Source organism: Hirundo rustica, chromosome 18 (genome assembly GCF_015227805.2).
Source record: "Hirundo rustica isolate bHirRus1 chromosome 18, bHirRus1.pri.v3, whole genome shotgun sequence".
In the NCBI taxonomy this organism is placed as follows: domain Eukaryota; kingdom Metazoa; phylum Chordata; class Aves; order Passeriformes; family Hirundinidae; genus Hirundo; species Hirundo rustica.
Genome location: NC_053467.1, coordinates 9,520,341 through 9,588,600, shown reverse-complemented (window position 1 = coordinate 9,588,600; position 68,260 = coordinate 9,520,341). Strand labels below are relative to the sequence as shown.

The following is a 68,260-nucleotide window of genomic DNA, read 5'->3' as shown; positions in this document are numbered from 1 at the left end:
ACAATCAGGACTTTGGCCCAGCTTGGTCAGAGCAGAGGGCAGCTACACGTGCTCACTGTCAGTGCTGCAGCAGTGTCACCCCAGCCCTGACCCGTGCACGTCACACAGAGCCTCACAGGGCAGTAAAACCACTTCTCTTACCTGCCTGAAGAGCCACTTTGGATATAGAACAGGCAGGTCTGTGTTGTCTTAGACCCCAAGGAAAAAACCCAAACTAAAAAAAAAACACCCTGAAAATCAAACCACTCTGAGACACAGGACTGTATTTACAGGTCAAGAACTCACCCATTTCTGGGGAAAATGTTTTGCCAAAGTGGGGGGAATTTATCTCAGGTCATCTCCTCATATATTTTAAAATCATTTAGGTTGTCATAGTTAGCTGGAAAATAGCAATGGTATCCCATTCTCTCCCCCCTCTCCATGTCTGTGCATTTTGAGGAGATGTAATAGAAACTGGGAACCAAAAAAGCGTGGGGAAGGAGTTACTGTGGGTATTTCAGCTCCCAGTTCACCCTTCACCTCCTAACAACAAGGTTTAAGAATAACTGGATTAGTGAAGCTCTCTTTAATAGCTTTTTCCTTTAACTATTAGGAATTATTACACTGAGCCTTTTGGCAGCCTGGGGAAAGCAGTTGAGAACTCTGTTGATAATTTATCATCCTTAAGGGGGAGAAAAAAGCCAAAAAAACCTCCCCACACCGTAACCAATCTACTAGAAACTTGTTCTAAACTAACATTTAAGTTAAACAAAACCCACCTACAGCACTGCAGACCTTGCAGAGAATCCCAAAATCCCTGTACAAAAGCTGCCAGGCAGCATTTTAACAGGATCCCAGCAGGCTGCTGCACCACCACCAGCTCCCTTTCCCTTGGGCTGGAATTTTGCCTGACCTAAAGAGAGCTCAGTGTCACCAACCAGTGCCTGGGTGATGCAAGGAAGGAACAAAGCTCGTTTTGTTTTCCACATGGGATTGTGCTGCTGCTTCATTTAACGCCACAATAATCTGACAACGCACCTGGCTCCAAGCTGCAAAGCCACGGGAGAGGTGCAGCTCTAACCTGAGTGTGTCCTACAGGTGCCCATTTGTGTGTTTGAGGAACTTTGGAGTGTTTCTTAGTGAGGAAATTCCTCCAGTATATTCTGAGGCCACAAAGCTGAGCAAAAACCCCACACAAACCCCACCAAAAACACCACTCCAGGCTCCTTCAGTCTCTCCCAAATTGTGGCTCTAACAAGTCCTTGCATTTCCAACATTTCAACAGTCTCAAGCAGATTCTTGACCTTTTTACTCTTGTGGATAGAGAACAGATGAAAGTAAGAGGATTTGACTCCCTCTCAGCATGTTTGCTCTCTTGGTTATTTCTGTCCAGGACAACGAATTCCCAAAGTTTTATCTCCCTCTACCGGTGGCTTTTTGTGCTCAGGACAAACCCAGAATTAATCCCATCGTTTGTCCTGGAACGGTGGCTGCTGCTTCAACAGGAAGCACATGGCAACAGGAGATAAGCTTGAATTAAAGTCGCGGTTATAAAGTATGTGTTTACGGTTATAAGGCTGGACGTGGAGGGTTTAAAGTTTCACTTTAGGTAACGAAAGTTCTGGTTTCAGCCTGGTTGTTTTCAGTGGAGGGGACTGGGAAAGGGAGGGCAGGGTGAAGGAAACTAACCCACAGATATTTAAATGGCTGGTACATTCTTACTTTTATTCTCCTTTACATGACAGACACATTTTCGCTGGACCTTCAAAGTGGGTCAGCTTTCTTGGAACTGGGTGTAAAACTCATCCAAGTCTGAGCTGCTTCAGGTCACTCTTCAATTTTTTTCCTACTTTATCACAGTTGAAAATCCCCCTCTTCCATTTCCCACCACAGCTTATTCATGATTATCCACCACAGGCTCATTAAGGGGTTGCAGAGACGGGAGCAGCCAGCTCAGAAAAACTCCTGAGCTCCAAAAATCATGGCTGGGCTGGGAATGAACACCTTGGGACAGGTGTTGCCAGGAACTAAACAGGACACAGAACTGCAGATGGAATTCCCAGGCTGGCACGTGGAGACCAAGCTCTCCCCAGGCTCCAGGGTGAAGCCAGGACCTGAACTCACCCCTCTGGAGTTTACACCAAGCTTAATCCATTAAGCTGCTTATTTTCTGCTGCCTCATTCACAACACGTCCTCTAAAGCCAAAGGAAAAGAAGATGCAGGGGCAGGGAATAAAATAAAAGAGGCTGATTGCATTTAAGAATTTAAATCATTTTATTGCTTTACCTGCCATTAGGACAATCTATAACAAAAGGAATATAATATAATATATTAGCACATACAGTAAATCAGACTTATAGAGTCAGGTAACAATACAAAAATGGTCCTCTGGTTGACTATAGCTTCCTAGGGCAATAGACTTCATCAATTTGCTGAAGATAGACTAGCAAAAAATTACTTCTAAAGCCCTGAATGTTAGCTAAGGCAAAACTATGCCAATTGTGGTTTCAAACATATTGAAATTGCACACAAAGGTAAAGCTATAACTGTGTTTAATATTTAACTCAGACTTAGCTGATTTATCTTAAAATCTTGTAGGTAAAACTACAAAAGGGAGTAAACAGCAAGCTAAAAAGATGCAGTAGTGAAACTTGATTAGAAAGCCTTATATTAAAAAAATGTGCATTTTTTTTGTGGAGCTTTAACTGGTTTACACAGTTTTTGGTGCTTTAATATAACACAAAGAACACATATGAAGAAAAAAACCTGCAGAGTCAAAACTTAAGAAAAAAGTTTTACTAAAAAAAAAAAAAACCAACAACAAAAAGGAAGGAAAAAAAAAAGAAGCAAAAAAAGGTAGCATTTGCTCATTCCTTAAGGACTCTGGCAGAAATCCTCTATTCAACATTTCTTGAACAGAGAACTCAAACCACAAGCATCTCAATCCCCTTGGTGGGATTTCAGTTTCAGAAATACCCTGAAACCTTTTGTAAAGGCTTGATAACCTTCAGAATTATTCTGCATCAATTAGCAGACTCCTCCTGATTCTCTCCATGCCTGGGAAAACGCTGGATTTGCATCCACTCCACCTCAGAAAGGAAATAAAACGAGGGCTCCATCGTTAAAGTAGTTGCACAACAAATGCCAAACTGCTTGCTGTCACTCCCAAATACAAACCTATGCTACTTGATATAAATTACAGTTTAAAGGAAACCTTAAAAATTGCCTACAATTATTGAACCGTGGAATTCAGTAAAAACTTTTGGGAAGTCTTGGTGAGCACAGAGTAATGGAACACAAAGCTGGGAAATACTGAAATACATTTAAGACTCCGCAACAGACTGAACTTGGGGGGAAAAAAAAAAGAAAAGGATGAAATGAGTGCGGTGGAAATTCCACAAGCAAGAGAAGAGAATGCACCTTTTGGCTTTGAAGTAGATTCATAGTGAACCATTTTTAAAATGATGAACTGACAGCTCTAAAACAACAACCGAGTGTTGCAGGAAAGTTCAAACATTCAGTTTTTCAAGAATAATGGAGCTTTACAGACCAGCAATCTTGTCACCTGCAACTGATCCTGGCCAAAACACTCAGCATTTATTTTCCCTGGTAGCAAAGGGAATCATGGTGATTTTTTTAAGTCAACTGAGGATTAACAGAACAATTCACAGGGAAAATCAAATGTTTGCTTTCGACTTCTACACCAATCTAAGCACTCCAAGAGCACTAACAGCTGGACAGCCGCACCATTCTTACACCCATCCATGTACTAGAGACCAAAGTCAGGCATTTCATGTAGCATTTGGTTCCTGCCACTTGGAACAGGAAGAGTTTTAAATGGCAAATCTATGGCTGGAGAAAGAACAAGTGAAAGAGATCAGTTGCGGCAAGTCAGCAAATGGATCGACAACTGCAGGAGTTCACCAGAACTATTAACCTGGAAAGCTTTTGATTTACACTTGACAAGAACAGAACTAAGCAATCTTAAACCAGCAGACACAGGAACAATTATACTGGCAAATTCCAACTGTGGCTTTCTTAGCAGCTGATGCCTCACGATTGAACCTAGGATTACAGTACCCAGAAAATGAAAACGAAATGCAGAAAACCCCAAGCCCCGAGAAGCTCAATTACAAGGGTAGCTCTCATGTGGAAAGAAATACAGCAGGTGATGACCACAGCCTTAAAATCTGTCCAATAATTTGAGAAACACCTTTGAAAGAACTTTTTTTTCCCTGCCTTTTACCGTCACCTCCTCCCTCTATGGCAATGGCGTGGTGCCAGGAGCTCTCTCCCTCGCTGAAGCAAGGCTGCACTGGCCTGAGTTGGACACCGGTGCACAGAGAGAAGCAAATGTCTCCATTGAACTTTTTCTATTAATTTAATGGGACAGAGAGCACAGAAATAATATGCTCTAAATTAATGACAGTGCCATGATAAGCAGTTTATTTTTTTCTTTTTCCTTTTTTTTTTTTCCTCTTTTTTTTTTCTCTTTTTTTTTTTTTTTTAACCGGACAGGAAGCTGCAAATGCCGGTGGCGATGTGGCTCTGCACAAGGGGAAGAAAGCAGTCTGCATTGGTGAAGCATGGCTTGGACAGGGAGGAAGGTTTCAGACAGACAGTGATACAAAACTGTTGTACTGCTGGATGTTCCTCTTGAGGATATCCGAGCAGGGCCCCAGCACGCGCTCGAACCGGGGCCGGTCCAGCTTCACACATTTCAAGGGGCCACGAGCCACGACGGTGGCAGCACGAGGACGGTTCATCAGCAGAGCAATCTCACCTGGGACAGCAGAAACAGGGAACAGAGTTACCAATCAATGGGAAAAAGAGGCAAAGAAATGACCCTTCTCCACTTTAAATTGCAGAGAAGGTAACTCAGGCTCCAGCGCCGCTCGGAACAAGTACCTCGTAATTAAATAAAAAGCAACTGCTTAAAAAAAATAAAGCTTGCTTGATGATTTTGTTATTAAAAAAACTGCCCACATTCAAGTCTCCCTGAAAAAAAAAAACATAAAAAATTTTTCAATGCTGTGTGTGTTCGAGGAAAGGTAATGTTTCAATTCACCGTGTAATTTTCCTAGCCAACAAGTAATTATTTTTCAAATAGTACTGCTCAGTTCTGGTGTTTCTAGGAAACTCAGGACAACAAGAGCACGGTTTTGAGGTAAACAAACAGATAAAACAATCATGCACCAGGCAGAAGCGTTTGACCCATTACTGGCTGGCCAGAATCAAGACTCTGACTTTGTCATGGGACTGTGGAAAATGAGCATTTTCAAGTCCCACTGGATCCCCATTTCTTTCAAGTTTTGCACAAACATACCAAAAGTTTTATTTCAACTGCTGAACAACATATTTGGAAATGGAGTTTTCAACAAGCCCCTGCTATCAGCAACAGAAACAACCCCTAACCTTCCTACAGCAAGAATGGAAGAAACCACAGCAGCAACTCTGGGGTTTTGTTTGCTTGGTTTTGGACTGGAGTTCTTTCCATGCTCAGGACTGAGGAGAGAACTCGGTGTCCCTTGGAGAACATTTCTGCTTGCATTATCAGAAGGGATGTTCAAAAGAAATGAGGAAAACTTTTCCTCTGTGCCCAATTAAAACTCCTGAAACTCCAGGAGCAGCTCCAAAAGATAAAGAATAAGGAGAGTTAAACCCCTGAAGGTCTGCAGCACCTGAACACAATGACTGTGATAATGTTTAGTTTCAGAGTGGGAAAACTCAAGAGAACACAGAGGGAAATATTAGAAAATATGAAATGACATAGAATGAAGTCTAGTCCTAGATCCTGAGCCCAGCAGGCCTTTGGGCAGAGCCCAGGCACTCCAGTCCATCCCAGTTCAGGCCTTGCAACAGAGGATTTGCTGCTTACATCATCTACAGAGCTGAAAACCTGGACAACCAAAAGGTTTTAGCAAGAGGAAAGAGAACTACCTAAAACATGAGGAAAATGTAGGGGGTTTTGAGAGGGAAAGGGCTGTATGTAACCATTAAACAGCAGGTTCTGACCAGGTTCCTTTCTGACCTAGAGAACAGAAGGCCAAGGAAGGAATTTTCTTATCTTACTGCTGTCTTCAGCTGTGTAATGAGTGACTACAAAGACAAACCCAGGCTGCAGAGGGAAAGACAGAGAAAAAGCAACAGGCTGCAGAACAGGAAATTCTTGTCAGGCATGATGGAAAAAAACCTCTCCACAGCAAGGCTGGTTAGACAGAGAAAGAAACTGCCCAGAGAGGCTGTCAGATCTCCATCCCTGGAGACACAGGAAACTCAACTGGACACAGCCCTGGGGAATATGATGCAATTTCAAATTTAGCTCTGCTCAGGGCAGGGAGGTCAGGCAAAATCATCTTTTACAGTAAAGTGTGGAAGGATCACAGCCTGTGTGCACACCTGAGTGACTCTGATACTCACCCCAGGAGTCCAAAACAGTAATTAAGCAAATCCATCTCATCTCTACCATTGACACAGCACAGACAAAATGGCGACAGCGCTGTCTGCAGCCACAGTTGTCACAACATAACTCACCAAAGTAATCAGAAGGTCCCAGTCTGCCCACTTCAACAAATTCCTCGTTTTCTGACCGGCGCTGTAACACTGCAGCTGTGCCCTTCAATAAATGACAGCAGTCAAACAACTGGAATTTCCAACATCACTCCAAACACTGAATTTCACACAGAATCAGCTGCTTTGCAGAAATAACTGTTATGATGCTTCAGTTAAAAAAACCACTTCACAGTTCTTGCACAGTTCACCTAACTGCTGTATAAAAACTACTGCTCCTCTCCTCTCTAAGCATAAAACACCTTGAACATTTACATATCCACAGCAGTGACTTCTTCCTGGTTTTTCTCATAACAGTAGGAATATTATAGTATGACTAGCAAAAAACCCAGAAAAAAAACCCCAAAACACCTTAGAGAAGACAATACTACTAAGGCATTACCAGCTGTCTAGGACAGGTCTGTACTCTCAAAAAAATAAACTGCTTTCAGTCAGAAATTTGGGGTTTTTTTCCTAAAAGTATCATTTGTGAAATGAGCAGAACAAAATCCAAATTACTGCATGTCCAGCAAGGTGATGTTTCTTTGGAGATTTTCTGGAAGTACATTCATGTGTTTTGTTGCTCTCCAAATGCCTGCTTAGGGACACAATAAAAAAAAGTTCTGAGCTTTTAATTTTGAGCTTACATACCTCCAAGATAATGAAGAACTCGTCTCCTGGCTCTCCCTGGACCACAATCTTCTGCCCATCCTCAAACTGTACCGGTTCCAAGGCATCAGCCACAGTGAGACGTTCCCACTTGTCCAGAGATTCTACGGAGTTAAGAATTCACTTCATTACTGGAGCGTCCTCTCAGGGCACCAATTTCACCTTTTGCTCTGTATTTATACAGAGGTCAGTGTATTTCTGGCTGCATTTGTGCATCAGTGATTGAGACCTGAATTAGAGTTATTCTGATGCAGAGAAGCAGTTGTGATAAATTACCACAACAGCCGGTAATCATCATAATGCTGGGCAACAGCTTCATTGCAATGTGGCAGTTGATTCCACTCCAGAACAAAAATCTTCTCACTTACCCAATATAGATACTTTACTAAGGAATTTCTCATACATATTTCTCTTTCTCAAAGTATTTCCCTATGAAAAAAAAAAAAAAAAGGACACAAAGTAAGTTTTCTTTCTTCTCTAAATAAAACTCCAGACACAAACAAATTTAACCAGGCACACAGTGTTCTGTCTCACAGACCCCAAACCCACAAGATGAAATGTTTTGAAATTGAGTTCTCTCAGTAATATTCCTGTTGAGCAACATTCCTAAAGTACTCAGCATTTATTGCAGCCTTATTAAACTCTCAGCTCAGTTTACTACTGATATTGTTTTGCTCACTAATGCAAGATTCCCCCTTGCATTGTGCCTGAGAGATGCGCGTTGAGTAATCAGCTTTCTAATTACTGAAGAGACAGCAGGATCTAGAATAAATAACTCCAGTAAAGCACAGGCACAAGGACATATACCCAGGATCCACGACCCCCAAAGCATAAATCCAGGTTTGGAGGGATACTTGCCATCAGGATCCTTCTGTAGCTGTCCCTGTCAATGCCCCACAACTTGACGTTGGTCTTGGCTTTGACGGTGGCAGCTCGGGGGGTGCCGTAGATGAGGGCGAGCTCTCCGAAGCTCCCACCCTCGCCCACGCTGGTGGCCCACTCACTGTTCACGTAAACCTGGAAGGCAGAGCGTGGTCAGACACACCTCAGCTGCCCTCTGTTCCCTTGGGAGTAAAAGGAAATTCTCACATCTGTACTAAGGTTGATCATTTCGGGGTTTTACCAACGCTTCCAACCCCAGCACAATTTGTATTTTCAGTGACAAAGGGATTCTCTTCTCCACCTCCTGCACAGACTCTACACACACAGGCTGCTGGGAAATTACATCTCAGCAAGGTCTGTGTCATAAAGAGCTATGAATGAGCTGGGCTGGAAAATAAGAAATCTGGTTGTTCTTAAAGCCTGCCCCACAACTCAACTCCACCCTGCACGCCTAAAACATTGGTATTGTGTCCAAATCATTCGTTTTGAAACTCGGTCTGTGCAGCCAGACTGAGCTGTTGAGGAGCAAAGCAAACTTCTATAAGTAAGAACCTAAAATGAGAAAAGCTGCTAAAGGCAGGGTCTATAGAAGAGGCCTACAAATACCAGAGTATTCTTCTGCTAGGAATGAACATATCATTAATAAACTACCAGGAATGCTTACATCCATTTCTCCTTGATCAACAACGTAGAAGTTATCACCTTCATCACCTAAAGCAGAGGAAAAAAAAAATTGAATATACACTAAACTGAATATACTAAGAACTGTTGGCATCTCTGCCAACTTTAATGTTTCAAGTCCAACAGGGTTGACAAATTTTTGCACAGTTTGCAGGGTGAAACATCACATTTTGCTGATTTCACACTCCTCTCAGCCCCACGAAAGGGGACATCTACTGGTTCCCAGGAAACAGCAGCAATTCCAGGATTACTGGAAAGGCCAACCAGATCCATAACCTGACATAACATTTCTACATAATGTTGATGACATAATATTGTCATCAAAGGACAATATTCCCAACAGATAATCTTTTCAAGGAAGCCACATTCTCCTCCAGTGGCTATGACTCCTCACTTAAATATGAAGCGCTTCAGGGAACACAAGAAACTGTGTGGCTGTGGTGACCCTGCTTTTATATTAAAATATAAACACAAACTAAGAGCACTGGACCAGAGCCAGCTCCCCATCCCCAAACGATTCCCCAGAGCAAACACTGTCACTTGCCTTGCTGGATGACAGTCTCTCCTGCAATGTAAGTGACGGGGAACATCGCATCGAAGATGTCACTGAAGGAGAGGACACCAGAATCAGACAAAAACCTGCACAACTCCACACATCTGCACCCAAACCATCAATGCTGCTCCCGCAGCTCTGTGACCACTGCAGATTTGTGACACATTTAGTTCTTCTGAAGTCTGCACTTCCACAATCCTTAACCCCACAAAGATTTCCTCCTACCTCCTTTCATTATCATCAAGATGGGTAAACAGCACGTTCTTCTCAATCGCTTTTGCCAAAGCAGCCATGGTTTTATAATCTTTTGGAATAACCTAGGAGAGAGTCAGAGAAAGCAAATGGTTAATTTTTGCCATGAAAAATTTCTGCATTCCCTATGGTAAATAAACAACTTAAATTGCTACAAAACACTGGCTGAGTTTTTCCATTTTCTTTCAAGCGCTATAAATACAACCCCAAATATAGTCAATGTTTACAGACAGTTTGAACACAAGGAAAATATAATCTTGTATTATTTTATGCAACTGAGAAGCATAATTCCATGCTCAGTTTGTAAGGTTTTTTTACAAGAGGACAAATATCTGTTCAACCTATGTTTTCCTGGGAACAGCAGCAAGCCTGCTCTGCCATTAGGCCAAATGTTGTTGCAGCTGCCAAATAACTGGAAGCACATCATATATAATATATCTAAATATGCATGACTTCAAAGGGAACAGGTCTAAGTAATGCATGAACGGTTTAATTGCATGATAGGTTGTTCTGTCCTCAGTTAAACAGCCATGCACACAGGTCTGCTTTTTACAGCAGGCTCCAGGAGCTTGGTGTTTTTCAATGCTCTGGATAGAAGGGGGTTTCAGATAAACTCTCAGATTGTGGATGTAATTTTGAGCAAGGTTTAAGAGTCAGAGCACCTTTCTAACATAAGAAGCAGCATCCTCTTCTGTGTAGACTTCTGCACTGATGGCCCCACGTCGTGATCGATATTTAACCACAGGGTTGAGGGGAGGAGGAGGGGAGATCTCATCCTCCCGGGAGTCGGAGCGAGAACCAGACTTCAGCTGATTCAACAACTGCTTTGTTTCCTCCTAAACAGGAAGGAAGAAGCGTTTGTGTCACATAATCCAAAGGGAGGGGAAAAAAAAAAAAAAAGCAGCCATGTATCATGTTCCAGCCCAGCCTGCCAACACCAGGGAGCTTCCTGTGTCCCATTATTCCCACATTAAGGCAAACAGGAGACTGCAGCATGTGAGATCAAAGGCCTTTCAAGCATGCAGTAGATGTGCCTTTCATTCCTACCAGTCCCATCACAATGGTGTTTATTTTATTGAGTTATCCTGCATTTATTAAGCTATTAGTGTGAACAAGTGGATTCTGGTTTCTGCCAGCGTGTTCAACAGGTGATGAGGACGTTCCTCAGATGCTGAAGGCGCTTTCCCAGCTGCAAACCCCCAGTTCCTCCCCTGGGCTGCGAGGTGTTAAAGCCTTTTGGGGGCTGAAAGACAGAGGAGCAATTCCTCAGAAATCCGTGTTACACGAGAAGCCTTTGAAAGAGGCCGAGTCATGGACCAACTTGATACTCATTAACCAACATTTATTTTAGGAGAAAGAAACATGAACACTGCTTTCAAAAGAGCTGGAGGAAGGATGCTGGAGGCCAAAGGGGGATTTTTTTTTAATGCAAACCACAAGCAAACCTTGTACAAGGTTACTTGTTTTCCTTATTTCCCTCAGTTACTTATTGTGTTGTAGTGATACTGTAGAAGACCAGGGTACTGACAACAACACAAATCCTAATTAACTTGACACGCAGCAATTTGATTCTTTGAAAGATTCATCTCAATCAACTAAAATCAGATTACAAACAAAACAGCCAACCCTGGAGCCAGAGCGTTGACATCATAACAGCTCCAATGACTTTCCCAGCATTAGGAAACGGGGGTTTGGGACATTCTGTAAAAGAACAAGGCCTCATCTGTTCTCCCAGAGCTCCAGCCCCTGTAAAAGCTGGGTTTGTCCCTGTGTCCTTGATCCCAGCTGGGCACTGAGGCTGTGGATGACAACACCAGCCCGAGGGAAGGGCCATGAGATAACCATTCCTGGGAGCTTCCAGCCCCCTCTCCCAGAGCCAAGGAGCTCCACCGCCTCACGTTTCACTTCCTGCTCTTTGCCCATTGATAAAATGGTGCCACATTTCCCAGCCATGGCAGCAAAATGTATTTAAAACTCCTTTCTGTCCTCTGATTTTAGAGGAACAAGTCTCAACAGAGATGAAATAAAAATAGCCTGAGCAGTAATAAGTGTTTGGTGTAAACTGCCTCACCATCAACCACAGAACATGTTTGTTCACATACAAAATGCCTAACCCATTAAAAAAGACACTTTTTAAATAAGTGAACACCAGCTGCTGGGTTTTCTCCAGTATCACATAAAATATTAAATATTGTGATCAGAAACTGAAGCACTTCAGCAGCTTCTAGTGAGGGAGCTGTTATCAAAACACTCTTTTCAAGAGACTCCTCAGGGCAATGTCCCACTCTGGGAGAAGGAAACTGCATTAACACAAAAAAATATAACTGGTAACTTCTGTCTGACCCAAAATTTAATATTAACTTTTTTTTTTTTTAAGTATAGTAAGGTAGGGGATGGACACAGAAACAAGTTATAGGTGGGTAAAATAATGTATTAATTGAAAATACACCAGTTATTCTAAATAGTCCATACACACACTCACCAAGAAGATTCCCCTGAGACAAATCAGAGAACAGAACCAAAGAATGAGGTTACAAAAGACCTCCAAGATCTTTAACTCCAAACACCACTATGTCAACTAAACCAGCAATCTCCAGATATTCATATTACACACAGCCAGACAGCCCTGTGCCATGACATCCTACAATCTCAGCTTTCATCTTTTTGATAGATACCTTTTACAAATTCTGACACTAAACCCCATTTATTAAACCAATAGATCGGAGAAAAATCACAGTAGGACCTCAAGAAAGAGTGGCAGTGGTTATTCTCAGACACCCTTGGATTTAGCCAGTGTTTATGAGGAAAATGTGTTGGTTCAAGTCTACAAGATCCTCACGTTAAACATATAATGGATGAAGACACTCAGATTGCTCTGTACTCATCAGTACTAACATTCCCAGGATTTGAGAAAGGTTTAGGAATAAAGTCATCTATTTATTACATCTAAGTGTTGATCCTGGTCTTTCAGCTGATGAGGCAGTTCAGTTTTCAGTGTCAGTCAAGAACTGCAAGCCTCACTTTTCCTGACAAATAACAAATGTTTATCAAGTCCATTTCAATTATTACAAGCCATACTGAAGAGATGACACTTCACACACTCAGCTTTAAGTCTATCAGCTTCTGAAGAAGACCCTCACAATTTCAGAGTTATGGTGTACACTGCTAATTGCCATTGCACCAGACACAGTCACAACTTCTTCTGGTTAATTAGTATTTAATTTATATAATGTTTTAAAAATTTAAACATTCAGAAGCTATAAAAGCATTTTTAAAAAAGCTCTGCCATAAATTCGCAATTGCACAGTATATCCTCCTAAAGTAGCTTCTTTTGCAAATGAAACACTTAGGAAAATGGGAAAATATTTGGATATCTGAGCAGGGCAGGTGGTGAGGAACAGGGACACTGACTACATGTCCATCACACTAATTCCTGCTTTCTGTAAAGCCTGATGTGCACATCACTGCATCACACACAGTATTTCAAGCATGCACTTATTCCAGAGCACAGTCGTGTCCATCAGCCAGCATTCATCTGACACGTTGCAATAATGATCCTGACAATAAATTTCCACAGCTCAAGCTGCATTACACAGCCCAGCCCAGTGCTGGAGAGCTGTTACAGCTTTTAGCAGGTATTGGTATTACCAGACATGTTTGCACAGCAAAGAGAACAGAGGCCTTAGCACACCACAAACAGATCAAATAAAACCATTTATACAATCAATGAGTAGTAATTAGATTCATCTAATAGCTTTCAGAACCCAGAGGAGGACATTTGAATTCCTATAGTAGCTGTAACCACCTCGGAGGCAGCAATTTCCATGTTTCTGAGCAGAAATTCTAAAGCATGTTTAAATTTCTTCAACATATTTTAATAACATGCCAGTGAATCAGTTCTGTTTGTGTGCAGTGGAAGAGATGACTTGTCAAGAGAATGAGAGAGAAAATAGCAAGCTCACTTCAGTTTTCAATGGTGTTCCTTCAAAAATCCGTCTCATAAAAAAATCTGAAGTGAGACACAGTCAGAGAGGAGAATTTAGAAAGCACATTGAAAAGTTGCTCTGCTTTATTACAGAGGCAAAGGACAGGATTTTGGGAGGTGAAGCAGAGCGAGTTTCAGGCATTTTTGCTGCAGCAGAGCTGAGGACTGGGCTGGAGTTGGTTAATTACGTTACTGAGCATTTGTGCTCTCCAGAGAAGGGTGTCAGGAGTTTCCTGCCCAGCACAGGATGCTCACAGCTCTGGGGTACCGCGTTACCTGGCTAATGCAATGTACCAGGCTGAGCAGGGAAACCACCCAGAGGTGGCTGCAGCACGTTTTAAATCCTAGGAGGCAAGAAAAAAATGCTCCAGCTTCACTTGTAGCTCCAGCTGCACTAGAGGGCACTTGGAACCCATGAGAAAAGACCCTGACCAAAACTGTGAGAGCAATTTAAGGGGAAAAAAAACATTACCTAACCAGTTTTATTTTCAGCTTCAGTGTATGCTGACCGAGAACACAGAGAGCCCATGTGCATCAGAATAAAATCACCAACTTATTAAATTCCAACATTCGTGTCATTAAACTCAGAGCTGGACTTGTTATCTTGCTAAAAAACAAATTAACTTCCTAAATACTGCATGTTGACCATAAATCCACTGCACAAAAGCCCCCAAATAATCCCATTTTATATCCCCACATATGGTTTGATTTATGATTTATTTTAAGCACAGTGATGCAGTTTACTTGGTAAAATTTTGTGTACAGGTACCTGTGGTGATGCTTTAAAATTCCCAACCTAGCAGTACTTCAAAACTCAAGAATCCAAGGAGGGGAAGGAGTCATTGTAACAGGCAGGGACAAGGGATTTTTAAGAACCTCATTATTCACTGTTTTGTTGCTGATACATGCACCAGAAAAAAAAGTCAGAACTCTTCATTTCATAAGCAAAATGTTCCCCAAATAAATGATGAGCTATAGCAGGTAGTCTGCATCCTTTGGTCATTTTCTAGTACTTATCCTGAACACTTCCATTAAAATACAATTTCCACCAGACATATTTATGATCTCCAGTGCTAATTTCCTCCTTCTTTATATCAGCAATTAGTAACACACTAGAACAAAAAAATAAGGTAAATATCTAACTGCCCTACACAAGTACTGAGAGCAGCACCTGCAAACTGCTGCACAAGGTCACAGCTGCATCATGTACTAATTCCATGTTCTGAGTACAGCTGCATCCAACCTTCCCTCTGCACGAGCCTTTAATCTTCCCATTTCCACGGCAGCTCCTTTTCCTACCTGCTTAGATATCAATATACAAAATTAACAGGGCAGAAGAGTGTGAAATCACCATTTCAACTCTGAATGCTTTCCATCCCCAAGATCCCAGAACGCTTCCAACAACAACAAAAACACCAAAGGGACCTCAGGACAAACACAAGAGGGACACCAACACTGAACTCCCAGGAGAAGGCAGGAATAGGCTCGTCCTTCCAGAGATCTGGAATGCAAACCCTTCCATTTGACTTCAGCTAGGCCTGGATAATACCACTGGCACCACTTCTGTGCTCTACCCACATTACTGGAAATCAATATAAGAATCCAAATGTCCTCACCAGTGCCCAGCAAGGTCAAACTCCACAGTTTTCCAGCTCCATGCTGTGTATCAGCTTCCATGAGTAAGCACTGAACTGGGATCACACCTGTATTCCACCTGGATAAGCCTCCTGGTCACCCGGGTTCTGTCCTACAGGCTTTGGTATGACAGAGGTGCACGAACTACTGGAAAACAGGATCTGTTTTCCAAAAGCACCACTTCCAATTTCAAACACTCAACAAAACCGGTCAATTCTGCAGCTCAGCCCCTAAATGACAACGATGCGTTTAAATATAAATGCTGTTCCACCCTCCTTCCCTCCCATTCTGTATTTTTACCTTCTCCAACCTCTCAAAGTACTCTCTGATGAATCCCATGGGTCTCTCGGGTCTCACTGTGCATAACTGTACGATGCAATCCTTCAGCAGCTGCTGGATGTTGTGTTTTTGGATGTAAAGTTCACATTCCCGGAGGCTCCGCTCCTCCTCGCTGCTGCTGCTGCTGGAAGCTGCCATTGCTGAAGGGAAGAGAAGGAGGTGGTTAAATAATAAATAAATACTGGAAACAAAGAAGCTACTGCCCAAAACAAAGTTATGCTACATTATCTTATTGATACCATAGCAAAAAAAAACCCCACCTTTACCTACCAGAGCAGTAACTAAGCTAAAGAAAATGTTGTGAACTTATTTAGCACCGGGAAAGAAATCAGAAATCAAAACTCTGAGGGCTCTACAACTAAAGGCAGAAAAGCAAAAGCATTCGGTTGAGCTGAAAAAGCTTCAACAACTCAAGCCCTGTGAGTACTCCAAGTCAGGGAAGATTCCACCTGAACTTCCTGCTGTTAAACAGAGGATTTTGTAGGACTGGAGGCTCCGTCAGGAGCTGCATGGTCTGTGTGGGGTCATGGGGCTGGACCATGGCCAGGAGAGAGGTGGGTGGAAGCTGGAAATGTGAGAGGCCAAGCATGACCAGCATTCGGAAGTGAAACATGTTCAGGTTGAAGCCAAAGCCAAAATGTCAAGGCAGAGTCTGCTAACGGAAGTTATGGATTACAGCATCGCTCCTGTGTAATTTAAACCTGTTCAGACCTCATCACTTGTTTCATGGATACACTGCAATCCCAAAAATACCTCTTCAACTGTAAATAATGCAGAGTACAGCTTTAAACATCTGTTATGATGCCAGGTTTTTAAAAGACTTCAGCTATGACACTTTCAAAAAATGTTCTTAAGCAGATTTTCCCCCCTTTCCAGTTTGTTTCCACTGGGTTTGCACTTACAGATTTTGGTAGCGGGGGGGACAGGAGGATTCTGTCACAGGAGGGTTCTGTGAGAAGCTCCTGGCTGCTTCCTCCATGCCCAAAAGAGCCAATGCCAGACAGCTCCAACATGAAACTGCCACTGTTTCAGGCTGAGCCCATCAATGACAGTGGCAGAGCCTTTGGGACAATGCTTTTAAGGAGAGAGGAGAAATGGCTACTTCAGCCAGGTAGAGGAGGGGGAATATATGGGAAAAACAGCCCTGCAGCCCCCAGGGTCAGTGCAGGAGGTGCTCCAGGCCCTGGAGCGTGGATTCCCTGGCAGCCTGTGATACAGCCCACGGTGAGGCAGCTGTGCCCTGCAGCCCAGCGAGGTCCTTGGGGAGCAGAAATTCACCCACAGCCCATGGAGATGCACCCACAGCCCCTGGAGATCCATGAGGAAGCAGAGATCCACCCACAGCCCCTGGAGATCCATGGGAGAGCAGAAATCCACCCACAGCCTGTGGAAGACCCCACACAGGAGCAGGGGAATGCAGAGTGTGACCCCACAGGAATCCTGTTCTGGAGTGGTTTTCTGTGACCATGGAAGGGAAACCAGGCTGGAGAGCAGCCTGCAGAAAGGACTCCCACTGGAGAAGCCCTTGGGGGACTGTCTCCCACAGGGAGGGTTGAGGAGTCTCGCCCTGAGCAGGATGGAGCAGCAGAGACAACTCGGAACGAACTGAGTGCAATCCCCATCCTCTGGGGTGAGGGGAGGTAGAGGAAATCAGGAGTAAAGCTAAAGCTGGAAAGAAGGGAGAGGGCCAGGAAGATGTCTGTAAGAGTCAGCTTTATTTGTCATTATCCTACTCAAATTTAATTAGTTTAATTTATTACCAATTTCCCTAAGTAGAGTCTGTTTTGCCCATGATGGCAAGCAGTGAGTGATCTCTCCCTTATCTCAGTCCAGGAGCCTTTCCTTATATTTTTCTTCTGTGGTTGAGATGAAGAGGGCAATGATGGAGCAGTTTTGGTGGGTGCCTAGCATCTAGCCTAGCTGAGCCCACCACAAGGTTATAAAACCACTTTAAAATACATTTTTTATGTATACATGTACATAGACACAGATTTCATGCCTTTCTTTTCATAAGAAAATTAACACTATGAGAGTATAAAGAAACAGGAAAGAATTTCTCAGGGCACTTTTGGATGAAATATAAAGAAAGTTACCTGGTGCAGGGAGTGTGGCAACAGCTTATTAATATTCAGTAAGATATGTTGATCCCGGGATCAGCTTTTGAAAGGGAAAAAACGGATTAAGTCAAAACAATTTTGAGAAATGACAAGTCACTGAAGTCACATCATGGCTTTTATCCTGCTGAGGCAGCAGCAGGAAAACCCAGGGCACAGAGGCACCAGAACAACGTGCCCCTAAAGAATTCTGCTGCTGGAGATTATAGAAGGCTTCGAGTTAATATGGAATTAGCAACACTTCAACCAGGTTTCATTCTAGTCACACTTAATCCCTGCTCAAGGACACACACACATACACGTGTATTGTGGGTTGCATAAACAAAAGCGTGGCCTTCCCACGGGCTGAAAAAGAGCCGAGGAGTTCTCCAGTTACTCCTTTTGTTTTGCCAGCCCGCACGGTGAAGGTCAGCGTTAATTAATGAGCCCCGGAGAACCCCGGCGGCTCCGTGACCGCCCGCAAGTCAGGCTCCGTGAGCAGACACGGGCACGGGCCACGCCAGAAGGGCAAGACCGGCGCAGGAAATGCGATATCACGGGCAAAATGAAAACTCCGGTATTTCTACAAATCATTTTTTCTGCACGCTCCCAAAGCCTTCCCGAACTCCCCAAGGCGTGGCTGCCCCGCCCAGCCCAGCCCAGCCCTGCCTGTCCCTCACGCAGCGCGGGGCCGCGGCCGCTTCAGAGCCGGGGCCACCGGGGAGGCACCGACCCGGTACCCCCGGGCCGGGGGACACGGAGCCGCGGGGGCACAACCGGCCCAAGGGCCCGGAAGCGCCGCCGGGCGCGGCCCCGCAGCCCGCGGGGCCCCCTCGGGCACTGGCTCGAGAAAGCGCCGCTGCCCCCGCAGCAGCCCCGGAGCCGCGGCCCCGGCCCCGCTCCCTCAGCCGGACCGGGCCGGCCCCGCCCCAAGGCCGCAGCCTCCCGCTCCGCGCCCGTCCCGCCCGGTTCTCGCCGCCCCTGGCGTCGGTCCCGCCGCCGCCCCGGGGCCGTCCGGCCGCCGCCCTTGCCCCGCTCACCTGCGGCGGCTCCGCCGGGACCCCCCCGCCTGTCCCGGCCCGGCCGCGGCCTCGCTGCAGCGGCGGCACCGGAAACCGACCGGCCGGACGGGCCCCGCCCGCCGTGACGTCAATGCGCCTCGCTCTCGCCCGGGCCCGTCGCCGCGGTAACCTTAAAGGGGCAACGGTGGGCGCGGCGCGGGCACGGGCGGGGGAACGGCGCGGGAGGAACAGGCGGCTTTAAGGCGCGCGGGGCTGGCGGGAACGGCGGGGGGTGGGGGGGATGTGGTCTGCTGAGGGGCGCGGGATCTCCTGAGGGGAGCGGGAATGGCGAGAGGAGAGGGAAACCCTGAGGGGAGCGGGAATGGCGAGAGGAGAGGGAAACCCCGAGGGGAGCGGGAATGGCGAGAGGAGAGGGAAGCCCTGAGGGGAGCGGGAATGGCGAGAGGAGAGGGAAGCCCTGAGGGGAGCGGGAATGGCGAGAGGAGAGGGAAACCCTGAGGGGAGCGGGAATGGCGAGAGGAGAGGGAAACCCTGAGGGGAGCGGGAATGGCGAGAGGAGAGGGAAACCCTGAGGGGAGCGGGAATGGCGAGAGGCGAGGGATGCCCTGAGGGGAGCGGGAATGGCGAGAGGAGAGGGAAACCCTGAGGGGAGCGGGAATGGCGAGAGGAGAGGGAAACCCTGAGGGGAGCGGGAATGGCGAGAGGAGAGGGATGCCTTGAGGGGAGCGGGAATGGCGAGAGGAGAGGGATGCCCTGAAGGGAGCGGGACCCGCCCGGGCATCAATTCCACACCGACACGGCCGCGGGTTCTGGCGATCCCCGGCCTGGAAAGGACCCAGTTAAAAGATCAGAGATTATTATAGGTGGAGGGAAATAAACGATATTCAAGTTTGGCAAAAATTTCACTTTAATCGACGTAAATCGGCATGAGGAATTATTTCATGTGTCTTTATAGCTGAGACGAGCCCTTTGATTCTCTTCACTTTGTCTACTCCAAGCTGTAAGAAATCATTTAAAGTAAGAAGCCGCCGAATATCCGGGCTGTGCTGGCGCGGGCAGAGCCCATCTCTGGGCTTGGGAAGGAGAAATGATCCCTAAAAATGAGCCCTGAGTTGTGCATTTGCTGATCTTGCAACACAGAACTTAGCTTTTTACTTTCATTTACATCATTTCAGCCAACACTTCCTTGTGCTTAACCCATATGGGAGAATCATATAATGTATAGTGAAAATTACTCTCAACAGCAACAGTTTAATGTATATTTTGATATAAGATAGTAGTGTGTGCAGTGACACACAAGCCATCAGGAACTACCTGTTCTGGGGTCCCTCATTTATTAACTCTTATATTAAAGAAAGAGTAATAACTTGGGTGTAGATCTTGACCTGCAATTGCAACAGACCCAGTCCAGCCCCTGAGCTCACATTCCACAAATCTTTTACATATGAGTTAATTAGAAGCCAGGGTCCAGGATTTTCTGACATTAAGCTCAAAGCTGGTACTTCTACGAAAAATACAAATAAGTAATTAATATTTGTGAAACATTGTCAGAGCGCAGCATCAAAACGCCAAATTACTTGCTCGCCTGGTTATAGAACAGTTCCTTCTGTGACTGAAAGCTACTGGAAGTTTCTGAACACCACAAAAAGTCATCTGCATTCCCACCTACACATTTCTTTTTTGGCTTTTTACCCCCCCTTTTTTCTTTACAAGCTGCCTGCTAGTGTCACATCTCACTCCTCCCTGTTTGGACAAGTCCCAGTGGTGTTTTGGGATAGATCCCATCTAGAACAAAGCTGGGCCCCGTGTGTAAAACCTGTTCTGCAACGTCCTCTTTCTTGGGGAAACAGGTATTCCGTTGTAGTTGATGCAATCCCTGCTGGAGTGCTGGAGCCGGGAGAGCGGGGAGGGGAACAGAACCAGCTTCCAGGAGGAGTCTTGTGAAGCCAGCCCAGGTTCACTGGACACAGCTTCCCCCCGTGAGTCAGCACTGGTTAAATCACACTCCCATAAGCCGATGCTCCTACGTCTCCACGTGTTAGTTCTCACACCGCCCAAGACGTAAGGGAAATTAAAAGCAAACAAAGCCCCGTTCCATTTGGTCTGGTCTGAATTACAGTCAGATCCCGGTCTTAACCGTCTAATTAAACGTTCCTGAGTAAGTAACTCGCGTTACCGTCAGCGCTATTCCCACAGCTTTCATTTCAAACAACTTTATGCATCGGTTTCTCATGGAGCAATCTTCTGCCCAGGGCTGTGGCTGCTGGAGAGCAGAGGAGAGCTCAGGGGGAAAGAGAGTGTGAGCCAAGGTGGGAAATGAGAACACAGACGTCACCCACTCCTGCTGTGTGCGTGGAACAGAAAGAGCTGCTTGAAAGGTCAGTGACAGCCAAATTGGCAGTGCCTGTGGGGAGCTGGAGTGCCAGCGGCTTCTGCTGAAGGCACCACCCAACTCAGGACCATGTTCTGTGAGGTGCCACAGTCCTGGAGCAGCCTCTGGGGTTGAAACCAAATGAATCAAACCAGTGGCAGATTGAAGCAGCCAATGGTTTTGTCACACACACACAGTTTTAGGTGTTAAATCATGCATGCCCATCACCCTTGAGGTGCAAGTGGGGTTTCAAAGGGACAGAGCACAACCTGGAACACTCCTGATCAGAGTGACTGCAGCACGTGTGCTGTCTTGGGGTGGAGTGAACGAGGAAATAACAAGTTTTAGTGGTACAGAAAGGTTTCATCCACAAACAGAAGCTGCCATTATCCCAAACAGCCCTGAAACCTACATCAGAAAATCGGGGGAATTAAAACCTGTGAGCTGACCGTGGACCATGAGGTGCCAGAGGTAGAGTTCACACTGTATCCTTTGGGCATGGCTCCTTGTATTTCATTTAAGCTTTAACTAGCACTGAAAATAACCCTCTCTTACTGCTGAATACCTTGGCTCACAGCTCCACACAGTGATTTATAGGAAGATCCATAGATTAGAAACCAAAATACACAAAAATATACTCTCTTTTAACCATAGATTATTTGAGGATGGACGGTCTGGGATCCAGGTCAGACTCTGGGTCTTGACAGCTTTCAGTGTGACACTTCAGTGTGCCTGCATGCAGGGACAGAAGGACACTTATCCCTCATCAGTGCAGTGTTTTCCAGGGAGTCTGAGCCTCTGGATGAGTTTTACCGTCTAAAATCTGAAATTTTGCCACATTAAAGGTGACAAAGAAACAGAGCAAGGAATTGATATGATCCAAAAAGAGTCTGAAAGACAGTGCTTGAACTTCCTGCTCTAGCCCCACCATGAGTCATGGGCTCAGAACCCCTGTGGACCCTGAGACGTGGTGTGTGCAGGCTTTGGTCTGGCTGACGTCAGCCGTGTGAAACAGTCCCCAGCGCAGAACCAGTTTGCTACGGGCAGATCCCAAACCATTTCCATATGTTACTTTGAAGAAGAAAATGACTGGTAAGACTCAAAACAGAGCAAGCAAATGCCAAGGAAAAAATGCCCCGAAGTGCCCAGATCTAACAGATAGACCAGTCGGGGAATCCATCTCCATCTGCCAGACGTGCCTGCTGCAGCACAGCCCTTCAGACTCCCAGCGTGGCTCCCAGCTGGAAGGCTCCCAACACCCAAGGGGCAACGCTGGGAACATTTCACCTCCTGAGTCAGTGCTGACGAGCTCAGCGTGAGGGAGGCTGTGATTATCAGAGCTATGTCACACAGCTCTCCTGTGCTGGCTGGACCACAGGCTGCACGGCATGTTGAAAAAGCCAGGATACCCTGGTTAAATTCTGGCCTCGATAATGGTGCTCTTCCTGCCACCCAGCCGGGTGGAACAGGAACTCAGCATTCTCTTTTCTGGCCTAGGGAGTTCTGTCCTAGATCAGTGATTAACCCCCACCTCAACAGCCAGGCAAGAAGGCTCTAAGCACCCTCCTGACAATATTTATTGGGAATTCCTTGCTCAGGTGTCTCTGCATTCAAGGACTCTCCCTCTCCTCAGCTCCAAATGAGGACAGGCATTAATGCAGTGGGAATCAGTTCCAGGTCAGGGTTAAGCTGCCCCCCAAGAACTGGGGGATAGAAGACAGCGCCTGAAGTGGGGCAAAAAATGTCCCTGCAAGGCTCATGCCTCCTGAGAGAAGGAAGGAGATGGGAGAGCAGCAGGTCTGTGCCTCCTGCAGTTTGGATGTGAACAGGCTTTGTTCTGCACCATTAACTTTATACAACCTCTGGGCAGCCTCAGCAGTTCATGAACTGCCCAAGCATCTGCAAATGTGATTCTTGACTTTGAGATCTCTCGGACACAAACCAAATTGAAGAGCATTGAGATAGTGTGCAGCTACTGTCGACTTCTTTTCCGGGAATGCCTGTGAAATGCTCCCAGTGTTTCTTTTGTAACAGAATGTAAATACCCCCATTGAAAAGAATCCTCAGTTCTTGTGTTTTTAACACAGTCTGGGGAGAGCTCCCTATCCGAGTATCGTCTGGGACACAGTTCTCCTGCAAGATAAATGCACACATGAAAGCATTCAAAACATTTGAATTTGCTTATGTGCTTTTCTCTGAAAGCAGGTGGCAAAGTAAACACATTGGTGGTCAGATCCACTCTCCTTGGTCTGGACTGACATCCAAACAATGTCTGGACCGACATCTAACAAACTGGCTACAGAATCGAGCCATTTCTGAGGCAAGTTGCTGCCTCCCTCCCCCCAAGATAATAGAGCATTTTCCCAGATGGAAGGAACCCACTTGAAAAACAAAAGGTCTTTGAAATGTCAGCTGAGGCTTGCTTGGCCTGCGCTGTGTGCCCACAGGAAAACGATAGAGCCTTTTTCATTCTCCAGCTGTAACACTCACATCTGAAGCAGCAAGATGATTAAGAGATGCAGCTCTAGATTCCTGCTCTCCTATTGATTTCCAGCCTCTCCTGTGGAAGTCACTTAGCCTGGCTCCATCTCCAGCACAATGAGGATAAAAGCACTTTCTGGGCTGAGCACGAATCCAGGCTCACGAGAGGTTTGCATGTTCCAGTAATGGGGATCAGTAATCGAACTTGAACAAGCTTCAGGCCAGTCACGGGAGAGCTGTGGCTGGCAAAAGAATCAGGACATTGCATCCACATGGATGGAGGCTCCCTTGGCTCTGTGGGCACCACAGTGCTGTGGGCAGTGTAGATGCTGCCGTGCATTCTCTGATTGAACGCTGCTATTAGTGCATTTATTACACCAATGTTTTGTGCCACTTCTCCTCCAAACCCCTCCTTGTCTCCTCTAGCATGGAAGAGGAGAAGGTCCCCCAAGTGATAAATCTTCTGTGCTAAGAGCTTGGGCAGTGAGCCTGCCTCTCCCAAAGTCCTCCCTCCCAGCTGCTCCCTGCTCTGGTCACACCAGGCTCTGTGGGAACCCGACGTTCCTCTGGCTGTCGGGACCTCTGTGTGTTCCCAGTCTCCCTCTCACAATGCAACTTGTTCTGATCTCTCACGTCACAACATTTTTTGATCTTTAGATAATTACAGAGGAATTACAATTAGTGCTGTATCCAAGACTTAAACAGAAGGCAAAAGTTCCTCTTTACCCCTTTCAGTTTTAACCCCTTTGCTCTCTGTGCTACAGGTCTCATGATTCTCAGCTGAAAACACTCCAAGACTTTAAAGAGTCCTGTGTGCACCCCAAAGAGCCAGGAAGATGAGCCACCCTTGGCCTGTGTCACTCCTGTGAGCAGTGTCGGACCCCCAGTGAGATAATCCATGACCAGGGAAGTGTGATGTCCCAATGCCACTTAGGGAAACGGAGAATTTGCCAGAGGGAGGGTGAGATAAGGAGCATTAATCCAACTTACAAGGAAGTGCAACATCCAGTTGCGAGCTCTCCCCTGACCTCATCGAGCACGTCTGCAAGGGCTGCTCCCAAGCAGGATCTGGGACAGGCTCAGCACCTAAAACAGAAAAGGAACAAGTACCAAAAGCCCAGCTCACCAAGCCTTGGTGACATCCACACTGGCTGTGGAGTCTGCCACGACTGCTCTTGTTCTTCCCTCGCCCTGGATGATGGCAGTGCCAGCACGTGGCTCTCAGGATCTCCACGAATATTTCCCAAGTTCTGTACCTTAAACAGAGGGGGGTGACACTTCCCTGTGCACACGGCACTCACATCTCCCCTGTGTCCCCCTTCCCCTCCCCACGCCACGTTAGAACCTGTCCAGACAATTTAGCAAGACAAGCCAGTCTGCTGGTGACTCTCACAAATGTGTTCTGACCTTTTTTTCTTTTTTTTTTTTATTACTTCCCCACATTTTGTATCTAATACAGGAATCCTGACGTTTAAAAAAAAAAAGGCTTTGAAGTGGTGACTTCTGTGGTACCTGCATCTTGTGATCAGGATTCTTCCAAACTCAGAATGGCCAATCCAGCTCTTTGCTTTCTTCTCTTTTCCACTGCATAAGAGGAAAAAAAAAAAAACACCAAAACAACAACAACAAAAAAAAACAAAACAACCCCCCCACACACACCCCCCCCCAAAAAAAAAAAAACCCACCACACCTCCTTATTTGCCGTGACGGAAACAAGAAGTAACTCATCAAAGGAGGAGAGCGCAGGTGTAAATCCCACCTTCCCTTCTCCAGCATTCCATTAGCGGGGCCGCGGGACTCTGTGCTGCCAGCGCCTCTCCCTGCTGGCGTAGGAGCGGGTAACCCAGCCGGATGATCCAAAGAGCAGGATTTAACAAGCGCGGCGAGGAGGCACCGCTGCGTGCGCAGGGATGCTGGCCCGGCTGTGTGCAGCCTGCTCGGGGCACCAGATGGCAGCATTTATTGTTTTATCTACATAAAACATTTATCTAAACCAGCCGGCACCGGCACTTCAGCGCTCGACACTTCACGTGTTAAAGCTCCTGAAGGTCGGGACGAAGCCTCCTCCTCCACCTGCTCGATACACTCGGGAAGGGTAACAAAAAAGAGCAAAGCAATGTCTGTGCCACATCTCCCCCCTCCTTCTACAGGAAAAAGTGGTTTCCTTGCTCTTAGAAGCCCTTGCTGTCCTTATTACTCATTCACCTTTTCCCTGCAAGGCTGTGGTCCCTGAACAGGCTTCTGGTTATCAGGAATTCCAGTGAAGGATATAAAGATATTTAACAGGTTTAGCCCTGAAAAGACCTTTTTATTTTCCTGTAGCAGATTTAAAATACCAGACCTATCAGTGGGAACAGGCTTTATCTGAGAGGGAAGAACTTTGCTGGAATTTAACCTCTGAGCCAGGGAAAAGCCTAAAAGCTCTCAAAAAGTACCAAACCATTCCCACGTGGAGTGGGAGCACACAGGATGCCGTGGCTGGGAGAGGCCCTTCTGGGCACAGCACTGGTTTGTTTCCCAGCTTCTTCACCTCTGTTTCCCCTTTAAGGCTTCAGCACAAACACCCAGGGTGGAGATCACAAACCAACATCCCTCACACCGTGTTTTCTGCGCTGGGAATCATTTAAGATCAAATGGTCACACTCTGGACTCTGGGTTTAGAGTTAATGACTGAGTTGAGCTTGTTACTGTCAACTTCAGTCACAGGATTGTCAGGAAAGGGGGGCCAATTCCTGATGTATTCTTCCCAGCAAACGCATCAGCACAAGGACTGTCTGGCATGGCCAGCCCACTCTCCCCAGGTGTGACATATACTCAGATCCCAAGGAATACCTTGGGATTTAACTACTCCCCTAATTGCCACCTCTCTCCAAAGCTGTATTCCCGAAAAATCACTTCAGCTATTTCTTTATGTTTGAGACACCTTCTCTCTTGACCAGAAAGCCTCACAGCTTCCACACAGAGCACCTCAGCTTTTGTCACACCCAGCACCCAACTGCTCCAATGTTGAAGAACACAGATCCTGACATTTCCAAGGGCTTCAGCAGCACACAGCAGCTTTTCCAGCCCGAGGAGCAGCTTGCCCTGACCTCACATCCATCGTGGCTGCACCCAGCCTGCCCCAAAGGCCACTGTAGCAGAGAACAAGAACTCCCTGTTTTCTCCCACCTCTGCTGATCAAACAGGCAGTGAGCTCAAAGGATTGACCAACATCGTTGCATCAGTCAAGCTGCAAAAATAATTGTGTTACCCAAGTTTTGGGTGTTTTATCAAGGTTTCCTTTTAAAACCATGGTGATTGCCCAAGCAGCAAACATCCAGCTGTTGCTGTTGCTCAGAAACTGGTGGGTTGTTTTTTTTTCTTAAACACAAGGCACTGTCTCCCTGGTTTTGTTTGTTGGAGGGCTTTGTTTTGTTTTTAAATTTTTTCCTGCTCCACAACCCCACTTCCTGTCTGACAGCCCTGTTTCAAAATCAAATTATGCTGATCCACAGGGACAGCTTCAGGACATTCGAAAACAGCTTTTCTATTTCATGTTTGGGTTTTATTAGAACTTCCCACTAGGCCCCTTGGAAAAGAAGTTGTTTTCCCCCGAAACGTGGTGCCTTTAAAATTATTCCCCTGCAATGTCACTCGTGTGCTTTGAGTCCTAGGGATGATCCACCATCCACCTCCCTCCAAAACCGTGTTTTGAAGATGTGTGTTTTCCTACTACCTCCCCAAAATCAATCATCTTCACTGCTGCAGGCTTCAAACTCCCTCACAGGGGAATATTACGGGCGCTCCAAGGCCCTCATGCCGCAGAGGGGGATTAATCCAGGCAGATATATGTGTCCGCATGGAATCTGCCTCATGGAGATGGTATTGCATGTGGCTCTTTTTCCAAAAGTCCTGTGGTGCACATCAAGTGATCTGGGGCCAATGACTTCAGCACTCACATGAGGATTACTCATCTAATTAGGGGGTTTGCAGGCGCTGCCCCGGCGTTCCTGTGCACTGGTAATGTCATTGCACTGACTCCTGGAATATTGGTCATTTAGCCACTGGCTCGGAGGTTTGTTTTCCTTCGTGTTTTCCCCGGTAGATTTGATTCCCCCCGCCACGGCACCAGCGGTGTTAAGCACATGAATGATGCACAAACGCCGTCAGGTTTAGGATGTCAATGCCGTAAAAAGAGAAAAACAACTCCTCAAAGCACTATTTAACCAAGGAAGTGGAGAGGCTGACCGACTTATTTGCCAGCCAGCGGTGTCACCATCACTTTTCCCCGCCCCATCCCGTCGCGCACACCTTCCCTCAGGCCACCCGCGGCTCCCCCGGCAGCCGCTGCGGCCGTGTCCCCCCGGCAGCCGCTGCGGCCGTGTCCCCCCGGCAGCGCCGCCGCCGCCGCGCTCCGCGCCCGTCTGATGCAACCACAACATCACCACGTGGCCACGCGCGGCCCTTCCGCGCCGCCAGCCAATGGCAGGCGGTTCCGCCGCTCCGGGGGGCGGGCTCTGCCCGCCTGCTCCTCATTCGATAGGTCGTTCTGCGCGTCCATCAGCGGGGGGCGAGCCAATGGGCGGCGGCACCGCCCGTGCGGCGGCGGAGCGGGGCCGGGGCGGGCGCGGGGGCCGCAGCGGCCGAGGCGCCGCGCCCGCTCCATGGAGGCCGCGGCCGAGGCCCCGGGGGCGCCCGCGGCGCTCAGCTGCTTCTCCTACAACCAGGACTGCACGTAAGCGGGGCGGCCGCCGCGGGGCGGGGGGCGACGGCGGCCGGGCCGAGCCGGGCGGGGTTGGTCCGGCCCCGCGGGCCCGGGGCGGGGCGGGTCCCGGCGCCTCCGTGGCGCGACAGGTCCCTGCAGGGATGGTCCCCACAGGGGTGGCCCCTGCACCGCACACACAACACGGGCCGTGGTCGGGGTGCTTCATCCCAACCGGAGCGGCCCCTCCGGGCGCAGCCGGCTGCCGGTGAACACCCAACCCGGGTGAGGCGGAATTCAGGGCGATCGCCGGGCTTTGCCTCCCCCGCAGCTCGGGAAGCGCTCGGGGATGGTCAGAGCGGCGGCGTTTCCCCGGGGCTTTGTCTGCTGAGCGGTGTGTGGCCGCTTGGGAGGCGGCGGCGTTGCCCAGGGCCACCAGAACGCCCCCGGAGGCTCTCGGCGAGCTGCCCGTGCCGGAGCACCGCCCCAGCCGGGATAACAGCCGCGCTCCTTGGAGCCTCTCGGCCTCTCTAACCCGTGGTTTACCTGCTCCGGTTTAAGAAGCGTTCCCAGCCGGGACAACACAAACCTCCCGAAGCAGCGAGCCGCACGCGGATGTGGCAGCCGTAGCCCGGAGCCGGGATCGGCCCAGATCGTGGGGAACGAGATAAGAATCAGAGATATCAGCCTCAGTCACACCTGGAAATGCCGCTTCCTTTGCGTTAGTGCGCCCGAACAAAGGGTGCTTTGAGGGATGTGGATGTGCTGCTGATGGGAACCTGCTGGACACTGCCGTCAGTACAAACGCTGTGCGTTGCAATTATGGGCTGGCTGCTGGTTTAAGACCTAGATCTTGCTGCTTACCGCATCTGGAATTGGGCAAGAGACAGCGCTTGACAAGACTCTGCCCACTACCTTTAACAGTGAGAGCAAAGCTTCCACAGCCTGGAAAGTCACTGTGTCAGTACAGGTGGATCAACCCCTGGCTTAGGAACCAGCTCCTTTTGTGTCTCACAGGTCCTGTCTGCATCCTCCCACGTAGATCTGTACCTGTTCCTTCATCCAGCAGCCACAGGGCCATAGGAGAGGATGAGTTTGCTCTCTCAGAGGGATACTTTTCTTCTATAGGCTGCAACAGCCTCAGATGGAAAACTGGATTCCTGAGTTTGTTACTCTGTATTATTTAGTTGGAAACTGAAGTTATGCCAGGAACTACTCATTTCCCCAATGTCAGGGTTTAATCCCAGCCAACTCCTCACTCAGTGAGGTGGAAAGAGAACCAAAAGGGTAAAAGTGAGAACATTTATGGGCTGAGATAAAGACAATTTAATAATTAAAGCAAAAGCCACATATGCGAGCAAAGCAGAACGAGGAGTTCATTCCCCACTTCCCACAGCAGGCAGGGGCTCTGCCATCCCCAGGACAGCAGGGAGGACAAAGGCCATCTCTCCAAATGTCCTCCTCTTCCTCCTGCTTTCCCCCTCTGTATCCCCTGAGCCTGACACTGGATGGCCTGGGATGTCCCTGGGGTCAGCTGTCCTGGCTGTGTCCCTTCCCAGCTCCCTGTGCCCCCCCAGCCTCCTCACTGCAGGGCTGAGGAGCAGAAAAAGCCTTGACTGTGCAAGCACAGCTCAGCAGTAACAAAAACATCCCCAGGTTATCAACCCTGTGCTCAGCACAAAGCAAAAACACAGCCCCATGCAAGCTAATGGGGCAAAAAATTCCCGTCCCAGTCCAAACCAGTACTCCATCCGTGCAGGGGCTCTTGCTGTCACCTGGGGGGCTTCAGCTCTGACCCAGCAGGTTTTTGCTTTGTCTTTGCAGCTCCCTGGCAATCGGAACCACAACTGGATACAGACTTTTCTCCTTAAGTTCTGTGGAGCAACTGGACCAGGTCCACGAAAGCAGTAAGTCTCCTATTTCCCTGAGGAGGAATATCGACCAGCAGTACCATAAATCTGTGGGAGTCCTTCACCTTTGTTAGAGCCCAGCTTCTTTTCCACTGCTGTCATCCTGACAGCAGCAGTTTGTGCTGCAGGCCAGCATTCAGAGGCAGTTTCCCACTAGAATGGTTCAGGTACACGGGCAGCAGCCCACAGGCTTCCAGCACAGCTGCTGGATAACTCCCAGGCTTTTAATCCAGTGTGGTATTTACAAGCAAGATGTTTTTAACAGGTTTTCCATGTAAAGAAGGTCATTCCCAGCAGGCCTGCAGCTCTTAGCTGTGCTCACAGCAGCGTGCAACACACACTGAGCAGCCCAGAACAAGCCTGGCCTCATGGAGCAGGGACTCCAGGCTGCTTCAGGCCAGAAGTGCTTCAGCTGAGATGCACTGAACATAACTCTTCCCAGCTGGATATGTTCATCCAGTGGATATGTTTTTCAGTGGCTGCAGAAGGAGTCTCAGCAATCAGACACAGCTGCTTCATCTGGAGCAGGGTCCAGGCTCCTTTCCCAGAGCCAGGCAAAGGGAAACAGGTCCCTGCTGGTGACACACTGAGGGTGATGGCTGAGGCACAGCCAGTCCCACGTGGCAGTTGTGGGGCAGCCTTTGTTCCTCCAGCACAGCCCAGCCCAAGCTGAGCATCACTCAGGGCTGGGCACACTGGAAATTGCAGTCTCTGGGGATTTAGGTGCAGGGCCTGCAGGACCAGTGCACTGGTGCCTTCTCCACACAGCAGGAGTCATCCCAAACACCGTCACCGCAAGACACAGCAGCCACTGCTTGCTTCCACTGGGAGAAACCAGACACCACACAGAAGAAACACCAAACCACAGCCAGCTCCTGCCTCACCTTCCCCAGGAAACTCCCTGAGCAAAGTGAGGGCACTCCTCCCTTTATATCCCCTTCCCAAGGATCTAGTGCAGCTGGAGGGCCTGAGGATTAGCTTCAGCTGGGCTCTGCCCAGGAGAGAGGGGCACAGCAGCACTGTCAAAGAGAGCTGGTTCCATTTCTGCCTTCAGGGGGAGGTCCTTTAACCCCTTCCTGCTCTGACCTAATTGCTTTGTGCCAGGCATGAGGAATTTTTCACCAAAATGATGCTGAACACCTTAGTACAGAGCCTTCCAACCCGATCCCCTCTTGAGCTGAGTCTCATTGCTGCAGTCAAACCAAGCTGAAGGCTCTGCCTTGCTCTCCTTGTGTGCCCAGATGAAATCCCAGATGTTTACATCGTGGAGCGTCTGTTCTCCAGCAGCCTTGTGGTTGTGGTCAGCCATGCCAAGCCACAGCAGATGAATGTCTACCACTTCAAGAAAGGGACAGAGATCTGCAACTACAGCTATTCCAGTAAAATCCTGTCCATCCGGCTGAACCGGCAGGTGAGAGGGGTTCTCCAGAGTTACCCCACTCTGCTGCTTTTGCTTTTGCAGCTGGGAGCAGCCTGGGGAGGTTTGCAGGGAGGCTGTGAGTGGGATTGGAGGGGTGGGTGCCTGTCCTCTCCTCCCAGTCCCATGTGAGAGGCCTCTGGGTATCATCTGCCACCGTTTTCTTCAGGAAAATGAAGCCAAGGCCTTGTTTCGGTGGCAGTTACACAAAGGCTTTTTGTCATCTGCCTTCTTGCCCGTTCAGGACACAGCTCTGCCAAAAAAACACCTTTTCATGTTCCTCCCTCCCTTGGATTCCACATCCTGACTTGAGGCCCACCTCTGCCATCTTGGTTGCAAATGAGACCTTCAAAGTTGGTTATAAAACCTCAGGAGTAACCTGAACTCTCTGGATAAGGCAAAAAGCTGCTTTCCAAATACTGCTAGCAGCCTTGTTTTGGTTTTAAAGGTGTAAAACCCACTCAGGCCACTTACAGTGAGGCTTTTAGAGTGTTATTCTCTGATGTGACACAGCCTCGTGCAGCCCTGAGCTCTTTTGGAGGATTTTAAGTCATCTTTTCTTTTTGTCCATAATTATTTTCCAAGTATATGCCCTAAGAAGCAGAGGACATTTTACAATGAAGAAATAAGCAGTCTGGGTAATTGTATATAATCAACCTCTCCTCAGTTAGCAACAGTGAGACCTGCAGTGAGGCTCTCTGGGCTGAGCTTCCAGTAAAGCTGTCTCTGACCAGGAGTTCCTGTACTACAATTAAATCTGTCCTAAATTGATTTTTTTCACTTAAGCTTACAGTGAAACTGGCAAAGGAGGGACTTCCTTTGAATTGCAGATAGATGTGTGTGTGTAAAAATAAACTGGGAGGTTCTGCTGAGCAGCTCTTGGAGATTGGTGTGAATAAAATAAGTTCAGGCTGCTCTGGAGCTGCCTGGAGGTGATGCACAGTCCCAGCCTCACATCCACGTTTTTTGGCTGCATTATGAGCTGGGGTTCAAATCCTGGGCTGAGCTCATCCTCTGGCTGTGCCACAAACACACCTGCAGGGATTTGAAGATGCCACAGATGTTTAGAAGCACAGAACCCTGGCGTCATTTAGCTTGGAAAAGCCCAAAAAGTCCAACCATTCCCCAGCACTGCCACAGCCACCACTAAACCCTGTTCTAAAGTGCCACATCCCCACATTTTTTAGATCCCTCCAGGGGTGGTGACCCCACCACTACCCTGAACAGCCTGTTCAATGCTTTATAACCCTTTCCATGAAGAACGTTTTCCTCAAGTCCCATCTAAACCCTTCCAGTTTGGGTAGGTTGAAGAGAAGTCATTATTTCAGTCTACATTCAGGATTTAAACTGGTGGCCATCAGATTCTGCATGTGACACTTGAACTCTTGCTTGAGCTTCTGTAGGAAAGCTGCACTCCACTGGAAGTTCACAGAAGGACAAATCCCAGACGAGGCATTAGCTCAGGAAAATGGTGACAAATTAACCAGGAGCAGGTCTCAAACAAAAGGTGCATGTTTCAATCTGATCTCTCTGTGAAAAAGTCCTCATTGTGCAAACAAGCAAAGCCCTCAGTTGTTGTTGTGGGAATTCTTAGTTCCGAGCTCTGTGCTAACCCTGAGGTGTGTGAAGGTAAATCCTGATTTGTCTCGGGGGGGATCAGGCTGTGCTCTGGGACTGCTGGGGAGCTCCTGGCTTTTCATTCACTGCTGAAGCCCTGCTGAGCTCTTTGGGGAGGTTCAAGGTGTTTATGTGGCTGTGTCCAAAACCTTTTCAGTCCCCAAATACGGCTCAGTTATCTGACCTGATCCATTCACACTACAGAAGGAGCTGGTGGGCAGTAACCTTTTGGACAATTAGCAGTGCCTTGACCCTGTGTAGCAATCACAGCACCTTCTCTGAGGCTCTGTCTTTGTGCACAGTGAGGATAAACCCCATCCCACTGACCCTCACATGGCCACAGGGCTGCGTGGAGGCCAGGAGGGGTGAAGCAGCCCTCTCCAGCTCCTGCTGAGCTTGTCCAGACCTCCTCTGCCTCTTCACCTCCCAGACTTTCCTGGATTTTGTCCCTGTGGGTGCCAGCATCTCTGGCTGCTGCTTTGCCATCATCTGGAAACCTCCCTTCACCTGGACATCAAGAGCAGCCCGTTCTGGGAAAGCACATGGTGGCTTTGCCCAAATCAGCTGTATAAATATTCCTCTGCTTGCAAGTGGATGGCTCTTACTGTAGAAGAGGCAAACTCTTCCTGGAAATGCAAAATGGCTCTGACACAGCCCCAGATGCTGTGGTTAGCAGGAATAGAAGTGGGAAAGAGTTTGATCTGAGAGTAATGGTGGAGCAAGGCAGAGATTTTTAATGTGGGTGTTTCAAGTTAGTGACTAAGCTCCACATTTAGATACTAAATAAGTGGCCTTATTTCTGAAGAGGTGGAGGCTTCCTGGACATGGATTCGGGTGCTCCAACTTCAGGATGGATGGGGTCTGGGCTTGGGCTTTTATTGGGATCTTTTTAGTGCTTCTGGACTCTTGGCACTAAGGGAGTGAAGCTGTGCACTTGCTGGACTTACAAAGCTCTGCCCTTCAGCCAGACCCAAAGCCTATTCCCAAAAAAAGCCTCAGTGCAAAAAGCCTCCGTGGTGACACGTAGGGATCTGGACCAAGCTGAGACACAAAGCTGAGTGGCCACAGAGATGGTGGCCCAGGGCTAAGGTTACAGCATCAGGCTTCCTTTTGCCTTTCTGCCTTTCCTCCCCGTGGCTTGGCGGCTCCTCTTGGCCAGGTGGATGTTCCTGGCAGGGTCAGCAGAAGAGGTACAAGCACCTGAACTTGGGAAATCCCAGCCCCTCAGCCAAGATGGTGCAAAGATGACTGTCCCCGAACAAATGTGTCTCAGCTCTGTGTTTATGCCGGGCACATAAAGCAGAGTCTTCCCTGCTGACACCAAATGGGAAAAGAAACACTAACGTGCCGGACAGATGAATTAAGTTTAGCAGCAGTGGCAGACCCAGCACCTCAATATTGTCTTCCAAATCAGGAAGAAGTCAGGGCAAAGGGCCTGTATTCCCATCTGGAGGCACACTGACGAGCAGGATTGCAGCCTCCCTGCTGCCAGGTCTTTGTGATCAAAAAGTAATTTGTTATGAGCTGCAGAGAAGAGCTGGGGTAGGGATAGATGGCAATCAAGGCATGTGGTGGGTTGTACCCCAGATGGGTCTTCCTGTTCCTGGGCACGTGCAAGATGTAGAGGAGCAGAGAAGTCGCAATGTTTTTTCTCTCTAAAGCAAGACCAGATGCAAAAACTCTCAAAACAAGAATCATACAAACCCAAATGTGAGAGGGGATGGAGGAGAGATCACGTTTCTGTTCCATTTCAGTGTGTGGGAGATTCCTGTTGAGTTTATGTGACAGCAAAGGTTTGGATTTGGGAAGTGTGGGAGCAGCAGCCAGAGGCACTGCTGATGGGGTTCTGTGCATGTCCCCTGTGTCCTTGCAGAGGCTGGTGGTCTGCCTGGAAGAGTCGATTTACATCCATAACATCAAGGACATGAAGCTTTTGAAGACTATTCTGGATACACCTCCCAACACAACAGGTGAGCATGGCAGAGCTGTGTGAAAGGCAGCTTTGTGGAGCCACGGCATTGTGTTAGGATTTAAACCAGCATGTGGCCTGTGCATCCTGATCCAGCACTGGGAAGTCAGAAATGCATGGAGGCAGTCAGGCAAGCTTGGGAGGATCACAGGATAAGCTGAGGTGGAAGGGACTCGCAAGGATCACTGAATGCATCTCCTTGCCCTGCACAGCACCATCCCAACAATCCCACTCTGTGCCCAGAGTATCGTCCAAACTCTCCTTGAGCTCCCTCAGGCCTGGTGCTGTGACCCTGCTCTGTCCTGAGCAAAACCCTGCCCTGTCTGGAGCAAACCCTGCTCTGTCCAGAGCAGATGCATCAAAGGAGAGCAGAGATGGGCGGAAGGGTCTGACTTCCCCTTGGGGCCAGCTCCCAAAATGATCACCAGGGACACAACACACAGCCAGGCACAGCACCAATCCCTGCCAGGGAGTTCCCAGCAGCTGCCACCTGACATTATTCCATGCAGGCTGCAAAGCCGAGGGGCAGGGCAGGTGGCTGCAGCACGGATCCTGTGTGTGTGGCACAGGGTGAATCCGGCTTTCCTGCTGCTGGGAGGAGCTATTTTTGTCGGCAGAGAGGGAAGCTTGGCCGGGTGCCCGCGTTCTGTGCCGTCCTGCTCGGGCTGCAGCGTCCTTTCATGGCTGGGTGCTTGGGAAGCTGCTGATGTGCTCACGCTTGGCCTCGGGGCTTTCAAGGGATGCTCTTCCAGCAGCTCCCCTGACCTACTTCAGGTCTCACCAGATGGGCTCTCTGTGTGGATTAAACATGCTAAATGCAGCAAATATAATTAAAGTTTAAAACCTTCCCAAGTAGGCCTGGCAGCAGGGTAGGCAGGGATACCCAGGCCTGGAACTGTTCTACAGTGGCTGGAGGATCAGGTCGTGGTTTAAGAGCAGCAGCAATCAGCCAGGGCAGGACTGGGATGCTGCAGATCACAGGCTTCATATGGACTTAGTGTTTTAAACCCTTTTGACTTTAGCAGCTGTCATTGGAATGAGCTGAGTGACAAGTGCAGTGCCCTGTTGTCCCTGGGCCATCTGCTTGACCCCAAGGGCGCTGTGTTCCAGTAGCTCAGGGCAGTCCAGCCCCAGTGCTCTTTGTGTGACTCGTTTAGGAGTGGGGATGTGGCACGTGGAAAATGTGCCACCCCCTAAAGTGTGTGCCCTGGGCACGGTGACACCAGCACAGGCAGGACCAGGACTTGCTGCAGCCACACTGGCTGGGCACAGTGAGATCTCTGCCTGTTCCTGGGCAGCACTTGGCCCCTGCTCCAGCCTCCTCCACGTAGCAGAGGAAAATGCCGACGTGTCCAAGACAGTTGTTTTTCATGTGATTCACGTCAGGGGCAGGATTTGAACCAAGGAGGTCACAGTGCTTGGGGTGACGTGTGTGCTGCGGGGGCACATCTTGGGAATGCCTGCAGCTCCGGAAACCACCTTGCATGGCTCCCCCCAAGCCCTGGACGTGCTCCGACCTGCTGGCATGAGGGCAAGGCCTGGCTTCCTGGATGCAGTAGCATTTTTCCCTGCTCCTCGGGGAAGCCGCCTGTGACGTGGCACTCCCGGAGGTGCCATCTGAGCAGTGCCAGCCTGCCTGCTCCCTCCTGAGCCCACCGCTGCCAGCACCAACCCTCACCATGGCCGGGGGGCTGCTGAGGGGAGACAAGCATCTTCCAAGGCTCTCCGTGGCACCGTGATCCCTGTTCTCTGTGTGTCCCCGAGGTCAGCCCAGTACACTCGCATGTGTTTTCCCCTGGCCTGCGTTCCCGGCCGCCTCTCCCGGCCAGAGGAGCAGAGGGAGCAGAGGCAGCGGGTGACTCACCCCGGCGCTCAGAGCTCGCTTTGTTTGGCTCCAGCCTCCCCTCATCCTGTCTGAAAGGGCTGTGCTGATCCCCCCGTGCTGCCTGAGCCGGGGGATCTCCGTCCGGAGAAGGTGGGATGCTCGTCGCAGCAGCAGTCTCTCTGGGCTATCTTTGCCTTTCTCTTATCCCTCTCTCTTTAATTGCCTTTTAATTGCCCGCACTTTGCTGCCGCCGTGCTCCTCGTGCCTGTCCCGGTGCGCCGTCCCTGGCACGATGTGCACGCCTGCGGATGGATGGCGAGCGGATCCCTGGGGCCTCTGGCTGATCCTGCAGCTCCTGGCTCCGCTGCGGTCTCTTTGTTTGGTTATAAACAATGACCTAAAACGAGAGCTCCGGCCGATCCTTCCCCGCTGCTGCTGGGCGGGGGCCAGGGCCGTGTCCTGACACGGGGCTTGCACGGCACGGCACGTCCGTGCGTCTACGTGCGGTGTGTGTCCGTCCCGCTGGCCCGTGCGGGGGCCGCAGCAGCGTCCCCGGTGCCTTTCACCCCGCGGCTTCCTCCGCACGTGGGGTTAGGTGGGACCCCCGCCGCGGGGCAGGAAGCTCGGGTCGTGCCGGAGCCCTGAGTCGGGTTTGGGAAGGCTGCGAGCACACGGATGTGGGGCAGGAAGGAGCGAGGCACGTTTCGTGTGTGACAGGATTCACCGGGCTGCATCCTCAGCCAGCAGCGGGAAGGAGCGGCAGGAAGAGATGCTCTTTTCCGAGGTCACCTGGGGGACAAGCGGGTGGATGTACCCGCACACGTATCCATCCATCCATCCCTGTCTCGTCCTGTAATTCCTGCCCGCTTTGAAAGGAGCAGTTGGGAACCTTTATGCTCATGTTGGCACAAAACCAGATGGCTCTTGCGGGGAAGAGTTCCCCCTGTGCCTAAAATTTCGCTACGTTCACGTTCCTTGTCAGCCGGAAACTCCCTGCGCAGTTGGCGCATTTCCTTTGTCTTTCTCCGCTTCCCTTTTCCATTCAGAGCAGAAGGAAATGGCACTCCCTTCAGCCAGGCTGCGACAGGGCTGCACCCACGCTGGGCTGCTCCTCTGAGCTTCCCACCCGGCACCCACACCCTGTGCACATCTGGACGTGTCCAGCTGCGGCCGGACAGGAGCGCTGTCAGCCCTCGGACCCACACGTCCTTTGCTGTTTCATGCACCTATCTGCAGGGAGATGATGCAGGAGGAGAGCCCAGAGCGTGCTGAAGAGCCGGATCTGGGTTCCGTGTGCCCGGGGAGGGTGGCGGGGCGCAGCCGCCGTTCTGTCCCGTACCAGCAGATGTCCCCACGGCCGAGGTGTTCCCGGCGCCGCACGGCCCCGCTCCCAGAGCGAGCCGGAGCCTGAACCCCCCGGCCGTGCCCCGTGCTGTCCTGCCCCCACTGACAGCCTCAGCCGTGTCCCTGTCCCCCTGCCAGGTCTGTGTGCTCTCTCCATCAACCACGCCAACTCCTACTTGGCTTATCCCGGCAGCGCGACCAGCGGAGAGATCGTGCTTTACGACGGAAATACTTTGGTAAGTGCGAAGCTCGGCCTTTGGATACCGGCAGGGGCTGAAAACAAACAGAGCCACAGCAAAGCCAACGGGGCCCTTGGGAAGGATGAATAAATACGCTCCACGGAGCTGGAGTGCGAGGGAATTGCCTGGGAGGCACATCTGGACGTAGCCCCCTCGCTCGGAGCAGCCAGCCCTGAGATCGGGACGTGCATCTCCCAGCACAGGATACTCGGGGAAACGTGACCCACTGCCCTGCAGCCCCAGGCCGCTGCCAGTCTGACACTGGGGTTGCTGTGGGAGCGTCAGCAGCGTGTCCCGTGGGAATGATGTGACCAGCGTGGGTCAGGGCGGGTTGGAGCTGCTCCAGGCGCAGTGCAGGACCTGGAGCAGCCGCTTTGCCACATCGTGGGCTGGAAGGGATGCCAGACCCAAAGTCACAGCGAGGGAAGAGTGTCGAAAGTCCCCTTAGGAAATCTGTCCCTGGCTGGATGCAGGGTCATGATTATCTGCTGTTTATGCCAGGGCTTTGGGTTACATAAGGCTGGTGGCTCCCTGCGTGCAGCGAGAGCTGAGGATCTGCAGCAGGGGAGGAGCGGAGCTCAGGGAAAAGGCGGCTGCTGCAAGAGGTGCTGCGAGGGCTGGGGCTCCCTGCAGGTACCAGGGCGGTGTCGCTGCTGCAGGACTTGCTGTGCAGCACAGAGAATTGCAGGGAAGCCGGCTCTGATCCTGACAGAGAAGGGCCAGGCTTTGGAGAGAGTGCAGACGCAGTCCTGAGCCCTGGAGAGGCAGGGAGCTGAGGTTCCCTGCCCCTGAGGTGAGCTCTCTGTAATCACAGTGGCTGTAATAGATGAGGAATGAACTCAAGGCAGGGCAGAGATAAACTGCTGAGGATGTTGAAGGGATACCATCAGCACAAGACGATCCTGTGAATCCATATCAGCAGGTGTGGATAGGGTGCGAGGCAGGAACGCCCTGCTCTCACACAGTCCAGGGAGCAGCGTGTCCCTTTGCACTCACATTCCCTTGTGCCCTACAGAAAACAGCCTGCACCATTCCTGCCCATGACGGGCCTCTGGCCGCTCTCGCCTTCAACTCCACCGGCTCCAAATTGGCCAGTGCTTCTGAAAAAGTGAGTGTGGCTGCAAGTACCCTCCCTCTGCATCGGCACCCGTGGGCTGCCCCTTCTTAAACACAGCCAGCACACAAGGGCTGCTGACTTCTCAGTGTATCGGGATCAGATTGAGCCCAGCTGGCAAACAGGAGGAGCCTTTGCACATCCTGAGTTTCCTGGGTGTGTCAGGGAAAGGGCTCGGGCTCCTTGGCCTACTCCTATGTGATATTTCCATTTGCATTTTTTGCAGGGCACAGTCATTCGTGTATTTTCCATTCCTGGGGGGCAAAAACTCTATGAATTCCGGCGAGGGATGAAAAGGTCAGTTCATTCTTCTGGCAGTGACAAGTACACAGAGGGTTCCCGGAGCCAAAATGTAAACACAGGGACACAGGGCAACGTCAGATCCTGGTGGCTTTGGCATCTTTTGCAGGAGGAAAACAAGAGCAAACGTATCAGCTCGAAATGTCACTGTGCCAGGCTGTGCCCAGCTCATTGATTCCCTTCAGTGTGTCACACAACAGGGTGATGGCAGGGAGACAGACGTGGAGTCACTCCATTTACCCTGTCCTTTCTTTTTTCTTACTTGAAACATTGAAGTCCCCAAAATTGTTAGAGACCTCATTCCTGCTGAAGCAGTGCAGGAGCTGCTGTTTGTATCCCACTGTTCAGCACTTTGGATCCTCCCTGGTCTCTGCAGTACCAGAAGCTGCAATGAGGCTGGCACAGATGTTCCCTCCACAGGCAGCTCTGTGAGCAAGGACATTTCCACCTCTCTGGCTGGTTGTCATTAGCTCGAGGCTACCCCCAGCCCTGCTGAGCAAAGGGATTAGGGAATTGCTCATCAGTGAGCCCACAGGCTCAGCAGCAGCTGTGCAGGGTGATCCTCACCGTGAATGGGTCTCCTTCCTGCCCATCCACTCCTCTGTGAGCCAGACCCAGCAGTTCCCCTTGTGTGATTACTGTGGAAGTGACCAGTGCTGTCCTTGCTCGGCTCTAGGTACGTGAACATCAGCTCCCTGGTGTTCAGCATGGATTCCCAGTTCCTCTGTGCTTCCAGCAACACGGAGACCGTGCACATCTTCAAACTGGAGCATCTCACAGACAGGTGAGGGTTTGGCCTGGCTTAACCTGCCTGCCCCGGGGCTGGCTCTGCTTCAGAGGTCTGTGTTTACACAGCTGCTCTCCGTGTCCTCACCACGTACTCTCCATGAGCAATACCAGCTGCAAACTGTGTCCTGAGGGACTCCTTGGAAAAGGCACACACTGCACCCCTGCTGTCACGCTCTGCAGGCCTCTCTGGCTTTATTAGGTGCCACTGTGCCCTGCTTCCTGCAGCCAGGCTGGTGCACAATGTCCAGGTGCTCCAAAAATCCCTTCACCCGTGTGAGATCAGTCTGTTCCCGATGTTTTGTCACGCTGATCATGGTAACCCCACTGATGCTGCTTTGTGACCCCCCTCAGCCGGCCAGAGGAGCCTCCAACCTGGAGTGGTTACATGGGAAAGATGTTCCAGGCTGCTACCAACTACCTCCCTGCCCAGGTGTCGGGCATGATGAGCCAGGACCGAGCCTTTGCCACCGTCCGGCTGAACGTCTCCGGACAGAGGAACATCTGTGCCCTCTCCACGTACGTGCTGACCCTGCTGAGCTCTGCCCCTGGGGCCGGCCCAGCCTTGTCTCGGCCCCCTGCCCGCAGAGCACATGGTGTGGGTGCTGCTGTGTCCGTGTGTGTGAGGTTTTTGGCCTCAGGATGCTTCTCCCACCAGGATTCAGAAGCTGCCTCGGCTGTTGGTGACGACGTCGGATGGACATCTCTACATCTATAACCTGGACCCGCAGGACGGAGGGGAGTGTGTCTTAATTAAAAATCACAGGTAACTCTGCCTCTACTCACACCTCCTACGGAGGCTGATCTTCTAAGAAGGGAAGGGAAATCTCACCTGGCAGCACAAAATGGAGCTGTAGGAGCAAGAAAGTTAGAACTGGGTTTGTGATTGGAGATCCCTGATCTGACAGACGTGGCTGGGAAGCACATCAGCAGGCAGGGACACAGGGCTTCTTGCAGGAGAAACCAGAGACATCTCAGATGCCAAGGCAGCTGTGGGACATCCCAGATTAGGCTGGGCAGGCTGTGCTTTCGGAGATGGCCCCAGCAGCAGAGCTCTGACCACTGTGGTGGCAGGAGAGCGGAGCACCTTCTCCAGATTGGAGTGGGCGCTGGAGAGCTGACTGGGGGTAGGATGGTGTGGAGTGACACGGTGAGCTTCTGTTAACAAAAGCCCGGTGCCAAAGCAGAGGAATTTCTTCCTGGAAGGGGTTGTTAAACTTTGGAAGGGGCTTCCCAGGGAGGTGGTGGGGTCACCAGTCTTGGAGCTGTTCAAGAATGGACATGGCCCGCAGTGCTCTGGTCTGGGTGACAAGTTTGTGGTGATCAGTCAGAGGTTGGGCTCGATGATCTCAGAGGTCTTTTCCAACCAAAATCGTTGTGGGATTCTGTGAAACCAGAGCCTCCCCCGCCACTGTTCAGTCCATATGCAAATCCCATTAAGCACGTAACCCCCCCCGCACACATCTGGGCTGCTTGGCTCCAGATGTGAGGCCTTTGGGGTGGGGTGAGATGTAACATGTGCTCCAGGCCGGGAGGTGGCTGCCGGCCAGGAAAGTGCCAGCAGCTTTTGGAAAAGCCACAAAACAAAAGCACTTCAAAGCTGCGCTGTCCAGCGCGCGCCGCCCGCAGCCCCCAGCCTTGTCATGTGGGCTCCTCTGAGCATCAGAGGGCTGAAAAGGGCCCTTGGGTCATGAGTTACATTACATCATACGATATCTCCGCTCAAACTCTGTCCTAAACTAGCCAGGGCTGCTTTTCCCATCTAGTCTGCTCCTGTTGGAAGCCCTTCGGAGCCCCCTCTGTGATTAGAAATACTGTTTGCCTTTGTAACCTAAAGCTTTTGTGGTCAATCTGTTCCCTTCTGTTCCCGTGCCAGCATTGTCCTCCAGCCGAAGTGGTGCTTTCCCTATCTCCTTCTTCACCCCCTGCTTTCCTCGTGGAGCACAATGCTCCCCTGTCCACAGCACTGCTGGGGCTGCTGCATGCGGCGATGGGGATGGGTGATGTGCTTCGAGGAGATGTGGATGCATGGGCTTGTCTTAGCTGGAGCTGGGGAGGAGCAGCTGGGGTCAGAACTAACTCTTCTCCCCTCTCTTGATCTGTACAATTAGTCTGCTTGGCTCAGGAAAGATGGAGGAGAACAAAGAGAACGACCTTCAGCCTCCTCAATCTTATGCAGCAACCGTAGCCAGACAAAGTACAGTGCCTTCAACTTCGACCATGCCAGGTAAGCACCACATCTGCCCTTCCTCAGGCAGAAGCCACAAAACCACCTGGGGCAAAGTGGAAGGCGTCCCACTTTCCAAGGGTTCATCCAGGATCACCTCACGTGCGCTGCACTCTGGGGCAGCAGGACTTTGGAGCTCACCTGCTTCGTCCCCTGCCACAAAAACAGGGCATGAGTTTTCTGCTCTGTTCCCTGTGCCGGCTCGAGCTGTGCCACAGACAGGCCCAAGGCAGAGCAGGAGCCACTCTTTGGCAGACAGCAGCTGCTGCCAGGTGGTTTCCAGGAGTTGTAACTGTAGGTGTAGAAGTCAGGGCTCACTGTTTTTGTGGTGAGATTGCCTCAGAGTCTCTGAAGCTGGTACACCTTGCACTAAACTGCTGCAGGAAAAGACTGGGTGACTATCTCATTGTATTCCCAAGTGTAAGATCCACGTACAAATGCAGATCTTACTCTGAAATTGGTGCTTAGGTGCATGGCAGGAGGAGGATAGCTGCTGCCATCCATAATCCATAGTGTCCATGGAGACACCTTCCTCTTCCTCAGGCAGCCTGAGGAAGCAGCTCAGTGCTAAAAGCGTGGTAACAGCGTCTGCTGCTTGTTTGCAGCCTCCTCCCATCCCTTCCTGCAGTAACTTTGTGTTGTCCCCTGGCCAGGTTACTCGGAGGACGGCGGAGCCCTGCGGGGGGAGGTTATCCCGGAGCACGAGTTTGCAACTGGACCGGTCTGTCTGGACGATGAGAATGAGTTTCCTCCTGTGAGCATTCGGGACCCCTAAACCTGCAGTGCAGCCCTCATGCTAAGAAGGAAGTAGTAACCTCTCCCAGAAGAGATTCCATTGCCCCTCCTTGTCCCAGCTCGCTGTGAAGCCTAAAATAACTGAATGGGTTCTAGGGACAGTGCCAGGAAAAGGACACTAAACAGCAGCTGGGGATGGGGCAAAAATGATCACACCTAAGCAGAGATAGGTCTGAACAAACTCACTGAATGCTGTTCAGATCCAGACCTAACCTCTGTGCCTTGAGCAGATTTCTAACAGTATCAGGAATAGTTTTAATTGGAACAATTTAGAAATAAAAACTTAATACCCCGTTGCATTTTCAGTCAGTTGTGTTAGCTCGTGGAATGCAACTGGAACATACCTGAACCTCACCAGTCTCTTAACTTCCAAGGTAACTGAGAAGGAAACTTCTTTTCCAAGTACAAAGATGAAAGGAATAACAGAGTTTTGAACCATTTTATGATTTTTATGTGGCACTTTCTCAGTTACCATTGGAAGGAGCTAGTGGATTTTTCAATCTAACTTCAGCCTGGCAATGTCTTTCTGGCTTCTTTTCCTATTCCACGCTCATTAATTAAGTATCTAAGCCCTAATTGGACAAATGTTGGTCTGTGCTATGATCTGGTTGTAATCATCGGTGTCCTCATAGCAGTAACGCAGCAGAATATTGTAATGGATTTCAGGTTGCAGCCTTGGCAGGCTTTTGGAATTCCTTACTTCATTTTTACATATCCTGCTCTTGGAGCTTTGCCTGAAAAGGAGGAAGTACAAACCTTATCCCAGGATTCGTTCCATGTGCTGAGCTGACCTCTGTGAGGCACCTTCCTCTGAGCTGAGGCAAAGTGTTACTTAGATAAAAGGAGGCTGGCTCATGACTCCCTTTGGGCCAGCACCACCAAAACCCAGCTCAACTCACAAAACCCTCAGATTATTTCTTCCCTTACCTGCAACATTCCCTGCTGCAAACTGGGAGCAGGAGTTTTCCCAGTTGTCCAACTCCATTACTCAAGAAGGATATTTAAAATGTCTCCCTCTGCGTGCCCACAGAGAAGGTGATGGCCCAGGCCCCTGGAAGGAGCAGCAGGGACAGAGAGAAATCCTTTGTTTCCTTCTGCTAAACCTGCTCTTGAACTCGTGGTTTGGGGACAAACAAATGCCAGCAGGCAGGAATCACGCTGCTCCTGAATGAGGCTTCCTGCTGGGACTGTGCTGGATGAAAGCAGCCCCAAACCCCTGCTGTACCACAGCAGGTGCTTTATGAAATGAACTTTGATCCCTCCAAACCCCATCATTACCCTGACAGAGCAGTGACATGTGTATTGTTAGGGAGGAGGTGGTGTGGGAAGGTGCTTTCCAAAAATCCTCCCCGATAAGGAGCCAATGGAGCTTCCAGACAAAGCCCCTGCTCTGGGTTTGGGGTTTGCCCCTCGCAGTGGGAGCGCTCAGGATGTTTGGATGCTCTGGGTTTCGCTGAACTTGGCTGTTTTCCTCAGCACTTGAGATCTCCAGTCTCGGTGAAGGGGGTTTCAGGCATCGGTCACTCCTGTGCAGAGAAGGAGGGAGAGAAAAACCTGACCTTATCCAACAAAAATGTTTTGACAGCGTTCAGCTTTGCGGAAACATGGGAAGGGTTTTGTTTGTTTTCCAGTGTGCAACAAAAAGACTTTTAAAAACCTCAAAACTTGTGACAAAATGGAATATTCACCCCGCAGCCCACGGTATGGCTTTGAACTCAGACATGGTTCTGGAGAAACAGCAGTGCTCAAACCCCACAGTTTCTCCCCATTTTGAAACCTCTTGTCTTCCCTTGACCTCAAGCAAGACTTCAGAGGCTCAGCTGTTAAAGACTGAGGAAAACCAGCTTCAGCCTGACATAAAATCTGTCAAACGCTGCCTGTTCATTAAGTGGAAGGAGGGACAGATCGGAGAGGAGATGAGGAGCCCAAGGAGGACTCGTAAAAAGCGGCCTCACAAGAGGGGACGTGGATGTTGCTGCTGCTGGCGCCAGGATTGCGGAAGGAGGTTAAACCGGTTCAGACAATTCCTGCGTGGATGGGGTGGACTGAGCACCCCCAGGTCACTGCTGATCTTGGGCAGGAAGGACTCAGGTGTTCCTGAGGGGGACAGGGGGCTGCAGCCATGGCTGCTGTGCTGGATGTGCAGGGAGGAGGCTGCAGAGCCCTCAGCCTGCAGGATCAGAAGATTTTGCGGGGTGGGAAGAGCAAACCCAGCTCTGGTTGCAAAACTGGCGATTTGGGCTGTTCTCTGGTCGCCTGCCTGAGCAGCCCCCCCTGTTCTGTGGCTGTAGCAGGGAGTGAGATTTGCAGGGGTGCTTTGGGGCAGGCAGGGCACTGCAGTTTTGGGGTAGTGCTGTGAGGTTTGGCAGAAGAAATCCTGCAGGGTTCTGCAAGCAGCACGGCCTGTGTGCAGCTGGGGAGTGCAACCAGAGGATCTTCCCAAAAATGGGATTTAGTAGGAGGGATGATTTCTTCCAGCAGATTGGTCAGTGCTTTCCAGGCATAGGTGATCCATCCTGCATTTGGCTGCAGGGCCCAGAGGTGAAGGTTTTATCAGGAGAGCCATTTCATTAAGTCAAGTGAGACTGCAATCAGCTCTTCAAAGGCAGCTTCCCCTCAGTGATACTCCATCACTCTTAAAAACCATCTCTTTCCCATCAGTTTTTGGCTGCTCCAAAACGATTTGGACAGTTTCCTGTGCTGCCAAAGGATGCTGCTGACTGCAAGAGGGAAAAAATCCAGGGGGATATACAACAGGGCAGAAATCACAGGGTCCACACACCCCTCTGCTGCTCCAGACCACAGATCTGGATACAAGGAACCAGGCTGCAGATACAGCTCTGGCTCTGGATTAGCCCAGATTCCTCCTGGCTGTTTGCTGAATGGTGCTTCCCTCATTCTCTTGTGTGGATATGGACACTTAATTATTTTAAGTGATTATTTTTTAACAGCTGGCTGCTAGTAGAGGAAAGGCTACAGATTTTCCAGCGAGGCTCTACTTGTAATTATGTTTGATAGGGGATGAGGGAGTTTGGCAGAACCTGGCTCCTGCCCTTGTAGCTCAGACTGGCATTTTGGGCAGCTGGGGTTTGCAGGATTAAGCCCAGCTTATCAGCACATTAGCTGAGGTCCCTTGGGAATTGTGCCATCCAGTGTCAATGCTTGTGCCTGGAAACCTGGCCAGTGATGGTCCAGCAGCTCGTGGAGAGACAGGCCTGGGAGGAGGAGCTGGCAGAGGCCCTCTGCAGCAGGAGCTGTGGGCTTCACATCCCTCCCAGGTCTCGTCTGGCAAGGCTGGAGCTGGGACAGGTCTGCCCAAGGCTGCCCAAGCCTCATCCAGGAGCAGGGACATGTTTTACCCAGGGTGTCTGTGGCAGGAGTAGCTGAGGGGAGGTGAATCAGGGTCCTGCTGCTGCCTGTTCTTCTCTGCTCCTGCTTTACTCTTGCACTCACAGGCTTTGCTGGTGTTTAGGCTGGGCTTTCCCTCCCTTAATCCTGTCTAACATGTTGGAGTTTAACTCTGGGATCCATCCGGAGCGACGCAGGGATGCGCAGCACAAACCTTTCCCTCCAGCCCCGCCAGAGCTGAGCTTTTGGGGAGCCCTCAGTGAGGCAAATGCACTCCCCAAAGCCTGGCTCTGCTCAGCCCAGTGCCAGCCAGAGGCCAGGCACACTTATCACTGAGCCAGCTGGTTCCTGTTCCCAGGACTGCAGATTTGGGGAGGGGGAGAGCAAACAAATAAACCTCTCACCAATCTGCCTTTGAACGGAAAGCAAAACACTGCGGGACATCCCCTCCCCCTGCTCCTCCCGAGGGCGTAAAACCAACTGGAAACGCTCCCTGGTGCTGGGAAAAGTAAGGCCCTTCTGTTTTGATTTTGGTAGATAATCTTGTGCCGTGGAGGTCAGCCGGGCAAGGCGAAGAGGTCGTGAGGAGAAGCAAAACGTCCACGCTTAGGACAGCTGCTGGGAGGTGCTTTGGAAAAGCCAGGAGTTTCGAAGAACAGGTCTGTGAGTCCCCGAGATGAGAAAAAAAAAAAATTAAATATAAATTAAGGTGGGCCACGCTTTTTCTTCTGTGTAAGTGAACGCCTGGCCCTGTTAGGCCCTGTTTTAATTTGTGGCTGGGTGGGGTGTCAATGTACTGTATGCACAAGGCTCTATTTAACAAACTCTATTATGTTAGAACCACAGTGTAAATGCTAATTTAATCAGATTTGTATGTAACCAGAATTTTATATACCCGTTTGTCCCTTTTCTAATTTATGCTGGTTTATGTGTATAAATGTACTTATAGGAAGAGATATTAAACTTATGTCTTTGTACAGTATATACAGACTATTTTAACCCAGGCAAAGTATTTTTGCAGTGATATTAGAGAAGATGCCATTTGCTATGTTGAAAGACAGAATAAAGTCACAGTCTGTCCCTGGCAGCTCCTGCTGTTCTTTTTGGGGCCCTAAAGGTGTCAGTCTGGATTAAGTTTGGGGAGTGGGAGGGGTTTTGGGGGCTGCGGATGAGGGCAGCACACCTGGGTGAGTCCACACAAGTCCTCCTACGGCCAAAGAAAGATCTGAGTGTGTAAACCAGAACCCAGAATGGTTTCAGAACACCCTCACCCAGCAACCCAGTGGTTTCTCAGGTTTCAGCTGCACCTTCAATTCTGCCTTTGCAGCTCCCCAGGCCTTTGCACCTGCCCAGAAATGGTCCCACAGGAGCTGTTTCTCTCCGTCTGTGCCTGCCTTGGGATCAGCAGGAGCTTCTCCTCTGCCTGGAGCCCCGATCTGCTGGGAGCCCCCAGGGCAAGGACTGACCTCCCCAAACCCCCCCAGTTACACCCTTCTCTTTCCTGCAGAGCTGATGGGCAGCAGCCCCAGTTCTCTCCCTGCCACCTTCAGGGAACAGCCTTTCCCAAAGCCTTGGATGTCACAGCGCAGTCCCTGAGCTCCACCGTGGCAGGACAGGCTGAGTGTCCTTCCCACATGGATGGCAGCCCTCAGGGACAGCCCAGGACCCTTTTCCTTCCTCCCTTCCTTCCTTCCTTCCTTCCTCCCTCCCTCCCTTCCTTCCTTCCTTCCACAGACAGCTGGGTCTTGCCATGGCCCTGCTAATGAACCTCAGCAGCAGCTGCTGGGGCAGGTGCTCCATTCCCAGAGCACTCCCCTCGTGCCAGCCAGGAATTTTCTCTTTGCAGCCACCCAAACTTCCAGGGTCTCTGTACCAGAAGAGCTGATTGCCCAGAGGCTGTGAGTCCCATCTTCCCCTGCCTTGTGCTCCCACCAACTGCTCCTCTAAGGTTTCTTTTTAGGGGAAAACCAAGCAAATTTCCCAGAGGAATCCTCTCCCAAAGCCAGCTCTCACAGAAGGTAGTTTTAATCCAAGAGCTGTCTCTTTCCCAGATAAAGAGCCCTAAAAAAAGCCTTCCACATGCCCAGGGTCCAAAGGGGACCCTCTGTGTGCTGCCCCAGTCCCACACCCAACTCACCCAAAAGGGAACCACAGCCTCCATCCCTCTCCATGGCCACCTCCAGGAGTTCACAGACCCCACACTTGGGAAGGGAGCAGCCTGAGCAATTATTTGCTTAAAGACAAAGCCATGGTGTTCTCTTTTCCACGTGGGGATGCCACGAGGATCCCAAACCTCCGCCAGCCCCGTGGCACCGGCAGCCCACGTGCCGCGCGTTGCAGCAGGGAATTGCAGCTGGATCCTGGGAATAATCTGCAGCCGAGACATTGTCTGCTGCAATGTCCTGCAGAGCTTGGGCGTAAGCCCTGCTGATGGCAGGCAGCACTGCCTGGTACTCCCTGGATGCCACATCCAGAGGCTCCTGCTCCTGCACGTCACGGTCCAGGTTGAAGATGAGGGGTGGTTGGTGCCGCTCCTCTGGCCCGGTGCTGCCATCACAGGCCATGGCTCCTCCTAGGGAGGGGATGGGAGAAAACCCCAGAGTCACAGAGGTGCAGGGGTCACTTCTGTGTTCCTCACCCACCCAGGACGGCCCTTCCCCACCCCATCCCAGCTCTCACTCCAAGAGCGTTTCTGAGACCAGCCCCAGATCGGCACATCCTTGGGTCTGCTCTCGGCTGAGTTAACCTGAGTTGGTTTTCAGCTGCATCTGCAGGGCTCTAGGAATTCCAGAAGTCTCTTCCCAGACCTCACAGCCTTTGGTAGGGATGCAGTACCTGTGGTGTAAAACGCCTTGTACTGGGCCAGCCGCAGCGCCTCGATCTCGCCGATCTTCCCGGCTGCGCCGCTGTTGGGATGGAGCAGAACCTGCAGGAAGGACAGGAGAATTCCTGTCAGCCCATGGCAGGGAAAACCTGCTCCATGAAATCCACTGCCTCCCCAGATGAGCCACATCCCACCCCTGAACACATCCACAGATGTCATTGAGGCTCTGGACTCTGAGCAACAGCTGAGCTGTGACTGCTGGAGGGTGGGATGATGGCAGAAGGGCCCCAGGAAACACCAACTTCTCCCTTGGGCTTTCCTGGCCCTGCAGGACCCTCTGAAGGGCATTTACCTCCCAATTCTATGGCAAGAAAGGGATCACAAAGGCTCTGGAGCTTTCAGCAGAGCAGGGCAGATTATCATGAAATCACAGAATGGTTTGGGTTGGAAGGGACATCAAAGACCATCCAGTGCCACCCCCTGCCATGGACAGGGATACCTTCCACTGTCCCAGGCTGCTCCAAGCCCCATCCAACCTTGTCCAACCTTGGACAATTCCAGGGATGGGGCAGCCACAGCTTCTCTGGGCACCCTGTGCCTCACCACCCTTAAAATTAAGATCCAATCTAAATCTTCCATCTTCTACTCTAGAACCGTTCCCCCCTGTGCCGTCACTAAATGCCCATGTAATATCTGGGAGCCAGGGTGGTCTCAGGTGGCCTGTGTCACCCAGCACCTCCCTGGGTGCTCCCAGCTCAGCCAGCAGAGGGGACATCCAAGGGAGCTGAGCCCCAGCCTGGAGCCAGCAGGCAGCCAGGAGCTGAGGGTGAGCTCATGCGAGGCAGAGGGGAAGGTGAGGTGCTGGAACATCACTCCCACATCCCTCCCGTCCGTCTGACTCACCCCGCTGTGCGAGGGCTCCCTGCCCTGACAACAGCCCGGGAACGGGGTGAGCAGCAAGGGAAGGAGGGAAGGGTGGGTGGAATCTCTCCCTTTTGGTATTTAGCACACTTGATCCACACAGGACGGCTGCTCTGGCACTGGGGAGCGAGGAGACAAGTGAGCTGGAGGCTCCAGCAGCTCCCCTCTCCGATAACATCTGCCGCGGAGCCAATGCCTTCACTGAGGCATGAGTCACTTGAGGTTTCCTCCCTGGGATTTGAGTTTAAAAGTGATTCAAGAAATTTCCACTGTGCTAAAAAATTAGAAACATCTGCTGGAGTTGTAGGCAGCTGCAGTGCCAAGTTTAGTAACAGCACTCACAGCTGATGAGCACAGCAGTGCCTGAGCAGGTGCCCGGCAGTGAGCCCTGCCCCTCGGGGAGCATTCCAGGCACCCTGGGCACCTCAGGATGTTCATTCACTCTGCCTGGCACAGAGAATTCCAGGGATCCCAGGCACCTTGAGATGTTCATTCACTCTGCCTGGCACAGAGAATTCCAGGGATCCCAGGCACCCTGAGATGTTCATTCACTCTGCCTGGCACAGAGAATTCCAGGGATCCCAGGCACCTTGAGATGTTCATTCACTCTGCCTGGCACAGAGAATTCCTGGGATCCCAGGCACCTCGAGATGTTCATTCACTCTGCCTGGCACAGAGAATTCCAGGGATCCCAGGCACCCTGAGATGTTCATTCACTCTGCCTGGCACAGAGAATTCCAGGGATCCCAGGCACCTTGAGATGTTCATCCACACTGCCTGGCACAGAGAATTCCAGGGATCCCAGGCACCTTGAGATGTTCATTCACTCTGCCTGGCACAGAGAATTCCAGGGATCCCAGGCACCCCGAGATGTTCATCACACTCTGCCTGGCACAGAGAATTCCAGGGATCCCAGGCACTCCAAGATGTTCATTCACTCTGCCTGGCACAGAGAATTCCAGGGATCCCAGGCACCCTGAGATGTTCATCCCACTCTGCCTGGCACAGAGAATTCCAGGGATCCCAGGCACAACCTGGTGCAAGGAGGAAGCTCTGCTGCAGAGTCTCTTTCTGCTGACACTCCTCAGGCAGGATAAAAGACCTCCAAAGCAGGAATCAGCAAATATTCAAGGCCCTGTGGAGCCAAGGGACCAGGAACTGAACCAATTCATCTGTCCCCAGCCTTAAAGCTTTGCCTACACCTTTAACAGCACAGCTGGGATGCTGCCAAGGGCACTCAAGCCTCCCTTCCTACCAACAGCCACGTTCCTAAACCTCTTAAAACCCCACACTTAGAGAATCTGTTATAATTTACTGCATAATTAAGGAGCTTGTTTTGATTCAAGAAACATTCCCAGATCTGGAACTCTTCCATTACTCCATGGCTATTATTTTAATAAATAAAAAATAGAGAAGGGGGCAGGGGTGGGAAGCCTTTTTCTCCCCTGAAAATTCATTGCTTGAACTTGGTGCTCCGGGCTATTCCCATGCAGCGGATGGACAGAGGGATTTACTGCCCTTGGTGCTCCTTGGAGGATGTGGTTTATTTTTCCTGCCAACAGCCCTCAGCAGGACCTTGGTGTCACCCCAGCCCCGTTCCCGGCTGTGCCAGGGCCAAGCACAGGCTGGGACACTGGGACAGCGTCACCAGGGCAGCCCACACCGGGAGCTCCAGCCACCCCAATTAGGAAAGTGTGGAAATTGGGCATTGGAGCGAGCGAAGGAGCTGCTTTCAGGAGGATTTGTGTCAAGGGAAGCCCTGCACGGGGGTCACTGCCGGCCGCTCACAGGCGGGGCTGAGAGGCCAGGAGGGGAGGGGAGGGAGCGGGGACACGGCTGCTCCCATCACCCAGGGGCTGTGGGGTCACCCCATCCCATGGCAGTGCCACCCCACCCCTTGGGGGCAATTCCACACGGGAACGGCGGCACCCTGACACCCGGCAAACCATCGCTCCCAGAAAAATCTCATTCCCAGCAAACCATTGCTCCCAGGAAACCATCACTCCCCAAAAAACACTGCTCCCAGGAAAGCCTCATTTCCAAAAAAACATAGCTCCCAGGAAATCATCATTCCCCAAAAACCATCGCTCCCAGGAAATTACCATTCCCAAAAAAACATTCCTGCCTGCAGACCATCATTCCCAGCAAACCATTGCTCCCAGGAAAACCTCATTCCCAGCAAACCATTGCTCCCAGGAAAATCTCATTCCTGGCAAACCATTGCTCCCAGGAAAATCTCATTCCCAGCAAACCATTGCTCCCAGGAAAACCTCATTCCCAGCAAACCATTGCTCCCAGCAGCCCCGCAGTGCCCTGCTCCCAGCAGTGCCCGTGCAGAGCAGGGTTAATCCCGAGGAGCAGAGCAGAGCGTGCTGGCCACATCCCATCCCCTTCCCTGCTCCATGTCCCAGTTCAACAGAGGGTTCCATAAATACAAAGCAAATACCAAACCCCTGATGGACACCGAAAGCAAATCCAAGATCCCGCTGGGAGCTGGCTCGCGGCGCTTGCAGGAGGGTGTACTTTAAAAGCAAAATCGGGATTTATCCATGGGACTGCTATTAAAGACACTTTACTTTTTTTGTTGTTGTTGCTGTTGGTTGTGCAAAAATCTCGTGCAACCCCGAGGCAAAGGCGTGGCCATCCTGCTTGTCCTGCAAAGTGTTTTTGGGGGTGAAAGTGAGAGGAGCTGCCAGCTCCGGCAGAGCTGTGGGATATGGGGCTGTCACCCTGGAGCTGGGAGGAGGGGTTTGTTATGTCTTCATCTGGTGCGATAAATAAATGGGTAGAACCAGGTTTGAACCCCTGGGAGCTCCCCTTCCCCACACTGCCGTACCTTTGGGGATCAGGAGGATGCTGTGCTGGGCATCCCTGGTGTCCCTGGGGTCACAGACACAGCCCTGAGGCACTCAGGAAGGTGCCAAGCTGCAGGCACGGGCATTTCCACTCTAACCCCAGATTTGTGAACGAAGCACAAAACAATCCTCATTAACCCAAAGCCCTTTTACTCTGATATCCCAAACCCAGCCTGGCACAGCACATCTCCAGTTCTCTTCCTCCAGGCCAGGGGCTGACGCTGATCCCCAGTCTGAGCCTTTTTCCACCCCACTCACCTGTTCCAGCTCAGGCCCCCCTGAGCTGTCAGGAGCGGGGTGTCACCGGTGGGGATGGCTCTGCCTTACCTTGTGCCCCACATCCGACCAGCCAAAGAGAACTGGGGACACGTCCAAGCCATCGAAGCGCCTGCTTGGGGGCAGCGCTGCCCCAGCCAGGGCCACCAGCGTGGGAAAGATGTCCAGGACGCTGGGGAAAGAGGGGACAGTCACTAGAGCGAGGAGTGAGGATCCCTGAAGGGTCTCCCTCAGCTGCACCCCACATCCCTCACAAGAGAGCTCCCAGCCAGCTGCTCAGGATGTGCCTCTCCTTGGGGCAGGGGCACGGGGGGAGCAGGGCAGCCCCTCCCGCCCTCCTGAAGCCCCTGGACACGAGGAAGGCAGGAGAAAGTGCCAGCACAGGGCTGTGCAGGCCGGTGCCAGCAGCTCCCGGCACCCCAGTGCCAGCCACAGTGAGCGGCTGTTGCAGGGCACAGCACGAGGTGCCAGCATGGAACAGCAGCACCCTGCCAGCCTTTCCAGTGCCAGCCCAGCCCAGGCACAACAGAGCACGCAGGGCTCACCTCGGTCCTTCCCGGAGCAGAGGGACACAGGGAAGGGACAGGTGACCCCAGGTCCCTCTGCTCCCTGGGCATGCAGAGAGGGACAGTCCCTGCTTTGTCACCTGGCCCTGACAGTCCCCACCTGGCACGTGCTCGTGGGGTGAAGGAGCTGCAGGTGGGGCGGGATGGGGATCACCCAGCCCTGCTCCCAGCCCCCCACAGCCTGGCCACAGGCTCCCCCCCTTCCATGTGTCCCAAATCCAGTGGGATGGGAGTGCCCTGCTCACAGCCCCATGTCCAACCCTCACCCTCCACGTCCTGGGATGCAACAGCATCCCTCCCTGTGCACTCACAAGGTGACCCCACACCCCTAAAAGGAACCACCGAACCAGGATGGCCCCAGGGGACAGCAGGACATCAGCGTGGCCAAGTGACCCATCACAGCAGTGCCCTCGGGACAGGAGCTGACAGCTGGCAGTGCTGGGAGGACTCACCCCACACCCACAAACCCCCGTGCCCGCAGCCCAGAGGGCTTGGCTGGCGCGAGGAAATCGGTACAGGAGGCAAAAGCACCGGGAATTGGGGTCACCAGGGTGCTGCCTGGGTGCTCCTGCCACCGTGACCTTGTCACCACCGGGATCCTGTCCCTGCGTGTCTCCCTGCGTGGTGGCAGCTGAGTGAGCAGAGAGAGGAAAGAGTCCCGGGCTTCACAGCCCCCGTTCTCCCACTGAACGAGTTTTAATTTAGCTGCTAAGAGACAGAGAGGACAAATAAGAAAAAACACTGCCGCGAGCCCCGGGCGGCGCTCACCGAGACAGTCCCATGGCCAGGCCAAAAAAACGCTGGCTCTCCACTGCAACCCCTGCAGGCACCTCGCTGCGGGCAGAGCAGGTCCCCCAGCACTGCAGCTCACCTGGGCAGCCTGCCCCCGGTCCCATGGGTGCCCAGCACCCCAGGAGCCAGCTCCCTTCTCAGGGCATGTGGGGGCTCCCAAGCAGCCCTGACCCAGCAGATGGGACCTCTGGAAAGCAATGCTGGGCTGGGAGAACATGATCGAGGGCAGAGGTGGTTGAAGGTTTCCCCAGCCATGGGCGGGTGTAACCCATGGAAAAAGGCATGAAAAATAGGATTTTGGTCGAAGCTGGCATCAAAGCAAGGGCCCTACCAGTGGGGACATCCTGGCATCCGTGCCTGAGAGAAAGGGAAAGCCACGCTGCCAACCCCTGCGCTGGCCAAGAGAGATTTAGCACATAAAGCCACCCCAGCATCCTGCTGCCACCTGAACACCAAGGGAAAAGGGCCTGGCAGTGCCCGGGGACAATGGGCACCCTGAGCCCCGGGGCAGGACGTGGAGGCAGCCCTGCCCTGCCGTGGTGCTGAGCATCCCAGCACCCTGGGGACAGTGTGGCACAGAGCCCTGCCCTGCCGTGGTGCTGAGCATCCCAGCACCCCGGGGACAGTGTGGCACAGAGCTCTGCCCAGCCTGGCCATCACAGGGCGCAGGGAGCTGCAGCAGCTCTCCCCACACCCCACAGCTCAGCCAAGCTGCCCAGCCCCACGCTGCCAGCACAGCCAGGATGGTGCAATCTCCTCCTTCACCACCCTCCTGACCTACTTCTGCCATGCCCTACTTCGGCTTGGGGCAGGGAAGGGCAGGAGCACAGTGGGTGGCTCTGACAATTAAAGGTAATTAAGAAAAGCAGAGAAGGCAGTTTTGTGCGGAGCCCAGCGTGCAGGTGCTGGTCTGTGACGAGGCATCAGCGTCTCTGCGCTGGCTCCAGCTCCCCGGCCCCGGGGCTCGCTCACCCTCGCTCATCCCCGCGCTCCCCGGCCGGGCAGGAGCCATGGAGCCATGGAGCCACGAGGTGCTGAGCAGTCCTGCAGCCCCTGTGCCCCAGCCAGGTGTTTCCATAACCCCAGGGGAGGAGGGGATTCCTGCAAACGGATCGGGCCTTACCCTGCCCAGCCCTGGCTCTTCCACCAGGGCTCCCACCTCTCCTGCACACACATTTCATTCCCTCCACGGCTTCTCGCTCTTCCCCATCAGCCCTGAGGGACAGGGACAGGGAGAGCCACCTGTGCTGGGAGCACCTCCGTGTCCCTCTGTCCCTCCACATTCCCTGTGCCACCTCAGGCATGGCTGGGACAGCAGTGCTGGCACTTTCCTGAGCATCACCTGCTGCTCACGCCCCCCAGGCCGGTTCTGTGCTGCCTCCCCTTCCCGACCCAGACCATCACCCTGCACAGCTGGGCACGGCCCCGTGGCACTGCCAGGCTCTGCTGTGGGGCACACCGGCTGCACCGGGACTCCTGGGGAGCCACGGAGCCACTTTCCAAGCACCTGGAGTGCTGCACGTGCCTCTGCTGGATTTCTAGATTTCCAGCTGCCCAACCTGCCAGACTGGAGCTGGGAAATGCAGGAGATAAGGTCTTTGAGGAGATAATCAGAATTCCTGGGCTTGGAGGCAGGGGCAGGGGGATGGGATGGGCACCGTTCCTGCCCCAGCTGCCCCGAGTGGGCAGGGGCTGGCAGCTCTGCCCCGTGGCCCGCGGAGGACGAGGATTTGGAGGTGAAACCACGGGGTGCTACGTGCTCCCCATCCCCTCCACCAGACACCAGTGACTCAACTTTTGGCTCCAACCTTCCCTTGCCTGCAAAAACCCAGCTGCCGGAGCTGCCCTCGGGCTGTGGAACGAGTGAGTGTCTCCAGCTTATCTCCGGCACCTTAGAACCACCCAGCACTGCCCCAGGGCTCACCAGCCAGGACCTGCTTCCAGCAGCTGAGACATTCTTTCCCAACACCCAGCAACTCCCCAGCCCCACCGCCCCGTGTGCCCCAAGGAAAAAAGGACATCCCCACACCCAGGAACCCCCAAACCCCTGCAGCCTGACCCCAGCGTCGCGGGGATCCACCGGGGATGATCCCCCTGCCCCGGCCCGGCCGTGCCCCACACCTGCTGCCAAGCAGGGCTCTAAGGAGAGGCGCGGGTCCCACACGAAGGGCTGCAAGTGCTGCAGGGGAGAGGGGCAATCCAGAGCCCCCGTGCCGCCCTGCCCAGGCAGCAGAGGAGCGGGGGCAGCAGGCCCCGGCCTCGCCGCCGCCGGATCCCGGCCCGGCCGCATCCTGCAGGCGCTGCCAGCGCAGCCTCTCCCCGCAACCGCACCCTCCTCCACATAAAGCCGTCCACAGACCGCAAAGCCTGAGCCTGCTCCTCGGCGGGGAGAGAGGACATCGGCACCTTTTCATTATCGGCGGGCCCTTGGCCACGGCGGCCAGGAGCACGCGGAGCTGCGAGCGCCAGCCCTGCGGCCTCACAAAAAGCCCTTTCAGCTCCCCTCAGCCCAAGCACTAAGTCTGGGGAGAGGACAAAAGCGCAGCCTGGCACAAGGCAGGGCATAACCAGCCGCTGTTGCCAAAACCCAGGTGATGTCCCGGCTCGCGGTGCGGGGGTGAGGGGTCCTTCCAAAGGGGGCCACCCCGCTCCCCGAGGGGCTCTTACCTGAGCAGAGCGTGGCTCGTCCTCCCGGCAGGGACACGGCCGGGCCAGTACGCCAGGGCTGGCACCCTGTGCCCTCCTTCCCAGGTTGTTTGCTTCGCTGAGCTCCCACCTGCACGAGAACAGGGTGTCCTGCTGACCCTGGAAAAGCCCCTGAGCCCGGGGTTTCCCTGGGAAAGGAGCTGCTCAGAGGCAGGGATGGTGTAAATTACCCCAAGGGAGGATGGTTTCACTGGGCCGGGGAAGGGAGAAGAGCTACAGGAGATTTTCAAAGGGAAGGGGAAAAGAAAGAGAAAAGAAATGGGTCTCAGCTGGGCACTGGTTTGTGTTTCTCTGCTCCAGTGAGTGATGAGAAATGCAGCAGCTGCCAGAGCCAGTGCAATTCCATCCACTTTTGATGCCAGGTGAGAGAATGGAGCAGGCAGGAAATGTAGGAATTTATTCCAGGGGCTTCTGTCCTCTGCACCAACAGCCTCCCCCCACCCCCACCTGCTGGAAACCTGCCTCATTAAAAATGCCATCCTGCTAATAACCCTCCTGCCAGTTAATGAACTGATCCATCCTTTCCCTGACAGCACCCAAAGCCTGCTCTGCCCCTGGATTTGAGATGCACAGGGAAGCTGCCCAGTCCCTCCAGCACCTGGAGTGCTGAGCACTGGGATTGGGGTGCCAAGCACCAAAATTGGGGTGCTGAGCCCCGAAATGGGAGCACCAAGCATCCAAAGGGCTGGAAGGGTGTTGGAGAGCCTCTGCCTTGGCTGCAGCCCAAAGGGCCCCAGGCAGCTGGAGGGGGAAGGGGCTGGGAATGGGGCAAAGAGAAAATCCCGACCCAATTCACCGAGCAAAACTTCCCAGGAGCAGCTTTTGTGCTCTGCCTTTCAGTGTGCACATGGCAACGGCACTCGCCCCGAGCCATTTCCTCCGGGCACAGCCAAGAGAGTCCCTGTGCTGTCCCCACTGTCCCCAGCCTGGCCCAGCCTCCCCAGAGTCACTGCCTGATGCCACGGGCTGGGCCACGTCCCCAAACAATGCTGCTGTGCCCGCAGGGACACGAATAGCACAGGTGCCACAAGGACCAGCCCAGGGAAATGGTTTCTGACCCTGGTACAAACCAAGCACATCCACAGTCTCTCCCATTCCCCACCCCAACTTTTGGTGTTTCCCCCCTGCTCTCGGACACCCCAGGAAATCACAGCAATTACAGCAATTAATATCAATCCTGGTCTCCGTGCATATATTAAAAACCTCATCCTCCTGGATGCATTTCCAGGGTTTTTCCATGCATGGTTAGGGGGCTCTGGAAGGACATCAGAGATATTTCCTGACCAAGCCACCCCAGCACCTCTGGCTGGTCAGGTCAGAGCAGCCTGGGAATGAGGTCACATTAACACTCTGGGAAATAAACAGGGCTGAAACACCCAAACCCAACCAGGGAATTTTCTCCAGAGTGGGGATGATGCAGCCCTGCTGCTGTGGGGACTTTCCAGGCTTTCCAGGAAAGCTGAACTCTGCATTCCCGTGGTGGGATGAAAGCCTTGGTCCCACCACACACACAGCAGGTCCTCAGCACAGGGACACCAGGTCTGGAACTTCCCCACCCTGCCTCAAACCATGCCCAGCATCACATCCCCAAAATGTTTCTCTCTCTCCCGGTATCCCCCCCTTGCTGAACTCCTGACCCCGAGGTGGGAGAGGAGTTTTTGGGGTGGGCTGGGGGAAGCACAGAGAAAGGGGCAGCACACACGGACACGCTGCTCTCTCCCAGCTCCAGTGACCACCTGAAATCAGTGGAAAACATCCCTGGAATTTAGGCTCGGACCCTGAAACGAAACCTGGAGCTACAGGAAACATATAGAAACATGGGGGAAACTTATAGAAACATATAGAAATGTGTAGAAACATGGAGAAACATATAGAAACATGTTAGAAACACACCGAAACATATAGACATATACAGGACCACGTAGAAACATGTAGAAATAGGTTAGAAACATACAGGAACATGTAGGAACACAGAAACATGTTAGAGACATGGAGAAACATGTAGAAACATACAGAAACATACAGGAACATGTAGGAACATACAGGAACATCTAAACAAACAGAAACATAGAGAAACATGGAAACATATGGAAACATATGGAAACATATGGAAATCAGTAGAGCCGGGAGCAGCGCGTTTTCCCTGCCCTCGCGGCCCTCGGGGGCTTTTCCGTGGCAGGGAACAATCCCCCCGGGCTGGGAATGCCGAGCATCCGAGCATCCCACGGGCGCTGCGGGCAGTGCCAGCCCGGGCGGCAGCAGCCCGGGCCGGCTGCCCAAACACCCCTGCAGCCGCCAGCGCAGGGATTTCCGAAGTCACCCTGGCAGCGGGGGTTTACAGCCAGCTCCGAGCGCTCTGCCAGCCCGACCTCCACCGCAGGCGGGCCCCGGGTGTTTCGCAGGGCAGCGAGGGGCTGGGACGGGGCCGTGTTTTGCTCGCCCTGTTCCCGAACGCCGCGGTCTCTGTACCATCTGCCGGGGCTTGTGACCGTGGGTTGCTCAAGAGCAACAACCCGGGGCCGGCAGCGGGGTTTGTTTACTAGAAAACGAGGGTTAGGATTCCATGCCGGGGCCAGGAGGAGGAAGGGCTCTGGGCACGGGGCAGAGCCAGCGCAGTTTGCCCAGGGAAGGGTGAGGAAGAGGAGGAGGAAGGCCCTCAGTGCTGACCCCGGGCAGGGGGAGCCGAGCCGGGCACGTAAACACTGCGTAACACAAGCAGAAGTGGGAAACGCCTGACTCATGAATGTTTCTGCCTGCCCCGGCCGAAATAAACCCACCGAGCAGATGGCTTGGCCGGAAAAGGAGGAAAGAGCGAAAAAAACAAAACAAAACAAACAAAAAAAACCCCAACAAAACGATGGAGAGGGAAAAAAAGCGAAGTCCTGGGGTGTAGTGAGGGGGGTGAGATGGGGCTGGGGGCTGTGAGACCCTGATGGGGCAGAGAGCAACATCCCATCTCCAAACCAGCACACTCACCCCAAGCTCCGGGGAAATGGGGACCCCAGCCCACCCCCCGCAGCAGTTTGGGGTGAAACTCGAGCGTTTGAAAGACAAGGATAGCGCTGGGGTGTGTTCAAGCCCAGGGCAGCAGGCAGGGAAGGGCTGGGGGTGGAGCGCTGCCCGTGTGCCCTCGATGGGCAGTGAAGGGCTCTGTGCCCGCGGGGACTGGGACCCCCCCACGCTGCCGGGTTACCTCGCTGCCTCTGCCAGGCACCCACGAATGGCCCCAGGCGTCCTGCCAGCTCACACTTCTGTGCCCAGGGGCCATTGTCACCTGCAAGAGAAAGAAACGTCCCCTCGAGAGACACCAGGACCACAGGGAGGAGCGGGGCAGGCGAGGACAAGCGACCCTTCCATCCCTCTTTGCCACCCCTGTGCTGCCTCCCCACCCGAGCAAGAGCGGCTGGTTGACGGATTTTGGTTTTTAGCAGTTTGTTCGCAGGGGCTGGAGTGCAGCCAGCTCTGGGCAGGGGGGGCACGGTGCCACCAGCTTTGGGCGTTAATGAGCGGCCGAGCAGTTCCTGTCATCAGGAGCAAGACATCCTCATTAGGGAGGCTGCTCAGCAACAAGAGAGAGGATTTGGGCTTCTTAACGAACGGGGATTTGTGGTTTAATTAGGCACGGCCCCAGCACTTCAGCCCCGCAGCCAGAGCGGGGTGGCAGCGTGGGCACCCAGCTGAGAGGGCACAGCAACCTGGGACCCTCGTGCCTACGCTGGGACCACTCCCCACCCACAGAGCAATGGGACACCCAGGGCAGGGGACAAACACCCAGGGCAGGGGACACCCAGGGCAGGGGACAGACACCCAGGGCAGGGGACACCCAGGGCAGGGGACAGACACCCAGGGCAGGGGACAAACACCCAGGGCAGGGGACACCCAGGGCAGGGGACAAACACAGCTCCTGCCCCCGCCCCCAGGTGCAGTCCCCGGTGTCACCCCCAGCCCGGTGTCCTGCAGTACCTGTGAACCACAGGAGCGTGCTGCCCCTGCCGAGGCTGTCAGCGACCTCCTTCACCCGTCCCACCAGCGCATCCATCTCGCTCAGGGACGCTCCGTAGACGCCCCTGCCCGCAGCGGGGGGCAGTGGGGGGCTCAGCGGGACGTGCATGTGGGCCAGGGCCAGGTAGAGGAAGAAGGGACGTCCGCTGTCGCTGCACAGGGGACAGAGGGAGAGCGTTCAGCCTCCAGGGGCAGGAGGTCATTGGGGTGGTGGCCCTTCCACCCCTGCCTCTGCCGCAGCTCCTTGGGGAAAAACACCGCAGCTGCAAACCCTCCAGGCAGGCCTCTCCTTACAGCGAGGAAGCTTGGCTGAGCTCAGCCACTTCTCCCCTGCTCCTGCTTAAACCTCTCCTGGTTGTCTCTCTGCGGTCAGCTGTCCCCCATTTGGGATGGATTTGCCTTTTTCCATCTCCAGTGGCCAAACACCCCACGCTGGTGCACCTCACGCCTCCGTCCCCTCTCTCAGGGGGCCAATTTTGGCCCTTTATCCCCCTCCCCAGCAGGTGCCCGGCCCGGCCGGTGCTGTGGGCAGAGGAAGAGCAGGCACAGCACCCTGGGCACGGCCCGGGCAGCGCCGCACGGCCCCGCCGCCTGCTCGCTCCTAAATCATCGCAGGACACGTCCTGTTTGCTTGTTTACAGCTATATTTATCTGCTCCAACGAGGCCTGCTCTTCCTCAGGGACCTCGGAGGGGAAGGGTGGGATGGCCAGCGGCGGGGAGGGGCCGGATCCCGGGGACGTGTCCCAGCCGGCGCACGCGCCCGCCCCCGGCCGCCCCACCGCTGCCTCCTGGAAGCTTCCAACGAGAGCTTCGGCACTTCCTTCCCGTGCCCGACACCCACCTGGGGTGGAAAACGAGCAAAGCCCATCCTGCCCGGAGCTGCTGCGTCCCCCCTTGGCGCTGGAGCCCCGTGAAGGGCTGTGTCCCCCTGGCACCCTGCCTGTCCCTGCAGGACCGGGGGGTCAGGGGAGCTCATGTGCCACCTCGAGACCTCTTCCCACGGGATGCCAGAGCCCCTGGAGCAGGGAAAGCTGCTCCCCTTGGCTCGCATCCCACCTGGGAGCACCACCCCAGCATCCAGATGGGCTGCTGGCTGTGATGAACGTCCCTCTCATCTGCCACACCTCGGAATTGTCCTGAAGATCCAGCAAGCGTTTGATCAATAACTGGAGACAGGAGTCCCCGGCTTCCGCTCCCACGCTCGCTTGCGCTCGAGCGGTGCCACGTCTCACTGTCACAAACTGCTGAACCTTGACTGCTTAAAAAAAAACCACTGGGATGGCAAATCCGGTGTTCTTTTGTTGCCCCGTAATGAATGAGTCAGGCAGGGGAAAACTGGAATAAGCCATCAAAGAGAAGGGGAGAAAAGGTAGGCACCTGCTTAATCCTGTTCTCCATGAACGAAGATAACCCCAAAACACCGCTGGGAGTTTAGAGGCTTTTCCTATTAACCCTGAGCTTACACACTTGGTTTCACAGCCACAGAGCGTCCTGGCAGCCCGGAGGGCTGGGCTTTGGCAGGAGCAGGGGTTGCTGCTGCCCCGCAGCCCAGAGCCTGGGTACCCTCAGCATCCCAAGCCACGCCACGGCCAACCCTTGGTAGCCAAAGGGATGAACTGCGGGTCTTGTGCAACAAAACAGCACCCAGCTTTACAAAGAGCCATTTCCCCGCGGGCTGCTCCCTGCCCAGCCCTTCATTCACCTCTGTTACACAAACCTTACCCCAGGGACCCGCGTTATCCCGGGATGCAGGCAGGGGATGGGCTCGGACAGGGCTGCCCGGCAGCGCTTCCTCTCCTCACTCTGCAGGGAGGCATTTTGCAAAGTCACAGCTCGTAATCCGCCAATAATGGGGATTAAAATTACACAACCCGTCAGCAGGGCTCGGGGGCCTCATCCGGAGGAGCCACTTTGCTCTTCGGGAACAAACACACCCGGGCACCTCCCGTGCCGTGGGGCTGGGGGCGGCAGGTCCTGAAGCCCAGGGATCCCGGAGCGCTGTATCCTCAAAAAGGACCCAACCTCACACCGGGGTGTGTTCAAACACCTCTGGGTGTTGTTCTGGTCCCACCCCGAGCACCATTTAGCGCCTATTTACAGCCCCTGACAGCACTGCACCCCCGTGGAGGCACCTCCAGCACCCCATTGCCACCTCATCCACAGGGATGCAGGGATGGGCAGACCGACGGCAGCGTTTCCTCCCTCCCGTCCCCACCAGCCTTGACATCATGCACATCCCCCAGCAAGGAGGCACAGCCCCACCGGAAGGCTTTGCCTTTCCTCAAAAATGATGGTTTTGAAAACACACAGCCCCTTTAGAGGACACCAGAAGAGCCTCAGAGCCTCCTCCAGCAGGAAGCCAAACCATGGACACCCCAAACCCGAGCCACGGGGCAGCACCCATCTCCCCTGGCATCGCACCAGCACGATGCAGAGGAGTCCTGCAGTGACCCAGGAGCTCTCCCAGCTAAGGGGACAGCCGGGGACAGCGGGTGGCCCTCACCTGGCTCTCCGGATGAACCGCGCCGCCTCCTCCGCGTAGCGCCTGGCCAGGCTGCCCAGCTCCACGGGCTGCTGCACGATGGTGACGTTCTCCAAGAGAGGCAGGGCGACATCTGTGTAGCAGTCCTTCCTCGCCACCCTGCCGGGAAGAGCCACGCCAGGCTTGTCACCGCAGCAGGCACGGGGCCTGGCCGAGCTCCTGACCTCCAGGAGAGCCGAGGAAGGGAGGACAAAGGCAGCGGTGCCAAGGTCCCCACGGCACGGGGGTGCACAGAGCGTGAGGGGAGGTGAGCGCAGCCAAGGCCAGCCCTCAGGGCTGGGGACGCCGCTGCAAACAGCCCCGTGCCCCGTGCCCCGTACCTGGCAGCGGCGCCGTGCCGCGGGCAGGGCGGGCAGGGCGGCACGTTGTAGCCGGGGCTGTCCGTGCAGCCCATGTCGTGGCTGTAGGGGATCCCAAAGTAGAAGTCGAAGCCTGAGAGGCAAGAGAGGGGGTCAGAGGGGTCAAGGTGGCCACAGGGCCCTCAGCTGTCCCCGCTGGCACGGCTCTTACCGCGGGAGTTGGGGTGATGGCGGCCGTGGTGTCCCAGGTGCCACTTGCCTGCGTGGAAGCCACAGAACGTCATTTCAGAGGTGACACGGCTCTGGCCACCAGCGGCCCTCACCCACGAGGTGCCCTCAGCGCTGGGGGCTTTAATCAAGCTACAAGAAAGGCTCTTTGTTTGTGCTGGCCGCCATTCCAGAACGCCGTCTATTTTTGCAGAAAACCCAGAAAAAAATGCATAAGGTATCTCATGCCTGTGCAAAGCGACGGTTTCCAGCCTTAAAAGGCTCTTTCATGTGTTTGTGTTCTGAGCAGACGGCTTCCTAACCCCTCCCTAACAGCCAGCTTCATCCCCTGACCTCCAGCACGCGCTTGCTCCCACCTAACGCGCTGATCCAAGAGGGGGAACTGCAAAAACCAGGGCGGGACACGGAAAAACAGAGGGATTTTCTGCCAGCACAACAGCAGGAGCTGCAGGTGCAAAGGGCTTGTGCAGGCTGAGGGGGGACAACAGTGACAGGAGGGTGCCCAGAGCCACCGGGCCGGCGGTGGGAAGCAGGATGGCAGAGCCGCCGGGCACGGCCCCGTTTGCAGGGAACACCCAGCACATTCCTCGTGGGGCAAAGCAATCAGAGATTAGGTGAGGTCTGCATTTCCAGCAGCACCACTGAGAAGGAAGATCTTAAGCCTGGCGTTGCAAAATCCGAGGGGGATGTGTGAAATCTCTCTCACGTGATCCTTTAGATTTTCCTTTCACTGCCAGCGTTTCACCCAAAGCGCCTCCTCTGCAAGGGCAACTTTGTCACCCCCTGCCACCTCCCCAGCTGCCCCCTGGCACTCTGGGCATTACCTATAGCTCCTGTGCTGTACCCAGCCTCCCTCAGGACCTCGGCCAGGGTGGTCTCGTTGAGGGGGAGGCCCCCGAGGGAGGCGATGGCGAAGTTGTGGGTGACGCCGTTGCGCAGCCCCAGGCGCCCCGTGAGCAGCGAGGCGCGGGACGGGGAGCACGTGGACGCAGCCGAGTGGAAATCCACGAACCTGCGAAATGAAGACACCCTTCAACTCACAAAGACCCCTCTGACACTGCCCCGCCACTCCCTGCTCCCCAGCACACCCCCTTTTGCTCTGGGGGTGAGGGTGGGGAGTGGGAGATGAAGGTTCCAGCAGGGATGGATGGACCTGTCCCCCAAGGCGCCAGGCTCTGGCTGCCCTCCCCACGCCCCCAAACCCACAGCAATGAAATCCCTTCACCTGCCAGCCCCACAGGGCTGGATTCCCCTGTGCTGCAGGCCAGAGCATCCAGGGATGCCGGCTGAGGGCAGGGAAGGGGTCAGACATCACCTTGTTCCTTCGGCAGCCAACCGATCCAAATGCGGGGTCTCCTTCGTCTCCGCCCAGTTGGCGCCCAGATCCCCCCAGCCCACATCATCGGCCAGGATGACGATGAAGTTGGGCTGCCTGCTCAGCACACGGGGAGCCCAGAGCCCCAGCAGCACCAGGGCGAGCACCAGCACCGCCCACGGGGACAGGGATGGGGTCCCCATGGTGCCACGCGTCCCCTCCTGCGCGCGTCGCGGCACCGGCCGTCTCCCCAAACCCCTCCTGTGGCTGCAGCCGAGCCCTGCACGGGCTCTGTCCCTTCCTCAGCTGCTCCCGTGGGGCCGGACGGGGGCTGGGGTCTGGGTTTGCTCCCTTGGCTGCCGACCGAGCTGCGACACCTCCTCCGTCTTTCACACCCAGGCACGGCCGATATTCCCGAAATCGGCGCCAGCGAAGGTGTTATTCTTAGAAGTCAAAAAACACCCTTTGAAGTCACTGTCACCCTATTTATATCTTTCCTTCCTTCCTGGTAAATATCTAATTAGACACCAAACCGAAGCGGTATTTTCCCCCGCAGGAGCGGGTTCGATCCGCGGCGGCAGCAGCTCCTCTCCCCTCACCGCAGCCACCGGGATGTTTGTGTCCAAAAATGGCTCCTTCCCTGCAGGCTGAGCCCCTCGGCCTCTGGGTGGAGGAAAAACTGCTGGGGCTCTGTCAGTGCGTCCTTCACCTCGTTACAGCAGCCCCTGCGCAAGGGAAACAAAATAGTCAGGATGTGGGGAGTGCTCCTGCAGCCCAGCCCAGGGCAAAACACCTCCTCCAGACACTGCCTTTGGAATCGTTCTGCTGCCTGGGTCACAATGGCCCAGCTGGAAAGGACTGGGAATACGGAGTGCCCCTTTCCTGTACCCACTGCTCAGGCTGGGATGGTGTCTTGGGCTGCTGCCATCCCCTGCTCCTGCCATCCCCTGCTCCTGCCATCCCCTGCTCCTGCCATCCCATGTTCCTGCCATCCCTGCTCCTGCCATCCCACATTGCTGCCATCCCCTGCTCCTGCCATCCCATGTTCCTGCCACTCCCTGTTCCTGCCATCCCATGTTCCTGCCATCCCCTGCTCCTGCCATCCCATGTTCCTGCCATCCCCTGCTCCTGCCATCCTGTGCCCCTGCCATCCCCTGCTCCTGCCATCCTGTGCCCCTGCCATCCCCTGCTCCTGCCATCCTGTGCCCCTGCCATCCCTGCTCCTGCCATCCTGTGCCCCTGCCATCCTGTGCCCCTGCCATCCCCTGCTCCTGCCATCCTGTGCCCCTGCCATCCCCTGCTCCTGCCATCCCGTGCTCCTGCCATCCCCTGCTCCTGCCATCCCCTGCTCCTGCCATCCCGTGTTCCTGCCACTCCCTGCTCCTGCCATCCCGTGTTCCTGCCATCCCCTGCTCCTGCCATCCCGTGCTCCTGCCATCCCATGTTCCTGCCATCCCCTGCTCCTGCCATCCCGTGCTCCTGCCATCCCATGTTCCTGCCATCCCCTGCTCCTGCCATCCCATGTTCCTGCCATCCCCTGCTCCTGCCATCCCCTTCTCTCTCCTGCTTGCCCAGGGCTTTCTCCCGAGTGCTGCAAGGGGCACAGCTCCACAAGGGGACACACAGGGACCTGCCTTCACTTGTGACAAGTGTCTGGAGCTCGTTGTCTCAATTCGGTTCTGCTGGCAGAGCAGGGAGCTGCCGGAGGGAGCTGCCCCAGAGGTGAGGAGACAGGAATCCATAAAACCCAGAAGGCAAAAAACCCCCCAGGAATACCCAGGACTAAGCACATCCAGCTGCTTAGGGCAGGATTTGGCCTCCAGAGATGGGAAGGTTCAAGGACAAACCCTCCAAAGCCCGATGGCAGGG

The 68,260-nt window shown here is 52.8% G+C and overlaps 3 protein-coding genes and 1 long non-coding RNA gene across 6 annotated transcripts; 1 reads left to right on the top strand and 3 right to left on the bottom strand.

Moving 5' to 3' along the window:
* Positions 1-2,230: 2,230 nt before the first annotated feature.
* PRKAR1A (protein kinase cAMP-dependent type I regulatory subunit alpha) lies at positions 2,231-18,777 on the bottom strand. Of its 2 annotated transcripts, XM_040081590.1 has the most exons (12): positions 18,659-18,752; positions 17,619-17,682; positions 15,487-15,665; positions 10,229-10,402; positions 9,540-9,631; positions 9,306-9,367; positions 8,745-8,791; positions 8,057-8,215; positions 7,567-7,627; positions 7,181-7,302; positions 6,515-6,596; positions 2,231-4,763 (listed from the first exon to the last, which is right to left on the bottom strand). In XM_040081590.1, exons 3-12 carry the CDS (start codon positions 15,661-15,663, stop codon positions 4,591-4,593), a joined length of 1,149 nt encoding a protein of 382 aa, XP_039937524.1. In that variant the 5' UTR covers positions 15,664-15,665; positions 17,619-17,682; positions 18,659-18,752; the 3' UTR covers positions 2,231-4,590. The 2 variants fall into 2 exon arrangements, with proteins under 2 accessions (XP_039937524.1, XP_039937525.1); XM_040081591.1 differs by lacking the exon at positions 17,619-17,682 and having other exon boundaries at positions 18,659-18,777.
* Positions 18,778-23,521: 4,744 nt separating this feature from the next.
* LOC120761038 (uncharacterized) lies at positions 23,522-25,078 on the bottom strand. The gene is made up of 3 exons (XR_005703538.1): positions 25,005-25,078; positions 24,483-24,578; positions 23,522-23,734 (listed from the first exon to the last, which is right to left on the bottom strand). It is a non-coding gene; the product is annotated as an uncharacterized LOC120761038 (long non-coding RNA).
* A 3,017-nt stretch (positions 25,079-28,095) lies between these two features.
* WIPI1 (WD repeat domain, phosphoinositide interacting 1) lies at positions 28,096-48,151 on the top strand. Of its 2 annotated transcripts, none has more exons than XM_058422881.1 (13): positions 28,096-28,206; positions 29,998-30,080; positions 31,325-31,494; positions 34,991-35,087; positions 38,394-38,491; positions 39,510-39,602; positions 39,835-39,905; positions 40,585-40,692; positions 41,049-41,213; positions 41,353-41,460; positions 42,806-42,921; positions 43,575-43,675; positions 45,348-47,595. In XM_058422881.1, the coding sequence occupies exons 1-13, from the start codon at positions 28,136-28,138 to the stop codon at positions 45,978-45,980; spliced, it is 1,914 nt and encodes a 637-aa protein (XP_058278864.1). In that variant the 5' UTR covers positions 28,096-28,135; the 3' UTR covers positions 45,981-47,595. The 2 variants fall into 2 exon arrangements, with proteins under 2 accessions (XP_058278864.1, XP_039937710.1); XM_040081776.2 differs by lacking the exon at positions 45,348-47,595 and adding an exon at positions 47,602-48,151 and having other exon boundaries at positions 28,114-28,206.
* Positions 48,152-49,076: 925 nt separating this feature from the next.
* On the bottom strand, positions 49,077-67,124 carry ARSG (arylsulfatase G). The gene is made up of 11 exons (XM_040081777.1): positions 66,392-67,124; positions 65,901-66,088; positions 65,060-65,107; positions 64,870-64,981; positions 64,511-64,648; positions 61,968-62,158; positions 61,198-61,278; positions 57,966-58,074; positions 53,992-54,112; positions 49,900-49,990; positions 49,077-49,636 (listed from the first exon to the last, which is right to left on the bottom strand). Exons 1-11 carry the CDS (start codon positions 66,592-66,594, stop codon positions 49,299-49,301), a joined length of 1,620 nt encoding a protein of 539 aa, XP_039937711.1. The 5' UTR covers positions 66,595-67,124; the 3' UTR covers positions 49,077-49,298.
* Between the last annotated feature and the right edge of the window lie 1,136 nt (positions 67,125-68,260).

Excerpts from the sequence above, each read along its gene's own strand:
- PRKAR1A (XM_040081591.1), bottom strand. The coding sequence starts at position 15,663 with ATGGCAGCTTCCAGCAGCAGCAGCAGCGAGGAGGAGCGGAGCCTCCGG. Across the intron at positions 9,632-10,228 it reads CTGCTTCTTATGTTAGAAAG|GTTATTCCAAAAGATTATAA; the intron begins GTGCTCTGACTC and ends ACTCTCTCCTAG. Across the intron at positions 7,628-8,056 it reads GCTACAGAAGGATCCTGATG|GGAAATACTTTGAGAAAGAG; the intron begins GCAAGTATCCCT and ends TTTTTTTCATAG.
- WIPI1 (XM_058422881.1), top strand. The coding sequence starts at position 28,136 with ATGGAGGCCGCGGCCGAGGCCCCGGGGGCGCCCGCGGCGCTCAGCTGC. Across the intron at positions 39,603-39,834 it reads TGGCCAGTGCTTCTGAAAAA|GGCACAGTCATTCGTGTATT; the intron begins GTGAGTGTGGCT and ends CATTTTTTGCAG. Across the intron at positions 39,906-40,584 it reads TTCCGGCGAGGGATGAAAAG|GTACGTGAACATCAGCTCCC; the intron begins GTCAGTTCATTC and ends GCTCGGCTCTAG.
- ARSG (XM_040081777.1), bottom strand. The coding sequence starts at position 66,594 with ATGGGGACCCCATCCCTGTCCCCGTGGGCGGTGCTGGTGCTCGCCCTG. Across the intron at positions 64,982-65,059 it reads CCATCACCCCAACTCCCGCG|GCTTCGACTTCTACTTTGGG; the intron begins GTAAGAGCCGTG and ends CTTGCCTCTCAG. Across the intron at positions 54,113-57,965 it reads ACGAGCCACGCTCTGCTCAG|CGTCCTGGACATCTTTCCCA; the intron begins GTAAGAGCCCCT and ends CTCTTTCCCCAG.